A 72,089-nucleotide genomic window follows, 5' to 3' on the forward strand; every position below is an offset into this window, starting at 1 on the left:
TGGCACAGGACCAGCTTAATTGGAGGGATATGGGAGACAAATAAAAGGGTACTGCGCACAAAAAGACAAGGACCAGAAGTGAACACCACTGCTCATGTGGTGTTCACTTCTGGTCCTTGTTTTTTTGTGCGCAGTACCCGTTTATTTATCATGATTGGCCGCCCAACGACGCTCTCCTAACGATATAGGAGAGGCGTTGACCCGCAGTTGATACAGTAGGGCTGGCGATGGTGATCAAATGAGGAAAAACGGTCATCATAAAAGGTGTGAAATAACTTGGCTCTGATGCGCTCCTCACGCTGGTGCCCGCATTCCTGGGAGCTTCTTGAAGACTTGGCGCACTGCATGAATAGAGAACGCACATCCAACTTAAAATAGTTTTTGTAGATCACAGCTTGAAATATATGTCAAATGAACGCGCATGTGCTGTTTACAAACGTGCAGCTTTATTTATATAGGTGCACAGTTGAGTGAAAGGTTTTAATCAGCTAAACTTTGAAAAAACGATAATACTTTTGTTCGGTAAATGCTGAATCACGCAGTACCGTATTTAAGTAATTCATTTAGGTAACCCGCAGACAATTTACTAATAAGCAATAGAAAAATGGAGGAGCTCACTTAAGCTGCGCCGTTAAGGGTATGACGCGATAGTGTTTCCACTCGCGAAGGTCGTTTTTCACTTTTAAATTTTTTCTTTCATCTTTAACTTATAAATTTCTTATAAAAATACTTAGCATAATAAAGCATTGGCTGTCCATTCTGAGCAGTTTGACACCTTTGAAGGCATTTTTCAATCATTTCAATTAAATTATTAATGAATGACACTGTGTAAAGTTTCGTAAATAGCATAATTAGGCATTTACTTTTAATTCTGAGAATTTTGAGCCCTTTGAACCCCAGTTTTAAAGTTCTTTTATTTATTCAATTCATTCATTCATCAATAAATTAGTGATATCATTTACTCGTCATAGCCTATCACAGAGCCTCCTCGATCGAGTTACATTGACGCCATTGCGTTTCGCCTCCACCGAAACGTGGCTGCTGCGGCTGAATTCGACTCCAGTAAACCCGATTCAGGCGCAGAGCGTAGTCTTAACCAATCAATCAGTCATCAATCATTATAACCACAAACTACCATGATGCAACTTTTTACGCACCTGCCGACTATATGCCACACTGGGAGCCGGCTGCTACACCAATAGTTTTTGACCGAACGAGCTTTATAAGCTATCACTTAAAAAGGGAACAGCTGACATCGAAATTAACAGACAAGACCAAGAACGTTATATAGGCGGGGTTCAGGCTATGCATGTTGGTTGGCCGGTATAGATTTTGAGATAAGGTGTAGACGGCCACCTCGCCCGCACCACTAATGTATCGCAGGTGCACAGGAGGAATATAAAGTTAGGATCAGGGCTGGAAAAGTAATAAGAATAAAATGGTCTCAGTAAGATATCGTGCTGTTTCGATGTGGCGAAGGGATTGGCCTGGTAACTGGTTGTGCTGTCTGCACCAAACCAGTCTAGCGGAATTTCGAGAGGCGCCTGCCCATTCAGCAGGTTCACGATAGCTGGAAACGCCACACGCATGCGTCGCGACTTTTGGGGCCCACGTGACCAGGTTACTTGCTGCTTTTCTGTGGTTCTGAAGTCAAAACATAGCCGGATGCTCAGAATCCGCACCCGCTCAGTATAAAGGATGAAATAATACACTTTTTTTTCGCACACATTAGTCCTATAGCATGTATTTACGTCAGCTGGACCAATACACTGCTTTTTAAAGGGTGGGCCAAGAAAAAAATTTGGCGCGGTTGCCGTTTTAAAGATCCCGGGGTAGTTGACACTAATCTTGAGCATTAGAATACGGCGTCCCCCATAGCCTGAGCTACCTCAGGACTAAGATCTCTATATTCCACCACCTCCATCCATGCTTTTCTTCTACGTCTGTCTTTAGCTATCCGCCCACACTCCCTCTTGCGTACCAACCTACCGATCACACACCCACCCAGTTCCGGAGCTATCCATTATTCCAGTGGTTCTCGGTACACCCCTTGTGAACCTGTGTAAATGGTGGGAGACCCTTTCAGACCGGGGGAAGGAGGGGGCCGATGCTCCGCGACGATCTTGTGCCACAGTTTCGGAAGTTTAGGTGGCGGAATTTGGATTAACTCAAGGCTAAAGTGGCTTCTAAAAAACGCTTACCTGACAGCCAGCGCTCCACGGTCTGCAAAGGCGGTATGCATGCGGCTAGACGGAATTCGGCTTCTCCCAACATCGCACTGCTAGCTCGTCGGACACCCGAGACGGGTTTCTTCGCATTGCAGCCGCATCCATCAGTGCAGACAGAGCTCGACTTTGACCGATGGTGGGATCAGCACACACCGTGGACGCTCCTCCCTCTCTCTTACTCTCTGTTCCCCCCTTCCTCCTTCTTGCGCTTCCCGATTACGCACTGCTGTCGTGTTTATTTCGCTTTGAGGGACTAAAGTCGGCTTTGAACTTTCGTGATTTTAACCCTACAAAACGGTGTTCAGTCAGGCGAGAGCTACAGCGAGACTTTCTTCTTTTATTATTGCGTGAGCGTGGCTGTCGCAGAACTTGAAAATCGCTTCGGGTATCCCTGGGGTCCGTTGATACGCATTTGAGAAACGCTGCACTATTTCACCTATCCATTTATCCTTCCATCACGCTCATTCTAATACATGTAACATACGATGGATAAAGCTCACAAAATTTTCATCGCTATTGTGATGGCTTAGCCTTTTGCATTTCAAGACGTTGCGAATACCCAGACACAGCCTGTTGAGCTGTTCTCAAATATGCAAGCTTTATTTAGCAGAGCTGGAGGGGGTGTTTTGCGAGAGAAGTTGAAAATTCAGTCGTCGAGATGGAACAACGATTTCATCCGCTTCCAGAGTCACAAGTCATTTCCGCCCCGCTTTGGGTCGTCAGTGCAAGATCACTGTTTAAGAATGGTCTTTCCAAACTGTCTACAGGACGCAGGCAAGCTGCAGGCACAAATTTTAATTGGCGCCAGCAAGGTTTAGGTACAACTAGTAAAACAATAATAACGCCTAGAATCTCGGCCTGTGAATGCAGTACTGGTATGCACTCTGCAAAGATTCGCTATCATTGTGAGGCTGCCTGCTGGAAGACGAGCACTCGAGGCGCCATTTCAGGCGTCGTCTTATAGCCAGCGACAAACATCACGAGTTGCACGTACATTGCTGTACATTACCGCGGCCTGATGGTACATCGATGGAAGGAGTATAATGTTATCTAAACAGGTCCTGGAATATATGGGCTGTTCGTAGTCATATGACATCGTTTGGCCTGTCACATGCAGTAGGCGTGGTTGTATCATGAGAGGAGGGGGGAGGGGGGGGAGACCGGTGTGTTTAATAATCGACTTACGGGTGGGCCCAAATGATTAATTGCTTTTGTTTTTCGGTTTTGTAGACTTTTCAGAATATCTGCCAACGATCAGGGTTTAGTAGAAGTGGCGCCACGCCTGCTATATTGAAAATGGCCTCTGAACACGCAACTGATCATGAAACCCTGAGGCCGCTTGAAGATGTCGAGTACGACCCAGATGCGTACTCAGGAAGCGCCAGTGGTTGCTTTCAAGCAGTTTCAAATGCACTCAGTTTCTACAACGCCACTTTTGAGACCACCCAAGATGGGCCAGAGGAAGACCAGGACCAACAGCTCAAGCAGCAGCAGTTCCTTGATATTGGCTGTGGATGTGGCCGTATGACAAAAGAGCTTCTTTTACCAAGTTGCCCAGAGAACATGCGCAGGATTGTTGCTGTCGACGTATGTGCGAGCATGGTGGCGCATGCGCGTAAGCATAGGGCGCACCCTAAGATATTGTATGAGCAGCTGGACATTACAGGTGATGTCACCAAGTTTAAGCAAAACCATGGGCTCTTTGACCGGGTTTATTCATTCAACGTGTTCAACCGAGTCACTGACCAGGCTACCGCTTGGGAGAACGTGGCGAGTCTACTGCGACCTGGAGGGGAGTGCCTCCTCTACTATTCAGCGTGGTACGTTACACCCGTGATTTGGAGGACGCTGGCCCAAAGAATTCAGTGGAGCAAGTTTGAAAAGGTAAGCTCACATCGAGGCCTTTGAAGTTCTGTAAAAATATGCTGCAGATATTGTAGTAAACGGACGCTGAGTCGAGCTGCACGGAATCAACAAGCGTTTTATTGGAAGACTGGATGGATGGATGGATGGATGGATGGATGGATGGATGGATGGATGGATGGATGGATGGATGGATGGATGGATGGATGGATGGATGGATGGATGGATGGATGGATGGATGGATGGATGGATGGATGGATGGATGGGTGGGTGGGTGGATGGATGGATGGATGGGTGGATGGATGGATTTTAGGAGCGTCTGCTTTGAAACGGAGCGATAGCAGTTGCTATCATACTCATTGTCCCTCCTATATCTTAATTACTATTCTAGATTGGTTAAGTATACCATCATTCTATTTACTGAATTTTTCTTTCTACATTACCAACATTATATCACTTTTCTGCTTTAGAGGCCGTAATCTTCCAATTGGTTTTTGCTAACTTCCACCGCGGATTCATTCACCCGGCCACTGGTATCTCTAAACCCCAGAGCTTCAGGAACAGTGACTACGCATGCATCGACTTTCGGATGGATACCACTACATTCGAGTATAACATGGTCAATTGTTTCTGTGGATTTACCACATACTGCACATGTGTCATTTTTCTTGTTAATTTTCTTTTTGTAGCTGCGTGTTCTAAGACACCCTGATCTAGCTTCAAAAAGTAGGGCACTGCTTACTGAGTTATCAAAGCAAGCTTCCTTCCTGATCTGCCTTTTCCACTTTCGGTATAGTTCCACGCTCTGTTTGTGTTCCATCGAATTTATCCAACTTTTACCTTCTGTGTTTTTCACCTGTTGCTTAACACTCTTTATTCCTTCGTCCTTGTGACCTGCACACTTACTGGTTAGTTTTTAGCTCTTTTCCTTCATTATGAGCCAAAGCTTTTTAGGTATAGGTATTTAAATACTTTAGCTGCCCATCTGTTACTGTCCAAATTCCTCAGGCGTTCCTCAGATAATATTTTACTCTGAGCTTCCCGTACATCGAAATATGCCCAGCCCATATGTCCATGTACCGCCTCATTTGTGGTTTTGCCGTGGGCACCCAGAGCTAATCTTCCGACGGCTCTCTGATTTATTTCTAATGTCGACTGTACTTCTGATTTTAGGCACAAAACCGCGTTTCCAAAAGTAAGCCCTGTCACCATAATCCCTTTCCAAATACCCCTCAGAACCTCATATCTGTTGTATCCTCATAATCCCCTATTCTTCATTATCCCGGCATTCCTTCGCCCTTTGGCCTTAAGTGGTTGCTCATGCTTTTCAATGTATGCCAATCCTTCGTTTACCCCTACCCCGAGATAAGTATATTCTGCCACTCTGGGTATTTCATCGCTTTGTATTTTAAGACCCTGATCAGTTGAGCCGTTGAAAATCATCAGACCCGACTTAACTGCGCTAACACTGAAGCCTAGCGTCCCCTTCGTCTCCGCAATACTTAACAGAGTTTTCAATTCTTCCTGACTTTTTGCTAGCAGCACCATATCGTTTGCATACATTAAACCGGGAAGGCGCTGCTCTAGCGCCCTTCCGCCTAATCTATATGACAGGTTAAAACCTAGGTTACTTGATTGTATCCTCTGTTCCATATTTATCACATAAAGAATGAACAGCAGCAGTGATAGAGGACAACCTTGTCTTAATCCTTTGCATACCTTGACAGCTTCTGTACTTCTTATCTCTTCCCATGTAATTTCTACTTTCTTATCCCGGTATATTTTCTGTAGGAACTCTGTTATCACATGACCGACACCCTCTTCTTTTATTATGTTGCACAGGAGTTCCCTGTTTACGTTGTCGTAAGCCCCGTTTATGTCCAGGAAGGCTAAACACAAAGGTCTATTTTCCACTCTAGATATTTCAATGCATTGGGCAAGCACGAACAGGCTATCATCTAAGCGGCTGCCATTTCTAAACCCGTTCTGAAGTTCTCCGAGTATCTTGTTACTTTCTATTTATGCTTGCATCTTTAATTTCACCGCCTGCATGGCCAACCTGTATATAATAGATGTTATGGTAATCGGCCTGTAGGATTTTATGTGCATCCTTTCTCATTCCCCTTCATAAATCAAACCCATTTTACTCTGCCGTCAGCTGTCCGAAATTTGCTTAATTGTTATTACTGTTTCCAAAGCTTTTAACAACTTTTCCTTACTTCTTGAACCAAGTTCATTAATCAGTTTGATCGGAATTCCATCCATTCCTGTAGATGTGTTTTTAGGAATTTTGTTTTGCCTCTTTCCAGTTTAGATTGGTCAGTCCTAAGCTGCTTTGTGTTCTGCTATCTTGCGTTGCTTCCTACTTTGCGAAGATTACCCTATCGTCGCTCTTAAATGACTCGGCTGCAACTGATGTAATGTAGTTGACTGCGTCGTCTCTCTTTAATCAATTTCCCTCGTTATCTTGAATCTGGGCCTGCTTTCTTTGATTCTTTTACCTAGCTAGCTTATATGGTTCCAGAAGTGGAATCATGCTTGTCAGCCATCCAGCGATCGGTGGACTGCCTTATTTTACTTTGGACGAGGGCCTCCACCTCAAGTTTCTTTTGTCGATATGATTCCCATTTTTGGTCGATGTCCACCTGAGATACCTGTGCTTTCTTTGCCACTTGGTGTTCGCTTGAAGCTGCCCGTCGTTTTCAATGGCTTCCTTGATTTCTTTATTCCACCAGCTCAGTGGCTTCCTCTTTCCATTCCAGCGGTTTGCTACTTTAACCTCCTTAATTTTCCTCCTTATGAGTAGTTGTACCTGCTCATAATCCTAGTCTTCCATGGGGATTTTCTCTATTGCTTCCTCTATGTCTGCTGCTATCTGCGCTATTTGATCATCGTTTAAGTTTGCGTTTACTTTTTGTCTAAGTGCCCCTTTTCTCTTCATCAAGAGACCCATCTGCAGACTAATACGACTATGATCACTTCATAGACTACACCCCCCCCCCCCCCCCCCCCTCTTCGTGTATTTCCATTTTTGTGGCCTTAGCTGGAAATTCTCTCTGACATTAGACAGTAGTGAATGATCACCTGCCTGTTGCGGAATTCCCACGTGATTTGGCTTTCACATTTTGTTTCTCTATTTACAATAACTAGGTCGTGTCGCTTACAGAAATCTAGCATTAGCTTCCCGTTACAATCCCTGTATCCATCCAGATCGTCGATGTGGCCGTTTATGTCCCCCTGTAGAATAGTATTGGCCCCGTTTCCAAACTGGCTTATATAGTCACTGAGACATTCAAAGAGATCCTTGTTTTCTTGCCTGCATTGGTGTGCTGTTCCTAAATAAACTACCCCTAGCCATGTCCTTATGCCGGCAATTGTTCTTCATACCCAGATATGCTTTGTGCAAGATTATTTTATTCTTTGCCAATTTTTTAATTGGTATATCAACATACCTACCCCTTCCCCTTTTTATTTTTTTTTTCGTTCTCGTTCTGTTGCACCCTTCCCAGACGTAGCCTTCTATAAACGGCGGATATTCTAGATCCCTGAGATGAGTCTCGCATAGTGCGTGCACACCTATTTTGTCATCCTTCACCTGCTGTTTTATCTCAGCCATTACGCTCTTTTTCTACTTCATTGCATGTTTATGTAACTGATCCTAGTGTTAAATCTCTTTTTTGTACTTTTCTTTCTCGACCTCCTCCTTACATGTTTTGGGGCTCAGTCCCGTTATTACGCTCTCTTCTGCTTCACTTCCAATTACCCCTGCGCACGGAGCCCTCGCGGACCCCCTAAAAAAGCTACAGCCCTGCCTGCCAGGCGCTAGCCGATCTTTGCTCCCACCCTTCTGTTAAAATGGATGCCATCTCGCTGAAAGGCCCCGCCAAAACCGGCTCTATGCGCCTCACTGTTTACCTCAACTACTTCAGAACGCTTCTCCAGGTTTAACTTTCTTATTTCCTGATTAACTGTCACCACGTCCTTTTCCAGCTTTCTGTTTAATCTTAGCACCTCCGGTACTGTGCATACAATTATCTGCGCTTGCTTTGTTATGGCCCTGATATCGTCAACTCCCTTTGCTAAACTTGCCACCGCTCCTGCAGCGTCACCATTTAGGACATCGTTTAGCCCCGCGGCTTCTATCACCATATTGCCCTTTGCGGAATTTTTCAACAGCCTATTTTTACTCTCTTTCATCACTGCGCTCATTGTCATCCCTGGGAGTTTCCACTAAAACTCGCTTACCATCCTTCACACGTTCCATGATATCTCGCTTGCACCTGCTCATGTTGGAATCCCCGGCGATAAGCACCTAGTAATTATCTCTCTCCCCCCCCAACTGTTGGTTACTGATTTTGGTTATCTGTGTCCTGTCCTCTGGGATTTTCATTTTTCCTTACTTCTTCCTTTTTTTCCGACTTCTTAGTAGCTGCTTCTAAATACCTGTGTCGGTTCGGATCCGCTTGACCTTATTTGCTTAAGCCTTCCTAGCCAGTGCTAGGAAGCCCAGCCACGTGGCCCGCAATGGAATGTCCGTCCTCGTTGTTTCCAAGGGCAAAGTCGGCCATTTTTTTTCCATTTGAGTAAGCTGTCACAGCAGTTCCTGAATTTCTGCCCCTAATAAGCCTACTTCATTTTTAAGGCTTCCACACTATACACTAAACCGCTCTTTTCTAGTTCAAATCTATATAGGCGCGCACTCAGCACGCAACACCGGTACAAAAGGTCACTGCCTTCCGCTTCCTACACTGAGTCAAAACGCGTTTCCTTGAGATTAACCTGCTCCTCACACTGAGTACACTTTAGCTTCTTTTGATTGCACATCTTAAGCATGTGTACTGCCGCGGAACCTTCAAAACTGTATTTGTTTTTTAACAGCCGCCGGCATAAAGGCTTATCACTCTGATTCTGGATCGCGTAACAGTTCCGTATTCTTTGTTTGTAAATGCTCGATGTCGCGAGTCACACCTTTATCAGTTTCGTTGTAGCGCAAGATGCACCGAGATCTGTCTCAAAGATTCCGGCCAGTCGTGTGTCTTTCTACAATGTTCCAGCCTGGGCTGGTAGCTGTTTGCGACGTTATCTAGATTGTTCTGAGCAGCCTTTCAATTAATTGAGCGTTGACGAGTGCGGCGGGCATTCTTTGTTCGACGATAGACGAGCACGTTTGTTGCTTTCGCTGGCGCCGAGTTGCTTAGCTTTTTTGGGGCGCAAGTCAGCCCAATAAAGAGTTTCTTCAGTGCAATCACGGACTCTTTATTTGTGCCATCGACGCTGGTCACCACCACGTAACATCTGGTAGTGGTGCTGCCCTTGATCCTTCAAGCGATGACCTCAGCCTTGTTCCTGTCGCCCTGGAAGACCAGCCTACAGGTCACCGAGCCAGCCGCCGACTCCAAGGCCTACAACCCGAACACGGTCTGCTGCCTGACGCCGTTCGACTCCAGAAGGCATCAACTTTGGAAATGGCCCAGTCAACAGCACTAGTCGTCTCCGTGCAGCCCAAGGAGCCCCCCATCTTCCAAGGATTGCCCAGTGAAGATGCGGAAGACTGGATGGACCTTTTCGACTGTATGGCAGAATTCAACGGCTCGAACGACGGCGCCAAACTCGGGCAAGTCTACTTTGTTCTGCAAGGACATGCCCGAGTTTGGTTCGAAAATCATGAGGCAGCTATGAAGGATTGGGAGATTTTCAAGGAGGCGTTTTTGACTGCCTTTTCAAGCGTTGTCCGAAAGGAAAGAGCCCAGGCCCTCCTTCAGTCAAGACTTCTACTCCCTAACGAGCCAGGCCTGGCGTATGTTGAGGAGATGAAGCGCCTCTTTTGCGCGCCGAGCCTAACATGACCGAAGGTGAGAGAGTCAAATTGTTAATGCGAGGCGTTAAAGAAGCGCTTTTTGCAGGTCTTGTTCGAAATCCGCCAAAAACCGTGGCGGTATTTGAAACGAAAGCGTCTACCATTGAGAATACTTTGGACACTCGGAAGCGGAACTACGAGCGACAAAATCAACCGGACTACTCAAGCCACTATCCCAGCGCATCTGCAAGCGGAGAGTATCTTCGGGACCTAATCCGCGAGATCCTGCGAGAGGAGCTCCGCCGATTGCTGCTATCATCACAACAACCCCAGGTGGTGACGCTCGCGGACGTCATACGCGTTAAGTCCAGCAGGCACTGGGCGTTCCTCAAGCGACTACTCCGACAGCTCCAGTGCATGAATCAGCAGCGATGAACTATGCTGCTGCATTACGTCATCCTGCACCCCGACGCGACCTCCCAAGCCCTCGTCGCTACTATCCTGCCCCCAAAAGCCGCCCCTTGACCCCCGCCCACGAAGTCTACCAATGATTTCCAAGCCCCAGGAAATGCGACGCCTAGAGGACATCTAACAACCGACCGCTCTGATTCCATTGCGGTGAGGCAGGACACATCCTCCGCCACTGCCCGTACAGGCGGATCGGCCTCCGTGGTTTCGCTGTCGACACCCTCGACCCAGTCCTGGCGAGCGACCACAGGAAATCAACGACTTCCTGCGCAGAGGAGAGCACTTGTCGCCAAAGCGTCTGGCGCGCTTCCCATCGCCACACAATGCCTGATTTACGTCGCCGGGCCGCGGTTACTTGCAAGGACGGTCTCCTAGCCCCCATAGGGGAAACTAAAGGCAGCAACCTTTGGAGATGAGGTTGCTCAACGGCGAAAAGACGAAGATCCTCCGCCGCCGACGACCACTAATGACGGCGCAGCCATTTCATTGTCGCTCCACAGGACGACATCGACGACAACACGACCAGAGTGCAAGCCGACACCGCCGCCCAGCGATATAAAAACGGTATGCCCCGGCCATGACCTGATGAAACGACGTAGCCGAGATCGGACACCAAGGCCCACGTGCAATGCGAGGACGCGAACAAGTCACCTTGAAGTTGATGTCGACGGTCGCAGAGTCACTGCATTAGTAGACACCGGAGCTGACTATTCAGTCATCAGTGGACCGTTAGCCTCTCAGCTCAGAAAAGTTACCACCGCTTGGGATGGCCTGCTGATTCGCACCGCAGACGGCAACCCGAGAACTCCATCGGGACGATGCACTGCAAGAATATCCTTAAATGGGCGTACTTACCCCAACAGCTTTGTGGTCTTGCAGAAGTGCTCCCGAGATGTGAATTTAGGCATGAACTTCCTAAATGAACGTAGGAATATCATCAAGCTGTATGCAGACCAAGCCATACCTGCTACGACGACTTCGACGCAACACGTCGCTCTGAGCGTCATCGACGGAGAATTGACCGTGCCGCCCCGATCAAGCGTCGCAGTCTGCGTAGGTAGCGCAAACATCGAAACCGCTGAAGGCATCGTCGAAGGAAATATCCAATTGCTCCTAGAACGAGGTGTCGGCATCGCAAGAGGCATCACGAAATTCTGGAGAGGTCAAGCTCAGGTGCTGGTAACAAACTTCCCCGAAAAATACTGGCATCTCAACAAGGGCACGACGATCGCTTTTCTCGACGAATTAGCGGACCTCGAAGACGTATTCGCCCTCCACTACCAACCACTGGAAGACGCACCGTACCAATTCCGTCAGCCCACATTTGACATCAACCCGCCATTGACCCACAGCAGGAAATACCAGATTCGCAGTCTTCTTCGAAGCTACAGGGAGTGCTTCTCGTCATCATCGAAGGTACGACAAGCACCACTGGCCAAGCCCCGCATTATAACGGATGAACACGCCCGATCTCTGCGCCAAAGCCCTTATTGTGTATCGCCGCGAGAACGCCAGGCCATTCGCGATCAAGTTGAGGAAATGCTGCATGATGATGTAATCCAGCCATCGAACAACCCCTGGGCGGCACCAGTCGTTTTGGTGAAGAAGAAAGACGGCACACTTCGCTTCTGCGTTGATTACCACCGCTTGAATAGCGTAACTTAGAAGGATGTCTACCCGCTTCCCCACATCGACGACGCTCTCGACTGTGTCTGCAATGCAAGGCATTTCTCATCGATGGACCTGAAGAGCAGATATTGGCAAATTGAGGTCGACGGAAGAGACCGCGAGAAGACCGCATTTTACACACCGGACGGCCTTTTTGAGTTCAAGGTGATGCCATTTGGCCTGTGCTCCGCACCAGCCACGTTTCAACGAATAATGGACACAGTCCTGGCAGGCTTGAAGTGTTGGAATATTTGGACGACGTTGTTGTATTGTCGTCAAACTTCGAAGACCACCTAAAACGACTGCAGACAGTGCTGGAAGCCATAAAGTCATTGGGACTAGCGCTAAAAGCAGGGAAGTGCCACTTCGCCTATGAAGAACTGCGGTTCGTAGGTCACATCGTTAATAAAGATGGTGTTCGCCTCAACCCAGATAAAACAGCTGCAATCACAAAATTCCCATTGCCTGTCGACAAGAAAGCTGTGCGCCGATTCCTTGGGTTGTGCGCTTATTATCGACGATTTGTCAGAAACTTTTCGCGCATCGCCGAACCGTTGATGCAGCTTACTAAGGCTGGCGTACCTTTTAAGTGGGAAGCCCCGCAAGGAGAAGCCTTTGGCGAACTCAAGCGCCGCCTGCAGTGCCCTCCTGTACATGGCCACTTTGATGAAAACGCCGAGACCGAAATTCACACCGACGCGAGCAGTGTGGGCCTAGAAGTCGTTCTCGTCCAGAAGAGTGCCGGGCAGGAGAAAGTAATCGCCTACGCTAGCAGGTACAGGCGCGGTCAAAAATACGCGGCCCACGGCTCCGATCGGCGGAGCGGCTGCGAGCCGCACCGCGGCGCTCGCGCAAGTTCTGCGAGGATATGCACTGTGACGACAGATTTCTCCCTCGCTCTCGAGCGGACACGTCACGCAGTTGATAAAGTTCAAGTGCGACGTTCAGCTGTTTCGCAGCTAATGGTCACGGCGAGAGAGGGCTCCCGTTTGCATGACGCGTTGTCGCGCTGGTGTCGCCTCGTATGCCATTTCCCGCGCGTGCGGAACGGCTGCAGCGCGCGCACACTGAACCATTCACGAAGCGCACGGCGTCCATCTTTCTAGCATCGTAGCTGGGATGACGCTTCTTGCATGTAAACCGCCGCGGTGGGCCAGTCAGTATGGTGCTCGACTGCTGACCCCCCCCCCCCCCCCAAAAAAAAAAAAAAAAAAAGCTGCTTCAAACCCAGGAGCGGCATTCGCTGCATCTAGGTTGAGGCGAAATTCCAGAGGTCCGTGCAGTGTGCTTTATCAACACATGTTTAAAAACCTCAGGCGGTTGAAATTTTAGAAACCCTCCACTATGGTGTCTCTCATAACCTGAAATGCTTTCGGATAAAACCTACAAACCAATTTTCATGCTTGCTCGGTGCCCACTTCCGTGTAATCCGCAGCAGTAAAACCACGAAATGACGAAATTTAATACTGATGTATTGACGAGTAGGCTCATTGGTGTCACTTGTTAGGGGTGTCAGTCATCATCGTCATCAAGATAAAGTTCGAAGAATATAACAAAAAAGGATTGAGACGTATGGTGTAGCAGGAGCGAGTATTACGGTTTTACGGTAGCGTATCGGCCGCATAAGGTGATAATAGCATACCTGTTGTTAAAGGTAAATATGGCATTTTAATTCCTTGTTACAAATTGCCGCTGAGTTTAGAGACGCTTGCATCTTTTTCATTTTATAAAGAGCTATTCAATGTATTTTGTGTTTCTCTTTTATCGCGATAATTTTTTTTGTATATGGTAACAAACTGTGCGCTTCTCCTGCTCGTTTGTATTTAAATACATTGCTGAGGATAACATTACACATTTATAAACTGCCGATGACAATAGCATTTCAGTCCGAAATAAAATCGTAGTTCTTTGTTTACATTGACTCTACGTAATAAATGGTGAGAAATCTGTAGGGCATTAAAATTTTCTTGAGGCATGTGTTTTCAGAGCACTGATGGTTTATTGCTGACAGAGCAAGAGCATTTGAAAAATTTAAAGTAGCTATTTTCGCACAATTTTGAGCCGTCGAACTTTCGGCTTAACATATGCGAGATTGTTTCTCAACAAGAGCAATCAAATCTCAAGCCTGCATAATGCTTGGTGGACCCCCCCCCCCCCCCCCCCCCCCCTTCCCTTTTTCTTCTCGCCAGCGACCACTTCCATTGCTTCAGTTATCGCACTTCTTTCTATTCCAACAACAATGTAAGAATATTCAGGTGGAGCCAAAGCATAGGCGAGACATTGGACGCAAGTGACCAGTACCAGCTACGCTCCTCTGAACCGGGCCGCTGATTGCAGCGTAAGCGTCGATGTAGCAGTGAATCTTTCCCGGAAGAAAAAAAAACACATACCTGAACAGCGCCGTCGCGATAGCAAGCTGCTGATATCGCACAAGCCGTTCGCGTGGCCTGAACTGTTGATCTGTCATCGCCAGAAGCATCACCGTAGCGCTTTAATCTTAAGCCTTGCCCATTGTATCAGTGCAGGGGCGAAGTCCAAAATAATTTGTTGGTTTGCCAATAAAATTGACATAATTTATATCCCAACAACGTAGAGAAGAAAATGTAGAAGTTGCACTGTAAGCTGATTCGAGGAAGTGAGAAGCACATCACTCAACATTTCATGGTTAGTCAGTCGAAGGTGCTCGAAAATTAGTTTTTCCACTATAGACAGTTTAAATACGACAGGGAAAGCAAACCCCACGTTCGATTAGGCGAATGGGAGTACAATGTAAACCTCATAGTGTATTGCTAACCACTTATTATAACGAAGGAAATTCGACAGGTCCCCATATCACTTATTTCTGACACAAATCACTAACTTGCAAGCGACTGAATGGGCGAATGGGATAAGCACCCGAACAAAAGTACGCACTACTTACGTTTACGAATGCCACAACAAATGCTGGCGAGCTTTAAGTTCGTTTTGCAACAAGCAATCCTAATAGCATCAATATTTGCACAAACCCCGACTGCACGAAAGACTGCATGATCCACAACAAGAAAACGAGCAAATAACTGCGCTCGCGATGCCTCCTTTAAATGTCTTGTCAGGGCTGTAGACACATATGGACACACAGGTAATGACAAAGCGAGTTGGCACGCGGCCAAGTTCACCGGGTGGGCTGCCGCGGATATTTGAGAACGTGATGCATGCACGCTGGCACCAAAGCCATGAGCCCGCGGGCGCGGCGGATTACATGGAAGCGGGCAGCGCAGCGCGTAGGCATGAAAATTGGTTTGTAGGTTTTATCCGAAAGTATTTCAGGCTATGAGAGACGCCATAGTGGAGGGGCTCTAAAATTTCAACCGCCTGAGGTCTTTAAACCTGCGGTGATAAAGCACATTGCACGGTCCTTTGGCATTTCGCCTCAACCTAGATGCAGCGAATGCCGCTCCTGGGATTGAAGCAACGTTTCTTGGGTCAGCAGTCGAGCACCATACAGACTGGCCCACCGTGGCGGTTTACATGCAAGAAGCGTCATCCCAACTACGATGCTAGAAAGACGGGCGCCATCCGCTTCGTGAACAGCTCAGCGTGCGCGCGCTGCAGTCGCTCCGCACACGTAGGAAACGACATACGATGCGGCACCAGCGCCGCAACGCTTCATGCAAACGGGAGCCCTCTTTCGCCGTGACCATAAGCTGCGAAAAAACTGAACGTCGCACTAAAACTTTATCAACCGCGTGACGTCTCCGCTCGAGAGCGAGGGAGAAATCTGTCGTCACAGTGCATACCCTCGCAGCACTGGCGCGAGCGCCGCGGTGCGGCTCGCAGCCGCTCCGCCGATCGGAGCCGTGGGCCGCGTATTTTTGACCGCGCCTGTACCTCACAAAAGCTGAAGTGAATTACTCGACGACCGAGAAGGAGGGCCTTGCGATCATCTGGACTACTTCTAAGTTTCATCCATACGTATACGGCCGACCATTTAAGGTGGTAAGCGACCATCACGCGCTCTGCTGGCTGGCTAGTTTGAAAGATCCCTTCGGCCGTGTTGCCAGATGGAGCCTACGACTCCAAGAATTTGACATGACTGTAGGCTATAAGTCGGGCCGGAAGCATTCCAACGCAGACTGCTTATCCCGCGCTCCCGTCGACGCTCCTCCGAAGGACGATGACGACGACGCCTTTTTGGGACCGGTAAGCGCCAGCAGTTTCGCAGAACCACAGCGATCAGACCCTGAGCTTAAAGCGCTAGCCGATTACTTTGAAGGAAAGACCGCTTCCCCTCCTGGTGTGTTCAGGCGAAATTTATCATCGTTCGCGTTAGGCAATGGCCTCCTCGTAGAGAAGAACTTCTCACCCAGCAGGACCGCGCAGCTTCTTGAAGTGCCTAAAAACCTCCGGCAGGAAATTCTGCAAACGTTGCACAATGAGCCCACAGAAGGCCATCTCGAATTTGCGCGCACGTTACGTCGAATCCAGAAGTACTACTGGCCGCGACTGCCTGCCGAGTTGCCCACTACGTGAAGACGTGTCGTGAGTGCCAACGACGCAAGACGGCTCCGATCAGACCAGCAGGACTACTAAACCCGATTACGCCGCCAGACCTGCCCTTTCAACAAATTGGGTGGATCTTCTCGGCCCCTTTCCAGCTTCGTTTATGGGTAACAAGTGGATCATCGTGGCCACTGACCACCTTACTCGTTACGCCGAAGCAAATGCACTACCAGACGGTACCGCGGCAGAAGTCGCCAAATTTTTTATCCAACAAATTCACTTGCGACACGGCGCACCAGAAGTGCGTATCACGGACAGGGAAACGGCGTTTACGGCAGAGCTGACGCAAGCCATCCTGGAATACAGTCATACAAGCTATCGACGAACAACTGCGTACCATCCCCAGACCAATGGCCTTACAAAGTGCCTGAACAAAACGGCCGCGGACATGATCGCCATGTACCTCGACGCTGAACACAAGACCTGGGACGCCATCCTGCCGTACGTGATCTTCGTGTATAACACGGCAGTCCAGGAGACGACCATAGCGACCCCGTTAAAGGTTGTGTACGGCGAGGAGCCCACGACGACGCTCGACGCAATGCTGCCACACGTATCCAATGAGGACACCCTTGACGTTGCCACCTACTTGCAGCGAGCAGAAGAAGCCCGACGACTCGCACGGCTGCGTATTAAAGACGAACAGCGCACCGACGATACAACTTACGACGACGCCACGCAGAGTACAATTCAGGAGACCAAGTGTGGGTTTGGACACCAATTCGCTGTCGCGGACTAAGTTAAAAGTTGTTGCTTCGATACTTTGGACCATACAGAATCATTCGCTGCGTCGGATCACTGGACTATGAAGTCATTCCAGACGGAACGTCAGCATCACAACGGCGACGCGCACGCCCAGAAATTGTACATGTTGTACGACTGGAGCCATATTACGCGCATAAAGAATCTGTGGTGTTTAAACTTTGCAGTGTTTATGCTTAGGTTGCTTTGTTTTGGAACATCGAGACGATGTTTTTTTAAGGGGGTTGTAATGCCGCGAAACCTTCAAAAGTGTATTTGTTGTTTTTAACAGTCGCCGGCATACGGCCTTATCACTCTGATTCTGGATCGCGTATCAGTTCCGTATTTGTTTGTAAATGATCGATGTCGCGAGTCCAACTTTATCAGTTTCGTTGTAGCTCAAGATGCAGATTCCGGCCACTCGTGTGTCTTTCTACAATGTTCCAGTCTGTGCTGGTAGCTGTTTGCCATGTTATCTATATTGTTCTGAGTCGCCTTTAAATTGAGCGTTGACGAGAGCGACGGGCATTCTTTGTTCGACGATCGACGTGCACGTTTGTTGCTATCGCTGCTGCCGAGTTGCTTAGTTATTTTGCGGGCGCAAGTCAGCCCAATAAAGAGGTAATTTCATTACCAACACGCCTGTGTCTTCTTTTGTTGTGTACGGCCTTGTCACCACTACACGGTAATACACTGAACTAGTTCTACTATGAATTCAAAGAATACACAAACTGCAACGGAAAGACACAAAAACGACTAGTAAACAAGCGTCAAAACAATTATGCGAATGCCAATAGCCTAAAAAAAGAATATCTGTATGCGCCCGTCCCCTCTCTAACGTACATCTGTATCCTGAGGGTATTTTAGATAAATAAATACTTAAAGAATGAACGCCGAGAAAACCTAGGTGCCAGCACGAAAAATCAGGCCGCTAGGACAAAGAGCTAAATCTTTGCTAAACATAACTAGCTGAAAACGAAATAAAGTAAATAAAAAATTAGCGACGATTACATTACTTCCTAATGCGAAATTTGAGCGCAGCAAATAAGCTGTTTCACCTTTTCGATAGATTGAGGCAAAGAAATCGAGCAACACATGTATGCGCTATCACAGATGTTTTTTTTTTTATTTTTCACACGTATTCGTTTAACAAAGACTCCCTTCTCGGCGGCGGCGATGAGCTTCTGCTTCAGCCTCGCTTACACCTGGTTGCTATCGATGGTGGCGATGAGCCTCCGCTTCGGCGGTGCGAACGGCAGGGTCTTCTCGACGGCGGGAATGAGCTTCTGCTTCAGCCTCGCTTACTGCTCTGGATTCTGGCGGCGACGGCGCTGGGCCTCTGCTCTGGCGGCGGCGGCGGCAGCAGCAGCAGCAGCAGCAGCAGCAGCGGCGGCGGCAGCAGCAGCAGCAGCAGCGACGGCAGCGGCGGCGGCAGCGGCGGCGGCGGCGGCGGCGGCAGCAGCGGCAGCAGCAGCCGCCGGAGATCCGCCGCCACCGATCTGGCTCTCTGATTGCCACCGCACAGGGGTTGCATTGGAGGAGGAGCGAAGAAAGGAATTAAGTTCGAGCCGGTGCTTTGATAACCGGAGACTCGCAGGAAGAGGGGGGAGGGGGGCGGCGTGTACACCCAGCGGCAAACGATGGGGGCAGAAGCGCGCGCAGCAAGCGGACAACGCGATAAAGGGAGGAGGGAAGAGATAGCAGCGACTGACTGATGCTGCTGATGCCGATAGTGAGTCAACCCCAGCTGCGGAGTTGGTTTCAGGGACAACGCCGCCGATGCCGACGCAAACAATATGGTACCCTCGCTTCCGCAGCGCCAAGAACCAGGTCTAGCCGTGGGGAGGTGGTCACGTATTCCTCGACGTGCCGGGGCCTACGTGAAATGACCGGCGCGTCGGCAACTGAAGAGCACCCTATCCGCCACACAGGAACAGGGGGGGGTGACCCTCCCCTTCTCTTTCTGCATGGCGGCGACGTTGTTCGCCCCGCCGGGGTGGTGCAGTGGTAAGACGCCCGACTACTGTGCCGGAGTACCCGGGCTCGAACCCGACCTCGGCGGCTGCGTTTCGATGGAGGCGAAACGAAGAGGCGTCGTGTGCTGTGCGATGTCAGCGCACGTTAAAGATCCCCAGGTGGTCGAAATTACTCCGTAGCCCTCCACTACGGCTCCTATATCTCCCTTTCCACTTTCACTCCCATCTTCCTCCCTTCCCTTACGGTGCGGTTGCGGTGTCCACAGAAATCAAGTGAGACAGTTACCGCGCCTTTCCCTTCCTATAAATAAATAAATCATGCAGTCACGTTATCTTGCCTCTCTAGCGGCGTCAGCGGCATCCAGCGGTATCAGTCGGTCACTGCTAGCGCTGGGGGGATGGAAGGGTAGGCGGAGCTGGTTACGAGGCCGACGACGACGCCGACGCCGACGCGAAACCCAGGAACGGACGCCAAAGAGCTGCGCTCTAAAAAGAACTGATCTATTTGACGCTTTCGGAAGCTCCCGCTGTCACCAGTTCGTCCGTTTCCGGTCGAACTACAGCGAACTACAGCGAATGCGATCTGGTGATAACACAGGCACAAAACCTGGCGCATGCTTTCTTGAAACACGCCGATGACACAGCGCTTGATTACACAGTCTATCGCATCCCTTCCCTCTTAGTCATCGATGCCGTACCTTCGTACTGGACGACGTTGGCGAGTGAAACGCCGGCGCGGCTGCGATGTCTCTGACTGAGCAGGTCCCTTGACGGGGCTTGACGTATCTGGCAGAGCGAACGAGGGGTAGATCTCCTGGTCTGTGACCCGGGATTCAGAATGGCACGCCCTGCGAACGTGGTTCCTATGATGTGGGTGCACTGCTCAGTCTGCAGTTCGCAGTCCGTACCTGATGTGTCCTATCCGTCGCACAACGCGAGCCGAACACCACTCAGGCCCTGGCCGGAAGGTCCGCACGTACACAGTCACCCGACTAGAAACCTCGTGGTGGCGGCTGCAGTGCGCATCTTGAGTCTCTCTCATCCGGGTGAAGGCTTGATAAGGCGGTCTTGAATCTTCGGCCCAGCATGACTTCGGCTGGCGATTTACCGGTCTCGGAGTGAGGCGTAGAGTGCTGTTTGAACAGAAACCGAGAAACCTTGCATAACACACTGCCTTGTTTCTTTTTGCGTAAGGCACACTTCAGCTCACGCACCATACGCTCCGCCCTTCCGTTGTTTGCCCGGTGGTAGGGGGTGTATACATGTAGCATATGTCATTCAGATTCAGGAAAGACTGCATTTCTGTATTTGCAAAAGGTGTGCCAATATCCGACACGGCGAAGTCTAGTAGTCCATATGCTGGAAACATTTTTCGGAACTTCTCGATTACAGTACACGACTGCAGAGATGGCACCACATCGATTTCCACCCAGTTTGACAGGGCGTCTACCAACATCAAGAAAAACACGCCCTGGATCTGGCCGGTGAAGCTTACGTGGAGTCTACCCCACGGCCGTTTAGGTTTCGTCCAGAAATGCGCTGGCGGCTTTAATTCACTCTGCCTGTTTTCCTGGCAAGGCGTGCAGTGTCTGACACACTCGACAATCTCTTCTTCTATCTTCGGCCACCAGACGTACGGCCTTGCGATTGCCTTCATGGCCGTAATTCCTGGATGGTTAGCGTGCATAAGACTTATAATCTTCGCCTGCAATGCCTCAGGAATTACTACCCGGCTTCCCCGCAGTGCGCAATCCTTGTAAAGGGAAAACTCATTTTTTCTTATCCAATACGTCGAATACTTCAAGGCTACTCGATCTCGCGGCCAGCCCTAAAGGATCCATTGCCTCACCTGTGACAGCTTGGGATCACGTCGGGTGAATGTTGCAACTTCCATCGTGTTCACAGGAGGGTACACGACAGCTTCCAGGAGGAGTATGTCGCCTGGCCCCTCTGTCTCTTGTTGGGTTAGGGGCCCTGGTAACCTGCTTAGGCAGCCTATACTTTTCCATCATCCTTGGTTTTCCTGTACTCAAGCACATTATCATAGGCTGACAGCATTAGCGTCCACCGTAAAATGCTGGGAGAAATAACCTACGGAATTTGCTTTTGCCACTGAAAAATTTCTAGCAGGGGCTTGTGGTCCGTGAGAATAAGAACCTTCCGCCCATAAAGGTATTGGTGGAAATGTCGAACTCCAAATACCACGGCAAAAGCCTCACGGTCAATTTCAGCATAATTTCGCTCCGTCTTAGTTAGGGTTCTTGATGAATATGCCACAGGCTGCTCATTTCCTTTGCTGTCGCGATGAGCGAAAACTTCTCCCACACCCACAGGTGTTGCACCGCATGACAACACTAACGGGGAATCGGTCTTAAAATGCACCAGCAACGGGTTAGATGTTAACAACTTGTTCAGACTCTCAAACGCTTCCATTTGCTCTGCACCCAGGTTTCATGCTACATTGCTATCCAACAAACGATACAGCTTTTCCGCCACCTCTGTCCTTCCCTTCAAAAACGATTATAGCAATTGATCGTACCCAAAAAGTCCTGCAGTTCCTTTTTGTTTTTGGGAGCCGGATCCTGGAGGATGGCCTCGACTTTGACCTTCGAAGGGTAGATGCTCTTGGAGTCAATCCGATGCCCCAGAAATTCAAGGCTCTCTTTGAAAAACTCTCACTTCCTGGCTTGAACTCTGAGCCCCGTTTTGGGCAGGCGGCTGAGGACTTCGATCAACGTTCTTTCATGTTCCTCAATAGACTCGCTGGCGATTAGGATGTCGTCTAGATATGCAGCGACTTGCGTTATTCCAGCCAGCACCTTGTCGATGGTTCTTTGAAAAACCACTGGGGCCATGGACACGCCGACCGACAAACTTTGTACAGTCCCTGCACGGCGTTAATTGTTAGTAACTTCGCCGTTGCGGCATCGACCCACAGTTGCTGATGGGCTTGGGCCAGGTCCAGCTTGGAGAAAAAAGGCCCCCTTCCTAACCTTGTAAAAATTTGTTTGTGGGAAGTGGGTACACATTACTTTTGACGACCTGGTTCACAGTGCTTCTATCATCCCCGCATATTCTGAGGTAGCCGTTTTTTTTCCGCACCACGACGATTGGCGTTGCCCAATCAGAATATTGTGTGGGTTGCAGAATTCCCAGTTCTACCAAGCGATTTAGCTCTGTCACTTGATCCCTAATTGCAAACGGAACGCTACGACATTTTAGGAACCTCGCTTGTGCGCCCTTCTTCAGTTCGATATGTATGCGTGGTAGGGCAGCGCCGGGCAGCATCTCACTAAACACATCTGGAAACCTTTCCAAAATTGTTTCTGGTCTGACGTGGACGCTGTGAAAACCAGGTAGGCTGATTTCCAACGGCTGGAACCAATCCCGGCCCAGCAAAGTGTTTCCCTCATTCTTCACTACAAGCAGCGGCAACTGAAATTTTCTCCCACCTTTCTCCCTTCCCTTACGGCGCGGTTGAGGTGTCCACAGAAAACTACCTTCCTATAAATCAATCAATCTCTCCCTTTGAACTTTACGGGCACGGACGCTTTTCCCAGCATTTCGAGACCTTCCTAACTTGGTGAAACACGCAAATGAATGACATTGGGAGATGCAGTACGAAGAGTAGCACGGGCACGGACGCTTTTCCCAGCACGCTGAGACCTACCTTTGTCCAGGTCACGAGTTGCGTGCTGCAATCTACCAGCTTTGTCCGTTTGGCCACTTGCAGCTTTTGAAAATTGTTCACACTTGTAATCGATCTGGCAGCTCCAGAATCTACTTCCATAGGCACGATTTTCTTCCCATTCTCAACAGCGATGACGTATTTTGGCGTCCCATTTTTTACTTGGGCGATGCTGAACTCTTTTTGGCGTTGCATTTTTGGCTACTTGGCTAATGCTGAACAACTCGTGGTATTCGCTGTTCATCGACTCTTCCATTATATCCTCCAGCTGCAATCGGACTTCCGCTTGCTTTTTTTGGCATACGTTTGCTAAGTGTCCCTTCCCCCGCAGCTGAAGCACATAGAATCTTTGTATCTGCAACGACATCCTGCATGAGCTCCATCATACCCACGGAGTAAGACCATACCGAAAATAGTGCCGCTGTCTTTCTGGTTGCCTGTCTCTGGCTACCTTTTCTACTTCCGCCGCCAACTTCTGCTGGAATTCAGGCTCCTGTGCATTGCTCCTCATTACTTTTTGCTGCTTGGCAGCCGTTTCCGACGTTAGTGCTAGCTCGTACGCCCTTTCGAACGTCAGATCCTTTTCTGCTAATAACCGTTGTTGAATCACATGGTCAGCAATTCCAAAAACCAAATGGTCGCGCAAAATTTGCTGCAATGGAAATTTTGTGCCGCCAGATCCACAGTTCTCGGATAACTTGGACAAAACAATGACAGTCAGCCACGCCCTCTCCGCCTTATGGTGTCGCTTCAAAAAGACGTACCTTGCGTACAGTTCAGAGGGCTTCGGATTGATATGCTGCTTCACTGCGTCGACGATGGCTTCGTAATCCACGTTGGGTGGTCGCGAAGGCTTGACGAGGGTTGCTATAAGAGAGTACGTCTCTGGCCCACAGCAACTCAACACAGCTCGCTTGTCCTCATCCGTTGTGAGCTTGTTAGCTGCGCACGATAACTCAATGCGCTCGACACATTCTAACCCCGACGACTTTTCCTTCAGGTCGAACTCCCGAATACGACTTCCGAAGGCCATACTGTCAGCCAACCAGCGTTTGCACGGGTAAGACCGTGCCTCGTCGCCACTGTAGTGAACGGACACTGAGTCGAGCTGCGCTGAATCAACAAGCGTTGTATTGAAATAATATGCCGCTGAGAGTTTCAGAGTTCTGGCTTTAGGAGAAGGAAAAGAAAATGCACGGGCCTGCCACTGGCTGTGTAGCTGAGCCACCTAACTGATTGATTTATATGGCACTGGAACTGTCGCGGATCCCGAAGGAAACGGCCGGTGCTGCAGCAGTTCCTCACAACGATAGAACATGCGCCTCTCGCATTAGCACTTCAGGAAACCGGGGGCCCGGCTAAACTTTCGGGATACCAAGCATTCCACAGCGATAAGGGGGAGCGGGCGGCAGTGACAACTTTAGTTAAAAGAAATATGGCAGCAGTACAACACGACCTCGCATTGCCAGAGATAGAAAATGTTTTTGTGGAGATTATCCTGGGAACCAGTCCTAGGGCCAGTATCTTCCTCCTCAATATTTACAGCTCACCGAGGCAGCGCAAGGCCAGATTCAGGAATTTGCTCCGAAAAGCAGAGCAAGTCAGCGGGGAACATCAGTTAGTGATTACGGGAGATTTCAATGCAAGACACCCTGCGTGGGGATACTGTACGCCTTGCCCTAAAGGGAGGCAGTTGTGGGAGGATATACAAGACCTATGGTGCACTATACATACAGATCCTACCTGTCCGACACGAACTGGGAACAGTGTTAGCGTCGATACATCCCCCGACCTCACACTATCTAGGCGCACCCTCAGTCCCCAGTGGAACAACACGGACATGAACTTTGGTAGCGATCACTACATAATCGCGCTTAAACTTGGGGGTGGTCCCGGCCCCAAACGTCGTGCAAAGCCTGCGATAGTGGAATGGGACAAATTTCGGGACCTGCTAGTATCGAACACCAGACAAACCCGACACTCTCACCCCCTTTCTCTTACCCCGTACTTTGCTAAGACTAGGTTATTTCAACACTCTTTCTTTCCGCAGACCATCAGTGATTGGAATAACTTGCCAGCTACCTGCCTACAGTCTCTTGACCTGATTTATGACCATGTTTAGCTTTGGTTATGCTGTGCCATTATCTTTTTCATTTACCGCTGTTTGTGCTTTGTTCTGTTCGCATCTTGGTATTATTGCTCACTCGTAATAACTTGTTTGTAATCCACTCCTGCTTGGGCCTCACGGCCTGCAGTATGTACTAAATAAATAAATAAAAATAAATAACAGGACAGGCGACAATGAAGGCAAAATAACCGACCTCGACACGTGGGTTGCGCAACTAAAGTCCGACGTCAAGGCAGCAACTAAATATCTCGATGATGCTAACGCTCCGGATTTAGTGGATAGTCGTCTTCTCCGCATGTGGGAGGCAAAGGAATGAATGAAACGGAGACTTAAGGGGCAGCGGTGGAATCGTAACCTAAGGCGCAAGATAGCTGGGCATAATAAGGCCATTGAAGATTACGCTTTCAAGCTATGCGAGCAAAACTGGGGGGATCGATGCGAACGCATGGAGAATAATATGAGCATGCCTAAGACCTGGGGACTTCTTCGTCACCTTCTGGACCCTGAGAGCTCGAAAGCTCAAGTGAGCACTAACCTCATGAAGATTAGACACTCCTTTCCAGGAGATGAGAAGTTCTTTCGACAGTTGCAAGACTTGTATGTTGGCGATACAAGCAGGATGCCCCTTCCAGATTACTTAGGGGACGCCAGTGATGAGCTTGATGCCCCTATTAGCACGGCAGAAGTAAGAGCAGAGATTCTTCGGCTTAGAACCAACACGGCACCGGGCTCAGATGGTATCACTAATAAAATACTGCGAAACCTAGATGACCAATCGGTAGCCGCACTAACTCAGCTTATGCAGGAGTGCTGGGAGAAAGGGGAAACACCTCAGCATTGGAAAACGGCTGACATCATTCTCATACCCAAGCCTGGTAAGCCTCTTCGGATAGACAATTTACGGCCAATATCCCTAACATCATGCTTGGGAAAGCTACTAGAGCATGTTATCCTAACCAGGCTCACCAAATATATTGATAGACACGACCTTTTCCCGCGGGAAATGATAGGCTTCCGCTCTCATCTCTCGACTCAGGACCTCATGGTCCAGTTGGAACATGACATTATCCGGTCCAAGAGTAAAGATGCGAAGGCCATCCTTGGCCTCGATCTAAAGAAGGCATTTGATAATATCTCGCACCAGGGAGTCATGGACGGCCTATCAGCATTGAATGTAGGGACAAAAACGTATAACTATATCAGACTTTTTGAGTGGGCGTAGTGCCCGCTTTAAAATCCGCGATAGCACATCACTTTTCCCTCTGGGCAGTAGGGGTACTCCTCAGGGCTCGGTACGCTCGCCTCTTCTCTTCAACGTAGCAATGGCAAAATTACCAGAACAACTAAGACGTTACCCTCATTTAAATTTTAGTATTTATGCTGACGACATTACACTATGGATCAGCCGGGGTAGCGATGCCGTAATTGAACACACGCTACAAGAGGCAGTGGACACGATCGTGCGGTTTGTAGCAGAACGTGGACTTACATGCTCGCCGGAAAAATCAGAATTCTTCATTTACAATCCACGGTGCCTGCGGAACGAGCGTAAAGTGGATATACAGATTTTGGTACAAGGACATCAAGTTCCCCAGGTATCGCAGATCCGCATATTAAGTCTCCTTCTTCAAGACGATGGCTACAACGGAGAAACTATTAAGAGGCTTGAACGGCATGTATCTCAAACAGTTAGCCTCATCCGTCGAGTTTCGAGTAAAGGCAGAGGACTAAAGGAAAAGAATCTTCTGCGCGTAATCCAGGCATTTATCATTAGTCGAATCAGCTATTCTACGCCATACTTACCCCTCAAAGCAGCAGAACGACAGAAATTAGAGAGCCTCATCCGCACAAATATTAAAAGAGCCCTTGGACTCCCGCGCTGTACTTCCACCGCTAGCCTCCTGCAACTGGGCATCCATAACACATGGGATGAGATCGCGGAAGCGGTGCGCACTTCACAGGTAGAACGGCTCCGCCTAACCGCCGCAGGCAGATGTATTCTAGAAAAACTGGGCATCGACACTTGGGGAGGCGATCAGACAAGATCTGAAATAGACATGGCTGTACGCGACAGGCTATGGATACCTCCGCTGCCAAAAAAACATTCATGCCGAACACCATACGGAGCGTCGGGAAAAAAGAGCTCAAATGCTCAGTAAGAAATTTAGCCGCTTGCCGCCGGAGGAAGTAGCCTTTGTAGATGCTGCCGGAGGGGCAAGCCCCTTTATGGTTGCAGTGGTATCGAATGGGTCGGGTAGACCGATCATCGCGGTCACCCTGAAAGCTAGATCTCCTGAGGCAGCTGAGGAAGTGGCTGTAGCTCTAGCCTGCGCCCAGACAAAGGCGCGTTTCGTGATCTGCGACAGCAAAACTGCCATACGAAATTACAGTCGTGGGTTGATTGCTCCCCAGGCAATTCGAATATTACAGCAGTAACCAATCTCGCGAACTATACAGCTTATTTGGACTCCAGCGCACACTGGCGTTCTCGGCAACGAATCCGCCCATGTCATGGCTCGAGGGCTCTACCACCGAGCCAGCGGCAGAGAGGGGGGGCTTGGAGCGGGGAGCATAGAGTGTGTCAAATCTTACACACAAATTCTGCAGCATTATAGACAAAGTAGACGGGTGGCTGCTGCGCCAGCCCCTACAGGCAGGCCGTCGCCTGGCGTCGCCTTCAGACTAGGATATTCCCACACCCGCTACTGGTGAGCCATATGCTCACAGGAGAAAGATCTGAATTCTGTGCAAACTGTGACTCGAGAGGGACCCTCGAACACATCCTCTGGGACTGCCCCTTTTCTCCCGGGAGGGGTCTAAATCTGACGCCGCAACTCTGGGAGACCATGCTGCGCTGCTCGGACCCTGGGCTCCAGCTAGCCGCCATCCAGCTGGCCGGTGACTCCGCCGGCCAACAACGTCTGCCGGCCTGCGTCTGAGGCGGGGCACCCGCCATCCATCCCAAGCGACGGAGGGCCGGAGCCTCTTCATCCGCTGGAATAAATAAAAAGTTTTGCTCTCTCTCTCTCTATAGGAAGGTAAAAGCGCGGTAACTGTCTCACTTGTTTTCTGTGGACACCGCAACCGCGCCGTAAGGGAAGGAATGAAGGTGGGAGTGAAAGTGGAAAGAGAGAAAGAGGAGCCGTAGCTCCACTGCCTCTTGCGGACAGAAGAGAAGAAAGAAAAAGAGGAGGGAGAGAAAGGCGCGCGCCGCAACAACAGCCGTGGTCCACCACCTAAGCGGTGGAAGGTGCTATGACGGCCTACAACAGATAAACATTCGGTGGGTGGCTAGCCCCCGCAGCAAACGGCGTTGACCTAGCGTCCCAGCCCAATAGGGCCAGGAACTGCCACTCTTCACTACCTCTGAAGCTAAAATTTTCAGAGTACCGCATTCATTTTCCCCGTGCCGCCGGCTCGCCTACTAGCTGATGCACATCACGTGACTTCGCGTCTCCATATCCCTTCCAAGCACGTGCGCGGAATACGTGTCTTGCGCTCAGTTCCTCTTTTTCCGATTGTCATCACCATCATCAAAACGTTTTATTTCCGCCTGAATGAGACTTCTTTTTCGACCCCCCGGCACGCAGGCCTGGGGGAGCCCTACTCAGTAGCCTCGCAAACTAAGGTCTGGTGAAGACACATTGTTGATTCACGGCCTCAGCCGCCAGGCGGATGGCTTGCTTTAGAGCTCGGTTCTCGCTCCGCAGGAAGGTCTCCCAGGCTTCTCTATCTATATTTTGATCGGCGCCCGGGCTGCCAGCACATTCGCAAATTATGTGGTCTAGAGTGCCCCTCTCCCCGCATGTTATGCAATACTGATCCATAGAGAAAGAGATTGGTAAAGAGCGGTCACTCGGCGAAAACTGGCCCCAGGAAATGACGCGCGATGTTTTGCGCTGCCGCCGATTGATGGATGGCGGCACCAACGTGCGCATGCGCGGACGCGCGCGCGACGGCATTCGCTGCAGCGGTAGCCCTATGGTAGCCCGCCGGAGCAGACGACAAGAAGTTGTCGAAGGGAGCGGTTGGGTGCTCGTGCCTCGCCGCGCTTGTACGGCACAGACCTCTCGTGGGCTGCTGCGCGGAACGACAGCGGTTTGAAACGACGGCAAGGTGAGCAACGTTTTTTGCTTAACTACGCTGCATTTCAAGCAGTTTACGCTGACCATGCCGGCCGGTGCCAATAAGTGTCGCAGCTCGTGAACAGGCGCGCCGGCTGTTCAGGCCCAGTTCGTTACGCCGTAAAGCCAGGCTCACACTAGCGGGAAACTTCCCGCAGCGGCGCAACGTTCATGGCGCCGCAGCGTCGCAGCTCCTCGGAAGGACGCTCACACTACGCCCGTTTTCTCGCTGCGTTTGTCGTGGAATGTAGAGGAGACGAAGGCGAGCGGAGCGAGAAAGAGTAGTCACGTGACAAGAGCGAAGGGAAAGCACGCGCTTTTCTCGTGCTCAAGTGAGCGGGCTACTCAAGCGACACCAGCGATGCTCCCGTCGCCCGCGCAGCCGCCGCCGGGAGTCATTGAACTTGGACTGACGTCGCGGTCTGCGCTCCGCTCCGATTGGCTACTCCGTTCTGCGGGACGGGAAAAATAGCTCCCGACCCCATCGCTCCGCGGAACGTCAAACAAGTCAGCCTGCGGGAAAAAAACCGGTTTCTGCGGGAAGCGGCGCGCGGAGAACATCCAGCGTTGCGCGTTTTCCCGCTAGTGTGAGCGTGCCTTAACTCTGGCGGTTCCCAACCACGCCGAGGTGTAATATGTTGTGTTCCCGGGACACAGCTTCATTTCGAATGGTTTAGCTCGTTACGCTTGACAAAGGGGCATGCGAAGGCACCAAAGCACGCCGTTGCGCCAAAATGGCGTGTTCACCGGCCGGTGCGACCATGCTGACGTAGTTTGCCGAACGGCTAGTTTTGCTAAGTGTCGCGTTTAGCAGAGCGACGGTAAAGTGAGAAACGTTTCATTCTTGACTTTCTTGTCAAACTACGCAGTATTTCAGGCAGTTTAGCTCAGTATGGCGGTCTGCGCTTCACAAAGTCGCACGTGAAGGGCAGCCAACAGGCATGACAAGGCACTCGCCAAAATTGCTCGCCGGCCGCGATGACATGTGACATGGCGTGGGGTTTTGCGAACGGCTATATTTGCGTGGTGTCGCGTTTAACAGGGCAACCGCAAGGTGAGACATGTTTCATTCTTGTAAAACTGCGAGGCATTTCGGACAGTTTAGCTCAGCGCGGTGGTCTGCGCTTCACAAAGTCGCGTATGAAAGGCAAGCCAACATGGTGTGCGGTGAGGCCAGGCCACGGTTTTGCGAACGGCTAGTTTTGCATGGTTTCGCATTACATTTAACGGGACAACGTTAAAGTGAAAAGATGTTTTATTATGCGGCAAGCTTCATTGCTTCAGCTGTTCAGTGCTCTTGTGGAATATTGTTAGTTTAGTGGCTATTATTTCACGCTCAGTATAAATATATTTTCAGATAGGTTCGGTTAGCCTGCATTTCCTGACCTCTACGTTGCAAGAGTAGCTTTTGTATCAATTTTACGAATGACAGCTTTTCTGTTCTGGACCATTACCCACCCACATGCACAGATGTGTGCGCGGTGCAGTGGCCTTAAATTTCATTGCAACCTTCTGCATCATGTTCATTCCTTTTCCAACAGCACTGCATGGACCCACGGACTGCAGCCGAAGCACGGCAGATGCGACGAGTGAATGGTGTGGCCTTCCCTCAAGCGTCAGTACTTCTCTCTGCCCTGGACAATACAAGTTACCCTTGCTAAGCTTGCCGCAACTGGGACTGTGTAGTTTATGTATAATGCCTGTTTTGTTACATATCATTTGCAATAATTCTGAAATCAGTTATGCTATTTTTTGTCTCTACCGAAGTGCTGCTTCTCACCTTGTGTATTTTTATTTTTCGGTATTGTGCACATCACCTAATGTGTCAAGTATTGTCAATGCATCCGTCTACATCTGTTGCATCTCTTGTGTCTTATATGCAGCAAAATAAATTCATTTCACAAAGGACTTGGTGTCTTTTCTGCAATACTGTTTTGCAAAGGCTGTGGCGCAGCTGCGTTGATGGCCAGTTTAGAGAACTGGGAATCTATTTTTCCTGTTAAGCATGGTGAAAATAAATAAACACTAGCAGATCATGTAAACCAAAATAATGCCCCAAAAGGGCCGGGAAGGGCGCAGCGCATGGCTAGCATTCAAGTCGCGCCCCTTTCAGCAAGACCGGAAGTAGTTGCCGCCGGCCGCTTGGTGCACTACAGTCAAATGGGCCTTGGGTAGCCCCGGGTCCTCTCTAGAGGACGGGCTCGGAAACTCCTGATCCGTATGTTCCGCCCCAGACCGGAATCTCGAGGGCTTCCCGGAGCTGGACTTGGTCCCGGATATGGGCCTTCCCTTGGGCCCGTTCTTGGGGTGCTCTGCTCAGCCTTTCCCATCTTCTCGTCTATTTACATCTTTCGTCGCCACGTAAGGCTTCCTATAATCTTCCTGTCGCCCAGCAAGTGGGCTCCCCCGCACAGCTGGCATACGGGGGTGCACGTGTGTCCCTGCTCCGGGTTCTCCTTGCCACAGCCACGGCACTTCGTCGGGTCCGGGCACACGTCGGCTCTGTGTCCCAGTCGGCCGCACGCCACGCACACTTCCAGCTTCTTCTTGCATAACCAGCATTTCTTGAATGATCACAGACACTTCAACCGCACTGGCACCTCGCTTCCCTCGAAGAGAATCCGCAGCGATCCGGAGTCCCCGAGTCTCCGTGCACCAAATATCGGCGGGTTCGCGTCGCAGTCCAATGTTTCCTTGATTAGCTCCATGCTCATGGCCATAGGAATTACGTGTATGACTCTCTTGCCTGCGCCGTCCGGCATCGGATCATGGCTGTCCACTTCCACTGTCTTCCCTTTGATTGTCAGTTTCTTGGCGTCTTGATACTTCACAGCCCTGTCCGATTGTTTCTCGCAGTGTGCACGTCAGAAATTCTGCTTTACCTCTGGTGCGGCCCCACGCCTGAGTCTGGAAGTACGTTTTCTCCGTGCCTGAACAAAAAGAGGGAAATGCATCCGTGGTCAGCGTATCTCCACAGAACCGACAGGGAGAAATTCGTGCCATCAAAGAACACTTTCTTGTACGAAATATGCATGTTCATTGGTTTGAAATTTTGTTCGTTTAGCCGCGCAGGAAGCGCAAGAAATATTCAACGTGAACATGGTTCGCCTAATAGCAATGGGCATTTACCTTCCAACGCCGTATGCCGCACGTGCGCAGCAATATGCAAATTCCATTTTACTTGCGGAATTTTGGAAAACCTGCCCTCAAGTTCAGTTAAACATCCAGCTAGCCGGTATAAGATACATCTACATTCTGCTCGTACATGCATGCATACATGCATACGGGCCCACCCGCAGCTCTTCCTTTTTTATTTTTACTGTTAATGCAAATGTACATAAAACTCTATGCGCAAATTTATTAGTTATTTATGTCTAGTTGTACGTTAAAGAAACCCAGGTGTGGAAATTTTCGGAGCTCTCCACTACGGTGTCTCATTGCATGAGCCGCTTCGGGACGTTAAACCCCATAAACTAAACAAAACAACCGTAGTTGTGTATTCGCAGCTGGACACTCTTAGCAAACCCGCCGAGGTGGCGGAGTGGTTACGGCGCTCGGCCATTCCGTCCAAGGACGCGGGATCGAATCCCGGCCTCGGTGGTCGCTTTTCGGTAGAGGCGAAATCAAGGCGCCCGTGTGCTGTGCGGTGTCAGTGCACGTTAAAGAACCGCAGATGGTCGAAATTTCCGAAGTTCTCCCCTACGGCGTCTCTCATAGTCTGAATCACTTTGGGACGTTAAACCCCATAAATCATCAAACAAATCAACCACTTATGGCAAATATGTGTCAACCAGAGATGCCATCAATGTGTGGTGTCATTTTAATTTTTGCCGCTGGAAAAACATAATGAAGTACCATTACACAATGAAAAGAACAATATTTACAACCGCGCGGTGATAGCGATGATATAGTAGGCCACGTTCTTTTTGTTTCAGGGTGAGATTGGGCGCGACCAGCGCGTTAGTTGTTCTTCACTTAGTGATGGCGTCGCTAAAGAATTAAGTTCACGCAAAACAATATGCTACAACAAAGCCTGCTTGGTGGTGGTGGTGGTGAACTCTTTTATTGCGCCCAAAAACAGGGGACCAGTCAAAGGGCCGGTTGCGCTGACTTAGAGGAGGTCGGCGGGGATCCTTTGGGATGCCGCGGCCTCCACCGCGCGTTGGATAAGCCAGCGTTGGTCTGCTGGCTCGGAAGTACACAGGAGAGACTCCCACGTCTCTGGGGTGTTAGTATTGTCTGTGTTGTAATTGTAATGTGTACAAGTCCACACCATGTGTATGAGTGTGGCCGGAGTTGAGCAGTGTTTACACATGGGGGCTATCTGATTCGGAAAGATCCTGCTGTATAAGAGGGGGTGTGGAAAGCTGCCAGTTTGTAATTTGCGCCATTGGATGACCTCGCGTCTTGTTAGATCGCGGTGTGCGGGAGGATATGTGCACCTTTGGAGTCGGTAGTGCTGGAGTATGTCCGTGTAAGTGGTGAGTAGAGAAGCGCGTGATATATTAGTGTCAGCGGAAGCAGTGTGGCTGATCATACTCTCGGCTCGGCAGCTGAGATCTCGAGCGAGAGTGTGTGCCTGGGCGTTTCCGCTGAGCGACTCGTGGGCTGGAGCCCAAAGAAGTAAGCGAGATGTGGAAGAGGGTGCTGTAGAACGTAGAATGTGTAACGCCTGGCAAGAGATACGGCCAGCATCGTAATTGCGTATAGCCTGTTGAGAGTCACTGATGACGACTTTGGTATTAGGGTCGGCTAGCGCTAGCGCAATGGCAACCTCCTCAGCTGCGGTGACTGTTTCTGCATGGCGAATGCTGCAGGCTGTGTACCAGCTGCGGTGAGGGGCGAGAGCTACCGCCACCATCGCTGGCCTCGATGGATGGTAAGAGGCGTCCGTATACGTGACGTCCGGACGTCCACTGAAGCGTTTCTCGAATTGACGAGCCCGATCGGCCCGTCCCTCGGCGTGGTGTTCCGGGTGCATCCGTTTGGGAATGGGAGGAATGCGGAGATTTAGGCGGTATTCCGGTGTAAGTTCAGCGTAACTTGGGGCCGATCTCGGCGGGGAGATCCCAACTTGCTGCAGTACTGCTCGGCCAGCGTGTGTGAGTGAGAGCCGCTCATACTGGGCGGTGAGGGTTGCCTCGATCAGTTCGCTCACGGTATTGGAGATTCCGAGAGCCATGAGCTTATGGGTAGCTGTGGACATGGGAAGACCTAGAGCCGTCTTGTATGCTTTTCGAAGTGATGCCTCTAGCCGTTCGCTTTCGGCACGAGTGAGACGTAAGTAGGGTCCAGAGTAGGTGATGCGGGAGCAGATGAAAGCTTGAACGAGGCGCAGGAGGTTGGACTCTCGCATGCCATGATGTTTGTTGGAGATTCGCTTAAGGAGGCGTCCGATCTGTACAACCGACTGGTCGATGCGTTGGATCGTGATGTTGTTGCTGCCGTTTGCCTGTAGATGCAAGCCCAAGATCCTGATGTTGTCTGTTCGAGGAATCGGGTTTCCTTGCACCTGGAGGTTGATGTCAGGAAGTATATTTGAAGGGCGTCGTCCCGGGGATGGCATGATGATATACTCGGACTTTGTCGCCGAGCAAGTGAGGCCAACTGTACTTAGATAATTTCCAATCCGTTCGATCGCGGTCTGTAAAGTCTCTTCAATCTGGCCGTCACTGCCGCGCGTGATCCAAAGTGTGAGGTCGTCAGCATAAATGCTGTGATGCAGGTGGGGGATGTCGGCCAGTAGCTTCGGCAGGCCTATCAGTGCGACGTTAAAAAGCATCGGCGAAAGTACGGCGCCTTGCGGCGTGCCACGGTTTCCCGGAGAGATGATGGAAGGATCTCCAGTGCCGGCTTTAAGTTGCACTGTGCGGTTGGTGAGAAAGTTTTGGATGTACGCATACATGCGATGTCCAACACCGAGAGCTTGAAGCTGTTGAAGAATCTCTTCATGGAGGACGTTGTCGAATGCCTTGGCAACATCGAGGCCGACGATGACTTTCGTGTCTAGTGTACGTCTCATGACTACCTGATGATGGAGAAGAAGCATAATGTCCGGGGCCGCTAAATGAGGGCGGAAGCCGAACATTGTGTCTGGTAGGAGATGGTTGTCTTTAAGGTATCGTGAGAGTCTGGTCTGGATAACGTGTTCCATCAGCTTCCCAACGCAGGACGTGAGAGAGATGGGACGGAGGTTGGCCAAGGTTGGTGGTTTGCCTGGCTTGGGGATGAAGCCTGCTTGGCGTTCTTGGCACAATGACGACGATACTAAATTGTATGTCAGTTCACGCAGTCTCGGCGAACCTGCTGCTTGACGTTGTGTTGCTTATACAAAGCGATTCACCGTGTCGGACCGTAATAAACTCTGCACCTCGCCCTGCGTGTCTTTACCGCGTTTGGCACAATGGCGTCAGAGGACGGCATTCTCAACGACTTAACAATATACGTACACTCTCTTGCAATCTTCGCAGACATGCTATTTCACACTTCGTCACTTTATAATGTTGTAACACCACTACCCTGCGCTTAGAACACGAGTTGATCCAAATGGCCGGCGATTTACAAGAGCAGGCTCCTTGAAGTGTTCGCCGGTTCACCCACACACTTCTTTTCCCATCGATTGCGGACTAAAGTGATAAATTTAGTGACCACATAATCACTGGTGGTACTTTTCTGAATAAACATACCAAAATATTTCAGTTCTGCTATCTTCAGAACGTATTAGAAGTCTACGAATGCGGTCTCTCGCCATTCAGACGTCGGCTGGGTCCAGCGGTCTGGAAGGAAGATGGCGCCGGTGGTACTCTGAACTACGGCGAGCGCCATCTGGTGATAACAAACACAGGCATAAAACCTGGCGCATGCTCTCTTCAAGCACACCGATGACACGGCGCGTGATTATACAGTCTATCACAGATATCGATAAAGTTATAAGGGAAAATAACGGTAATGCTCACTGAGCACTGTTCTTTGACCTTTCTCGGCTGCTGATCTTGATAGCATGACAGATATCGAAATCATGGTGCTCTGTGATTGGTCATTTATGTGAAGTGGACTCTGTGAGAATGTCACAGTGGTAAATAATTTTTTTATTGCTCCAGATCAAGGAAAAGGCGCAGTACCTGTCACACTTGTTTCTGTGGTTGGTTCGTTCACAGGAAGGGAAAGGCGCAGTAACTGTCACACTTGCTCTGTGGACACCTGAACCGCGCCGTAAAGGAAGGGAGGAAGGTGGGAGTGAAAGTGGAAAGAGAGAAAGGGGAGCCGTAGTGGAGGGCTACGGAGTAATTTCGACCACCTGGGGATCTTTAACGTGCGCTGACATCGCACAGCACATGGACGCCACTTCGTTTCGCCTCCATCACTTGTTTCTGTGGACATGTGGACATCTGCACCGCGCCGTAAGGAAAAGGAGGAAGGTGGGAGGGAAAGTGGATAGAGAGAAAGAGGAGCCGTAGTAGAGGTATAGTGCCTAGAATATACTAGGCACTATAGTGGAAGGCTGCGGAGTAATTTCGACCACCTGGGGTCTTTAACGTGCGCTGACACCGCACAGCACACGGACGCCTCTTCGTTTCGCCTCCATCGAAACGCAGTCGCCGAGGTCGGGTTCGAACCCGGGCACTCCGGCACAATAGTCGGGCGTCTTACAACTGCACCACCCTGGCGGGGAAAGTCATCATCATCATCATCAGCCTGATTATACCCACTGTGGGGCGAAGGCCTCTCCCATATTTCTCCACTTAACCCGATTCTGTGCTAGCTGCATCCACTTGACCCCTGCGAACTTTTTAATCTCATCCGCCCACCTAACTTTCTGCCGCCCCCTGCTACGCTTTCCTTCCCTTGGAATCCAGTTTGTTACCCTCAGCGACCATCGGTTATCCTCTCTTCGCACTACATGTCCTGCCCATGTCCATTTCTTCTTCTTAATTTCTACTAGAATGTCGGTAACTTGAGTTATTTGTCTGACCCACTCTGCACGCTTCCTATCTCTTAATGTTACCCCCACCATTTTTCGTTCCATAGCCCTCTGGGTTGCCCTCAACTTAAGTAGAACTCTCTTGGTTAGCCTCCACGTTTCAGCCCCATAGGTGAGCACAGGCAAGATGCAACTGTTGTATACTTTCCTCTTGAGCGATAGCGGTAAGCTGCTAGTCATAATCTGCGAGTGCTTGCCAAATGCGCTCCATCCCAATTGTATTCTTGTTATTTCCTTTTCGTGGTGCGGATCTGTGGTTACTACCTGTCCTAAGTAGACATATTCGCCTACTACTTCCAGTACTTCGCTACCTAATGTAAACTGCTGCTCCTTCCCGAGGCTGTTGAGCATTACCTTAGTCTTCTGCATATTGATTTCAAGCCTACCTTTCTACTTTTCCTGTCTAGGTCATCAATCATTATTTGCAGTTCATCCCCCGAGTTGCTTAGCAAGGCAATGTCATTTGACATTGCGGGGCAAGTAAATCATTTGAATTCGGTTTCTGACGGTGACGGGATTCTTGTCTGACGATTAAATCTAAGCCAAGCCAGGCGTGAAGAGGCGAACGGCACAGGTTCAAAGGAATATCAGCAGATGAGGCGAGAGGAGCAGTTTTGAGAAAAAAATTAAAAGTTGGACTCCGTGTATAGTTATAAGGTACCAGGGTTAAAGCGCTTGATGTCATTTTGAACTACAACATCGCCTGCAGAGCTAGCCTTTTACCCGCGCTATTTTCAAGACGGTTTTATTTAGCGTGCGCACTTTTTAGCGTCTTGTGGCGCATTTCTACGCGTCAGCAACGGTGCCAGAAAAGCCCGTGTGTCATAAACCTCCGCCTTTATGGTCAACAGAGGTGTGGGATACCCTTTGCGGTTACCAACCGTACCGCTATGAGGTTTGAGGACACAGTTAAAAGTTCGGCCGGTCAATCCATGAAGTACGTTCGTCGGTGTGTGGTTGAGGATTAAGTTCAAGAAAGTCACTTTTTTTTACAAACAATGGGGTACTTATAGTCAGTAGTCTAAATAATCGAACACACACACAAAAAGAACGCCACGCCATGATAATGATAAGAAGACGGCTCGGTAAATGACAAGATGGAAAAAACGATAATGAACAAAGACTGCGATAAAATAAGACTATAAAGACAAAGCAAGTATTACACATATAGTAAGTAGGGGCAAGAGCGACACAGAAAACAAAGCAATAAATACTAAGCCAGATCAAAGATCAAAACAATAATGAATTAACCGAGTTTCTGTGGCAAAAAGGAATTCTCACAGCTTTCTTATTCGATGAGGCGTTGTATAGTCACAGATTTGATCGCTAGCGGCGGCCGTACATGATGAGGAGAAACGATGAGTCGATCGTGGGGTCGGCGGAAAACAAGACACTTTCCCATAGGGGGCAGCCGCGACAGTGGCCCGGAAGACTGTCGCGGGCGTGCAGCGAGTCGCGGCTCGTCGCGCTGGCCGGCCGTTGCACACGGAGTGTCAAGTCGAAGTATGCTCGGAGGAGCGGGGAGATCCCGTAAATTCCGCTATATATGTGAGGCATGAGATCCCGCAACTTCCGCTTTATATGTGATTCGGCTTGTGACAACGTGGCTATTTTTCCATGACTTCCGCCGCGCAATTCCCAATGCTGATCGAGCTATTTTTTGCAGATAAGCTACAAGAGCAGTCTGAAATGCTCGGATACTCACTGTACACAGAACTACACCCAGAAAAGTCTAAATGGCTTGCAGCTTAGCGAACTCACAGAAAGGTGGTTAGGTCCTTCCTGGCTAGCTTCTTCGTGGAAAGCAGAAATGATTTCCTGCTTTATTGTCAAGCACAGAGTGCCTAGCTTTTTGACAGGAGCAAACGTTTGCTTGACTCAAGACGAAGAATATTTTTGGACCACATATTCAGCTTGATGTTATCATGGCGCCTAAGAACGATAATAATTACTCCTTGCATATATACTGCATTTTTGTAGTGTTTCGATTTATTTGAAGTAGTTACTTCAAGAACTTTTAGAAAGAATATTTTTTACTGCAATGCACATTTCTTGGGTCACCATTGTGTACAGCTCAGTCCATGAAGCAGCTTATTTTAACTGCAGAACTAACATAAAAGCCTTATATTGTGGCTTTATGCTAGAGTGTGAACCGGCAAATGGTTTGCAAACACTGATTTGAAACAATTTTCTTATTGCTACAAAAACTGAATCAGGGTATATTGCACCTGGCTTTGGGTATTTACAGAGACCGAAAGTCTTGACCCTTGCAATAAAAAAGAGGAGAGCCTTAACCTTCGCTTTCTTCAAATATCCCCCCCCCCCCATTTTAAACAAAGAAAAAAATGAAAACAGAGTTTCTACACGCATAGCCAGGAATGACATTTTGAAATCCCTGCTTCTTAATCGAGACGCAGATATGTCTCGCTATGGGTGGTTACAAAGCACGACTGCAAGGCAGGTTCCTCCCTACGAAAAGGAATAGAGGAGGAAAAGAACCACATGAAAGAGGTAACACAGTTCAATGCTTGCAGTTTATTAGGTTACTCAAGTACAGTTTGAGTCGTGTGCACATAAAATATATATTATTTAGCGAAATGGCCATTGTTAAAATTTATATCTTTCATTTTTACGCAACTACTGACAGATAATTATCTGTCCTTAACCGCCTGAGAGCTGCTGAACATGATTTTAAGGGTGGTAGAAAGGTTTACAGAGTTTCTTCTAGCCGTTGATCCAATACGGCGAATAGAAAGAAGCGTCGATTGGGAAACGTTATTTAATAAAGCGTAAACTGGGGAAAAACAAGGGTCACAGGCATGTGATTGTGATTGACATTTGCGAGAACCGCTCAAAGAGGGCAGTATGGCACTGTCTGGAGCAGGCGAGTTGCGAGAACTGGCACGGTATTTTTTCTTGATTGTATGAGTAATCCCCCCCCCCCCCCCCTCAAGAAAAAAAAAACTACTTGATGCAGAACAGTGTTGCCTCTTTTACATTCCACCCGCAAGCGGTGCAGCTAACCACGTGCTGAGTTTGATTCGTTTACGCGGATGGAACTTAGTACGTGCGTGGTGGAATACTGATACTCCGTTCGAGTAACACTAAAACTGTCCTACTTGAGACAAGTGGAAGGGTGAGAAGCTGGGCTATTGGCTTGGTTCTATAGGAACCAAGCGAGAAAGGAAACAGGATCATGGAAGCGGCTGAGCGAACTTCGCGACAAGTAGCAGCGACGCCGCGAAACTTACCAACGTTTCGGAACTGGCCGCTTGAGCCGCCAAGACGCTCGAAACAGGCTTTGACGTCGTCGCGACAAAACTCGCGAGCGCGTTTTCTTGCATGTGAAAACAGGCTTAACACATTAAAAAAAAGCGAGAGTGAACATGTAATAGTGGACGCCACGAGCGCTGATGATGTCCTGCCTTCGTGTTTGTCATTTATTTTGTGATTTATAAATGACTACATTCCTTCTGTCGCCGCAGTCCTAAATTTATTGGCTGCTAATTTCAGCTGTGGGAGAGCATGATTCCGGTTACTCAAGACATGGCCAGCACAGAAGAACGGCTCACATACACGAGGTTGCTTGCAGAGGCAGCTGGCCTGAGGGTGAGGAGCTGCGAAATAGTCAACTGCTCTTGCTCACCACAAGAATACATAGGTAAGGCTAAGTATGATTTGAAGTGCCCTAAAGTGTGCCCTCCCTCCCCCCCCCCCCCCTGTCTCTTTTTAGTGTTTCAAACGGCGCTTGCTCATTTTTATTTATATTGGCGCTCGCACGTGCAGCGCGGTTGCGAACGAGAGGCATGTGATCGGCGCAGAGTGAGGGTAGCTAAGGGCGTCGGAAGCAAGGCTCGAGGATTTTTCCCTGCAGGAGCACTGCTTGGCCCGGTTGGCAGTCGGCGAGCGGCACGTTCCCTCCTAATCACACGGACGGCGGAGTGGAGCCTTGAATGGACGAAGAATGAAGCGGTGCTTGCGGAGATTGGCTGGGCGTTTTTTTCGTGATTTGCTGCGATGAGGAGTCAGTGTTCCTTGTACCACTCGGAACCGTTTGGCAGCCTCGCATCCGCTATTCGCGCATCTTTCCGCTTTAAAGCCCTGATCTCTGTTCTGTTTCAATCTTGACATTGCGCTGTCGCGAGCGGCGACCGCATGATTCAATTCGCAGCATCGTCTGATGTTATGCCTTTGCAAAGTGCCTATTACGGCGAAAGCCTTTAATGGCTCATACTTTCAGCGTTCGTTTGTCCGGTCACACTATAGCTGTTTATGAAATGACGTAATGATGACGTCATTAGAACAATAAAGATCCAGTGTACACCGGGAATCGAATTTCCATCACATGGATCCTAAAGCCGAGTGCTTTAACCAATTGCGCCATGACCATGATCATGAAACGTGCTATATAGTTCTTTTCCAGCATGAGGAGGATAGTCAGAGATAAATAGATAGTTACATAAGTGTAAATAAATAAATTCGGCCTCCAACTGGAATTGAACCATCAACCCTTTTATCCCCAACCGAGCGCTTTAACCATCTGCACCACGTCCGGGATCTTGAAACGCACATCCTAATTCTCCTTGTCTACCGTGAGGATGTCAGTAGCGATGACAATGATACTGAAAATAGTGATAATGACAATGATGATATTAGCAATGCATTATAGCAGGGAGATGTTTTTTTGGTAGCGGTTTGACAACGAGGCGGCTGTGTACACCTGTCGGGAGGGGCTGTGGGATGGAGATCGCCTATTGGGTTGACGTTTAACCTGTCAACGATGAGGCGGCTGGGGTATGTCCTGGAGAGGCGATGAATTCGGGCTGTCTTGTGTGCTTATATAAGTTCGGAAAGACTGTTGTAAATGCCCAGTTGGAGGAGGTGTTGTGTGCTAGCGTATTGTGGTAACCCTAGGGCAGCCTTGTACACCGAGCAGGTGATGCTGTTAACTGCCTTGCCATTTTTTCGGCAAAGGTGTTGATAGGGATAGGAGTAAACTATCATGCTAGCGAGGAATGCCCGTGTTAGCCTGCAGAGGTTATCCTCCATCATGCCTCAACGACGTGTGGAGATGCGGCGGATAAGGCCGATTATTTGGTGAGCTGTGGTGCCTGCTTCCGAGTTGTGTATTATTCTTTACTAGCATGCCCAGGACACGAATGGTCAGGACGGAAGTAAAGGGTGTGGGTAGACGTAGAGCGTGATGAGCTCATGCGTTGCGAGAGCGGGTCGGCGCACTCTCCTGTCGCGGGTGACAAGCAGCTCCGATTTTTTTTGGGGAGCATGTGAGGCCGTTCGCCTGTACACAGGTGTGGACGGTGTCAATGGCTGTCTGGAGGGAGCTTTGGATGTTTCCGTCTGAAACAGAGTTGGTCCAGAGGGGGATATCGTCGGCATATAGGGAGTGCTTAACGTGAGGTATGGCGTTTAAAAATGGGGGAAGGCCCCTCATGTTGACGTTAAAGAGGAAAGGGAAGAGGACTGCACCTTGTGGGGTTCCTCTGGTGCCCAGGGCAGTCTTCTGACTCCTGAGTTCTCCAATGTGGAGTTCTGCGGTTGTGCAGGAAGTATGCTATGTAATAGTAGGTACGGGTGCCTACACTCATCTGAGCGAGAATCAGGAAGAGCGGCCGTTTCGCAGTAGCGGGTGAGGTAGTCTGCACAGACCACGATTTAACGATTTTCGCCGGGAGACTATAGTAAGGGACTCATAAGGTCGATTTCGACTTTCTGGAATGCACCGCGAGGTGGAGTCACAGGATGGAGCCGCCAAACAAACTATAACGCTGCACACTCCAATCGTACACAATAACTCTCCACTCCACAAAATGTTGCAGTTCTGTCCCAAACAAACAAAACGTTGTTTTTGAAAAGGTTCTTAAATGCTACACTCATCACCGAAACAGTAGTGCCAGTGTCTACTGACGCCATTGTAGACAAACCGTCAACAAGCACATTAAAAACGCACAAAAAAGGAGACAAGACGACGGAATCGTGCTTTTTTGTCTTGTTAGGCTGTAGGTACACACTATCATGAACAAACTAGCTCAGATTCAGATCATCCTGAAGCATATTAACTTTATTCAACATGTGGCAGATAGCGGAATGCCAGGCAGCAGCGCACACTTTCCAGCGACCTCACCTCCATCGGCTGCGCTGGCTAGTTTTCCTTCAAAAGCGGCGAGTATCGGTGCCGTGGTGGCAGGGAACGGCGCACACGAAACGAAGGAGGTGGTGTCACACTATAGAGAGAGGTGGGAGAATGGCTGCGGAGTCTCGTTTTACATACGGCTCCTCCGGGTAGGGTCTTGAGGCCGACACGTGTCGGTGTAGGCCTGTTTGGCGGGTCGGCTCGATGCCCTCGCAGGATTTTACCGGAATGCTGCGCGCCGATAGCAGTAACGGGAAATGTGACCCACGACACCACAGCGGTAGCATACGGGAATAGGGCGATCAAAAAACGGCGCGTCATTGGGCTAACGCATGGTAGGACGCGGCTAATATCTGAATGTTGATTCCGGGACAATGTAGCTGTCTGGCGGTCGGCGCGATGTACGGTCGGACTAAAACGGAGGGTCTCTGCCGTGTGATAAGAAAACCGCCGGTAAATCTCGTCGGGTCTTGGTCGCCGGCTGCCTAAGTCTTCGCGGCAGGCGAAGTCAGTGTCATTCACTGGTGTATACCTGGATATTGGTGGGCACGCACGTGCATGTGCAGGGCCGGGTAAGCTGCTCACGTCGTGGAATCTCATCCGGAACGATTTCACGAATGACGCACAGGAGACATTCAGATGGAGAGTCTTCCACACTGGCCACAGTAGTGACATTTGTCAGTTGCCCACACTGCGGTGTAACGCGGCGACTGTTCAGGGTCTCGGATGCCTGGCAGTGTCGAATAACATCGGCGACCAAACTAAAATTATCCTTGGGGATGTGGAAGTAGTAGACGTCTTCCGCAATGCTTCTGAGCAGATGAGCTGTCTTATCTTCCTTGGTCATGAGGCTGTTTATGGGCTTGCATAATTTCAGTAGTGCCTCGATGTAGGAGGTGCAAGTCTCACCTGCTATCTGGGTCCTCTGGGCAGGTGTCTGGTCAGCCTGTCTCTTCTTCATAGTTAGATCGCTGAAACATTCTTTGATGACTGGTAGGGCTTCTACAAAAACCTACCAAGTGATCAGGGAGTCATAGTGGTTCTCGTACCACATCAAGGCTGTCTGCGTCAAGAATACGACATTCGCGAGCTTCGCCACCTAATCCCAGTGGTTGAAGCGGCTTAGCCGTTCTAAATGAATGAGCGACTCGTCAACATCTTCCCCTGCTTGACCGGCAAAACAACGAGGCTCTCAAAAGGTAGCATCGCGTCCGAGGCGGTGGGCGGAAGATCACCAGACGGGGACAGAGGGTCTTGTGTTGATGTTCGGGACTGCTCAGTAGACTGCTTCATTGTCATTGGAGCAAGAGGGAGACCAGAGAGGCGAAGGCTCCTTCGAGGCTCCAGCTGTTGAGGATGTGTCGTGAGGGTAGGCGTACTCAACGCCTGTCACCAATTTATTACTACGGGGTTGACATGGGAGCGATGAACACGTCGAAAAGGCGGGGAACGCATCTGGTCAACGGCTGGGCGTCCGGAATGAGAATCGTTCCAAACTTCTTTCTCCTTCTCTTCTGATATCAGCATCTTCTGAGGACTGCTACAATATTGATCTAATGTATGATGACTGTCGCAGTCGTGAATTCAATAATATTACGGAGTCCTGTGGTTATATTGACACGTGGGTTAGAGGTAAAAGAAGAAACAGAGCGTAATCAATAGAAGTAGATGACGCTGAAGTGTAGGCCCGTTTTCTGGTGGCCACGTTCCCTTGTTCAGCTCTCGGTGCCCTTGTTCAGCCGCCGCAGTTCCCTTTCAGTGTAACAACTGTTACACATCTGGTGGAGGTGTGCGGTGCGTTTTCCGACCTGAGTACGCCTATGAGATAAAAACGGAACTCACACCAGTCCATCAGCGCCCAAGCCGCCGCTTCCGCGGTCAGTCACCTGAATTCGGGCCTCTTGCCACTCCGACGGGGATGACGCAGGCTCAACCGACGGTCCCCCTTAAATGGCCATAGATAGCAGGTCCCCGGAGCCCATCCTCTACTACTCGCCACCAGCACTGCCATCGTTTCACGGCTACTTGTATGAAGATGCGGAAGAATGGCTAGGCACCTTCGAGCGGGTCGCCCACTACAACAGCTGGAGCGACGACCGTAAGCTTCATAACAAGTATTTTGCGCTCGATGACTCCGCTAAGTCATGGTACGAGAACCACGAGAACAACCTGTCCACCTGGGAGACATTTCGACAAATTCTCTTAGCTACTATACCCAATGCAGACCGCCGGGAGAAAGATGAAGCTGCGCTTCACTCCCGTAACCAGCGGACTAACGAAATCGTCCTCATGCATGTGGAGGACATGACGTGCCTTTTCAAGCGTGCTGACCCCTCCATGGCGGAGGAGACGAAACTTAGCCATATCATGCGTGAGATCAAGCAGAGCTTTTCGCCGATCTTGTGTGCAGTCCACCGCGTACTGTTGCCGAATTCCTCACTGAAGCGCCGCTCCTGCAACGAGCCAGGCAATACAATAGGAATGTAAGCACGCTTGGGCCCGCTGTTTCTTCGATGCCGCTAAGGAGTGATGCGGCCTTTTTACATGACCTACTCAGGTCAATCGTCAAGGAGAAATTATAAGCCTTCCCGCTGCCTGCCAGCGCGCATTCTGTTACATCGCTGTCAGAAGCTGTCCGGGATGAGGTGCACCTGGCTGCGCAGCGGCAACAACTCTCTGAGGTTCCTAGATAGACTGATAACAGACCTACCTATGCATCTGTCCTCTGCCGGGTGCCCGCACCAGGCTATGACGTCAATACCGCGACTCAAGCAGGGCAGCAGACTGATCTTTCCCGTATGCATGCTCGACCAGTGCAGGCTCGATCAGCGGCTACAGAAATGTGTTGTGTGGCGTGTACCGGACCGGCGGCCCCTCTCTGCTACCACTGTGGTGAGGCGGGTCATCTTTACAGGGCCTGCCCGTACCGCCGAGTGGGTTTGCGTGCTTTCGTGCTCAACGACCCTTGCCCACGGAACGGTGAACGACCACTCGAAATTGAAGCTCATCTGTCGGCCCGTCAGAGGCCTGGAACATATGGTCGCTATGAGTCTAAGGTGGTCATCTCCGCTGTGTTACCGTCCCTCAAGCCCTCGCCGAGACGCCAGCTATGCTAAGCGGCATTATCCCAGTCCACGCTGGGAAAACTAATTCCAGCGGTCTCCGGGGCAAGGCGGCTGCTGTCGGGAAAATTGAAGATCCTCCGCCGCCGGTATACCGATGCGCTGATATCTCACAGGGGCAAGGTAGCGACAGCATCCGACGCGCTAATTCTGATTTCTGTGGGACAATTGACGGAACTGAGGCGATCGTTTTACTCGATACTAGTGCAGACTATTCAGTGACGAGTCACGCCGTCGCCCAGGAATTTAGCAAAGTGTTGACGTCATGGTTGGGGCCTAGCATTCGCACGGCTGGAAGTCACCGTATTGGAGGTCCCCTCATTAGACCGGCCGGAAGATGCACAGCCCGAGCCGGCATCCGCGGTTTCGTCTACGTCGGTGAATTTGTCGTCTTGCGCAAGCGTTCGAGAAATTTCATCCTGGGCCTCACTTTCTGCAAGCAAGCGGTGCTGTGATCGACTTACACGAGGCGAGGTCACATTTTCGACGAAGCAAGCCGTGGCGCACAGTAACATAGGACACCTAGGAGTCAACACTCTGCGTATTTTAGAAGACGACGTAATGCTGCCACCACGGTCAAGTGTGCTGGTGTTAGTGTGGAACGACTCGTTTCAGGAGTAAGAAGGTATTGCGGACAACCACCTTCGCTGTTGCTCGAGAAGGGAGTAACGATCGCGCGCGGTCTTGTCAAACTGAATTGCGGCTGTGCGACAGGTTTTCTGACGAATTTCACCAGTGAAATTCAGCACCTCGCCAAGAGAACGGCCATCGCCCTCCTCCATGACGTGGATGGGTTGCTTAATCTTTGCCCCTTGGAGATGAATCTTCGCGATGATGCCGCACCACGTAACGCCCTTCAGAAGGTTAAAATCAACCCAGGGTTGTCACCTCATCAGAAAAACATTCTGTCATCGCTGCTACTTGATTTTAAAGATTGCTTCGCGACGAGCTCCAAGGTCGGACGTACGCCGCTAGTCAAGCATCGTAACGTCATCGATTCGGCCACGCCACCAGTTTGTCAGCGTCCATACCGTGTTTCGTCTAAGGAGCGGGAGGCTATTAGAACGCAAGTCGATGAAATGCTTACAGACGATGTTATACAGCCGTCAACGAGTCCGTAGGAGTCGCCGGCGGTCCTGGTGAAAACAAAAGACAGCACGTTGTGATTTTGCCTTGATTACAGGAAACTGAATAATGGTACTAAAAAGGACGTATATCCACTCCCCAGGATAGATGATGCGCTTGACCGGCTCCGAGACACCAGGTTCTTCTCTTCCTTAGATCTGAAAAGCGGGTATTGACAGACCGAGGTGGACGAGCGAGATCGCGAGAAAACGGCTTTCGTGACACTCGACGGTCTCTAGGAATTTAATGTGCTCCCGTTTGGAGTTCGCTCCGCTCCGGCTACGTTTCAACTCATGATGAACACTGTTTAGCTGGTCTAAAGTGGCAGTCGTGCGCTGTGTAGCTGGACGAAGTGTTCATCTTTTCGTCTAACTTCGAATAACACTTGCAGCGATTGCGCATTGTCTTACAAGCTCTCCAGTCTGCGCAACTAACTACCAAGCCAGAGAAATACCATTTCGCCTTCGAGGAACTCCGTTTCTTAGGACATGTCAGCGCACAAGGTGTTTCCCAGGCCCCGACAAGACTTCCGCCATCTCCAATTTCCCACGCCTAATCAATAAGAAGGCCCTCCGATGTTTTTTGGGCCTCTGCCTGTTTTACCGCAGCTTTGTTAAAGATTTTTCTCGTCTAACTGAGCCATTGACAGCCTTAATTTGAGATGACATATACTTCGTATGGGGATATGTCATCCCAAGACAAAGCCCAAGACAAAGCCTTCGAGGAACTCCACCGCCACCTTCAAAGTCCACCAATACTAGCTAATTTTGACGAGAATGCAGAGACTGATGTCTACACTGACGCCAGCAATGTGGGCCTCGGTGCGATCTTCATACAGTGGCAGGACAGCGCAGAACGAGTGATTGCCTATGCCAGCTGCATACTTCTCGATCAGAATGGAACTATTCGACTGTAGAAAAAGTGTCTTGCCCTCATCTGGGCTCTGAGTACGTTCCGACCATAGATCTACGGACGACCGTTTCGTGTTGTCGGTGATCATCACTCGCTATGCTGTCTAGCCAACATTAAAAACCCTTCTGGCCAGTTGGCCAGATGGAGCCTCCAGTTGCAGGATTACGAAGTGACGGTCGTCTATAAATTGGGTCGGCAGCACCAATACGCAGACTGTTTATTACGAGCTCCCGTGGAACCGGCTAAGCAAGATATCACCGAAGATTGCCCTATTATTCGTGCCATTAGCATCTCCCGTATCGCGCTGCTTGAACGGACCGACTCCGAGTTGGCGCCACTCATTACGTATATGGAGGGTTTTAATGCTAGTGTATCTCGTATGTTTCGCCGCGGACTACAGTCCTTCATTCTTTGGCGTGGAGTCCTATACAAGCGCAACTTTGACAGCAACAAGGAGACGTTTCGCTTTTGTGCCAGCCCAATCACGCTCCGAAATCTTGAGCGCTTCTCATGATGGACCATTCGCCGGCCACTTGGGGGACAGTCGCACACTGGGAAAGGTTTGGTTGAAGTATTATTGGCCCAGTTTACTGCCATCAGTGCGTAAATATGTAACAACATGCCGCGATTGCCAATGGCGCAAATCTCCTCCTCTGAAACCAGCCGGCTTTCTGCAGCTCATAATACCCCAAAAGACCCCTTTTCATCAAATTAGCATAGACCTCCTCGGCGCTTTTCCGAAGTCGTTCAGAGGAAAACGGTGGATTGGGGTCGAGAAAGAATATTTGACACGGTACGCTGGGACCACGTTACATGCAAACGGTACTGCTGCTGAAGTCGCCGAATTCTTTGTCCGCAACATCGTCCTGCGTCATGGCGTTCCTGCAGCTATCAATACTGACCCTAGATTGAATATATTTACTGAATATAATTTAACATAACTTGAATTTGGGCGAGATGGTGCATAGCTGGTGGTAATAGGCACAGTCGCACAAAAGCACAGAAGAAAAAGATTGGGCAGGCGGTAACTCTCATCTGTGTACTTGCAGCCACGCCAGCAAATATATACGAAGTTGAAGGCATGCGCAGAAACAGAAGTGACATCAAATTCACCAGCTGTTCACAAAACACGTTCAAGATACTTGACCTCTGGCCTCTATAGCTTTACCGATGTATCGCTGACACACTCTCGACCTCTCTTCTTTATATAAAAGGCTTCTAGCAGTTCACGTGCCGTCTTACCACGGTCCCTACCCAGTATCTTAATCTCATTCAGCTGTGGCTCGCACCCTCTGCAGTTAGTGCAATGCTATGCTAAATTTCTGCCACCACCCCCTATTGCCCTCAAATGATCCCCTGCGCGGTCATTCACAGAACGCCATGTTTGACCAATGTCGGTGTTCCCGCATGTCAACGGAATCTTGTAGACGACACCGGGACAGCAGTTGAGAAACATTTTGGCGTGCCTCTTTTTGCATCCGCTCTTTCTTTCCGCAGAGGAACTGAGTGGGCAAAGTTGGGCGAGCTTCTTTGGGGCAGAAAACACAGCTAGAATGCCGTACCGGCTTGCCACTTTTTTTCACATGATGGCCAACCTTGTACACATGCGGAACAACAGCTGGGTTGACCGTATTCCAGAGAGCACTTTCGCAACCATGGCGTGCTTCATTTTTCGAAGAAGGGCTTCTGTGACGGATACAAAGACCGAAAAGAGGTACCCGGCCGTAAGAAACCGGTGCACCTACGTATTAAAACTAGACCCAAATATATAAAGAAGGGAAGTCGAGAGTGTGTCAGCGATAACATCGGTAGAACAATTGAGGGCAGAGGTCAAGCATCTTGAATGTTTTATTGAACCGCCGGTGGATTTGAGGTCGCTTGTGTTTTTCCGCATGTCTTCACTTTAGTATATATTTCTTGCGTGGCTGCAAATAAAGAGATGAGCGTTAACGCCTGTCCCCTCTTTTTTTTTTCCTTGAGTGTTTGTCTGTAGTACGCTTGTTCCTCTTACCAACAGCTTTGCACCATTCTCCCTAGTTCAAGTAGTGTTAAATTCTCTTTTTAAACACGAGGGCTCTTTTATATGCGGTTCATTCGTTTCTTCTTCTCAAGTTAATGTCTGTGTATTTGTCATCGTGGGTCTGATATGCAGTGCAAGATATGTTGGCTTCTGCATTAGGAAGGGCCTGGAGCCTGCTGACGTGAGTCCTTTGTTGAGATTTTTGAAATATTTTGAAGCGTTTTTGCAAGCTCTTGAGGCCAGAGCTCTGGCGACAAGTTAGTAGGTGTCAAGACCAGTTGCGTGTTCTGTGCTATGCCTTGGATCCGGGATGATTGGCTGACACTAAGCTGGAGATGCATCTCTGCATCTAAGCCGCAGATACCATAAGATTCATATCGGCGCATCTTGCGCGACAAAGAAAATGATAAAGCCGCTTCTCGACAGCGCTGACTGTGAACAAGATCGCTCTTTGCGTTACAAGCACACTGATAAGGCTGCATGCTGGTGGCTGTTGAAAACAACAAATAAAGTTTTCCGTGATTCGCGGGAATATGAAGACTGCATCAACTAGGTTCTAGTGTAATTTGAGAAAGATGATGAATGTGGGGTAAACCTGCACATTCGCAGTGGTTATTCCATGAAACAATAGAAAATAATCAGTCGATACTAGGATAATTGAAGTTGGGACGTAATACGATCATAACCTCAGGAGTGAAATACGAGAGCACAAGTAGTTGGTTTGGCAGCAGTCTGCGCGCACAAAAGCACTTCGGTAGCTTCGACGTCTAGCGAGGGAGGAATAGCGACGCAGAATTCGCACAATACATGCGGTATTAGCCCCTTTCTGGGGAGCGGAAGGATCCGACGTTTAAGATAAGGTCACAAAAATAATTGTGTTGGAAGAATAAACGACACTCAAAATAAAGGCGGCAAAGAGCTAAAGGCATAAACAATGCATTTATTGTGAGTGGTAAGGTTTCAATCTCCTGCCATGCGCAAATGTCATAGTGACCGGGTTACGATACGAACAACGGACAGCCCTACAGGAAGGCATTCTTAATCTACGGCACTAACTCGGATGAGCACCCTATAGGGACAATCATAACGGCGCAAAAGTATTTCGGAGCAATCGATCAGAGCGATGGGGGTCCGCGTCCAGAACTGGTCACCATGGTGATACTCGACCTTGAAGCGACGGAAGTTGTATCGCTGGGCATCGCGGCTCGTGATCAAGGACCGCCACAGCATCGAAGCCAGACGCTGCAGAACACTCCTCCCGCACACGAAACGAGATCAGGTAACCGTGTTCGGGTGTGGACGCTGATTCACCGCCTGGAACTGCGTGCAATGCTTTGCAGTTGCCATTTCAACCCTTGTCAAATCCTTTGTCTGAGCGGAGAAGTTCGCTCTCTGTTCGTTCCCGACAGCGTCATGACATCCCAGCAGCGCCTTTGATGTTTAGAGGTTTGCTGCGTCTAAATTCTGACTATTCTTTCTAATGAATGTTTTGTTTTATATCTCAATTTATTTATGCGCAGTCTTCCCTTAATTGCAAAGTTGTGGACAGATGCTTCTTTAGGTGGGCAGTAATATAGGCTTGAGATATATATTTGAATATGCCTCAAGCGACATGCACGCGGCTGTGGGACCTTGATCGTGAAGAGATATATGGCCAGATTTATCAGGGGTGTCGAAGCTGCAATAAGCTTCCAACACTTTTTCCTCGCCAGAAGTTGACTATTGCAGACCGTATTAAAACACTTGGTCGGCTCTAAACTGAAGGCGGCTGAGGTCGGCGGTGATACTGTCTTCTGACGGTCAACCACCCGCTTGTTTCTACCTCTGCCATCGCTTTTATGTCTCCTGGATTCAAGTTAGTCGAATGAAATGTTTTGAAAGCCTTTTATCTTCTTCTTGACCACAGGACTGGCGTCATCACTCCATGAAATATAGTATTTTCTGCAGCAAACATAGTCCTCTCAGTCAATGCAACTAAAGACTGGACATTCCTGAGGTATAAATAATATACGTTGCTAATAAAATTTCGAGCTAAATGCTCAAACTGTCCGTATATCTTGGAGTGCTGGGTAGGTTAAGAGATGTTTTGATTGTTTTTCGTAAAGCCTCAAAACAATGATGTTCTTTATTTTCTTATAGTCTCAAATGAACGGTAATTATTGTTGGTTGGTTGGTTTGTGGGGTTTAACGTCCCAAAGCAGCTCAGGCTATGAGAGACGCCGTAGTGGAGGACTTCGGAAATTTCGACCACCTGGGGTTCTTTAACGTGCACTGACATCGCACAGCACACGGGCGCCTTGCTTTTCGCCTCCATCGAAAAGCTGCCGCCGAGGCCGGGATTCGATCCCGCGTCTTTGGGAACAGTAGTCGAGCGCCGTAACCACTGCGCCACCCCGGCGGGGTGTAAAGTCATTGAAATTGACATGTCGGGATGCCCACCAACTGAGCTGAGTTTTGAGTGCCTTTTAAGCGCGATATATTGGTTGTATATTTACAGAAATGATGACCGCTTTGATGCCGGGAAGGAAGTCGCTGATTGCTGAAGAGAGGGAGCTGCTGTCGCAAGATGCCGAAGAGGAAATGTACAGATGGCTGCGAGGACAGGAAAACGCGGTTTTAGCCAGGAAGTTTGTTGTGCATGCCGCAAAGCCGAAAACCAGTTTTTTGTTATTGTAATTAATTATATAGTGTCTATTGGGGTACTCAAATTTGCAGACAAATTTTCTCACACGAGAAACTATGCACCGGCACAAGACTATATTCACGGGTAGTTCGTAATTATTACGGAGAAAACACACAGGAACAATGATGCCACAGTGAGCGGCACGGAGATTTGGAATTTTTTGCGTTTCTCAAGGGATGTAAATAGTTATACGTAAGCATAGAATATATGCATCAAACAGCCTTGCTCAAGCAAGAGCCATTCTGCAGTGTTATTTCCTTACGTGCGCTTAAATGCATAGTATGCTTGATAGCAGCTTTATAAAAGAAGGTAGCGCGTTTCGTAACGGCATGTTCTTGCTCTCTGCACTCTGGAATTGGCAATAGGGCTTGCGTTAAAAATTCGCAATAACTTGGATAAATATATTGTCTCAATGTTTCAGTACATTAAATTGGGCTTCTGGATGTCTGGCGAGCATTAAAACAAACGTTAGGCTGGCATGAAATTGGGCACCTTGTTCGACTGCTACTTCAATTAGTTTTTTTGAACACCGGCACTTTAATTACCACAAAAAAAAACCATTAGGACGCCCCGACGAGGCCCACTGCCCTGTGTACATGGCAGAATGCAGCAGATGTGTATTTAGACAGAAATACTACCGTACGTAGAGCAATGTAGCTCAGACGACGCAGCTTTTATTTAGCAGTACCAAGTTCCTTGATTGCACAAGGCACATGGGAACTTATTGCCATAGTTTGCTTGCAACCACTTGATTTCGTAATGACAAAACGAGAAAAACTGATTCATGGCTATATATTGGGAGATAGTATGTCCCCTCTTCAGTTTCCTGACCTTCAGTGACCACCTCCATTAGCCGGTATACTAGCAGGGAGATTTTCTATTGAGGCATACCATTGTAACAGTTGTACACTCGAAACAAGCTTTGAATAAAGATTTCGTTCATAAAGCGTGTGCATTTAAACGTTCGTCTGTGCCGAAGAAAGCACAACGGCATGTAGTAGGTCAATGCTTTACTTATTTCGAAAAAACGCTCCGCAAATCACGGCATGTAATTTGGTGTGTCTCAACGGAGCCGGAAAAGGGTGCAAAATTAATTGTGGTGACAGAGTGGTCTCGAAACGCATCTAGGTTCGCTGGATGCAGAATTTAAAACAACGAGACGCTCGAAAAAGAACATTTCCATGGACGCACGCTGCAAAGATACAGCTACTGCTCCGCTGTGCATTAGTCGTGTCCAAATCACATGTAGACAATGAATGCCACTCGACTGAGCATTTGACAAAGCCTGATAGCTATGTGGGAAAAATCACTACTCTGATTGACCGCGAAAAAAAAATTGGAACGGCACAACTTACGTCCATTTTTTGCCGCCTGCTTAATATTAAGCTTGAACATAAGTAAAGCTCAATGCGCTTCAGTTACAACGCATGCCAATAATCGCTTTTTATTGACTGTACACTCGCTCGAAAATGTGCAGGGAAACATTCAAGCAGGTGTTTCTTTCGTTAGAGGCTCCGCGCATAAGTAACTCTGACCAAGATAACCTACGTGTAGCGGCACGACACCCGGCTATAGTTATAGTCGTGTCAGCCTTGGAAGAAACACATTCTAGCGCATAACCGACGACATCAGCACTGCTGACTTGAGTCCGTGTTTTCCATAAGCTGTGGAGGCTAAGAAGCATGACAGTGTCATAAGGAAATTCTTGTTTTTACAGAACGCAGGATACAGTGTGGTAACAACAAGGGTGTACGTTTTCGCAGAAAACGATTTAGGTTTGCTAGATCGCTCAAAATTGGCATCCATTCCGGTTATTCACTTTGCTTGCATTCGAAGAACACTCTGCAGTAAACCACAGAGAGAAATTACAAAATATAAAACTGCCGCTTTGAATACTTACGAGTTCAATTGTATTGTCAGCTGAGCTGCGAAGAAGATATTCTCCTGATTTACCAAAAGCATGGCAAACGCAAGTATGGCACAGTGACCGGAAAGGTAACGCCGTGCGGTAAGTCTGGTGCTGAATGCAGGAAGAAGGAAAAAATGCACGGGCCTGTAACTGGCTCTGTAGCTGATTCATCACCGCTGCTTCATGTGGACAGAGCCCCACCGGAGTGGTGCAGTGGTAAGACGTCCGACTACTGTGCCGGAGTAATTGGGTTCGAACCGGACCTCGGCGACTGCGTTTCGATGGAGGCGAAACGAAGAGGCGTCCGTGTGCTGTGCGATGTCAGCGCACGTTAAAGATACCCAGGTGGTCGAAATTATTCCGTAGCCCTACACTACGGCTCCTCTTTCTCTCTTTCCACTTTCACTCCCACCCTCCTCCCTTCCCTTACGGCTCGGTGAGCTGGTGTTGCTCGGTGGAGGTGTCAACCGACCTCGGCGGCTGCGTTTCGATGGAGGCGAAACGAAGAGGCGTCCGTGTGCTGTGCGATGTCAGCGCACGTTAAAGATCCCGAGGTGGTCGAAATTACTCCGTAGCCCTCCACTACGGCTCCTCTTTCTCTCTTTCCACGTTCACTCCCATCTTCCTCCCTTCCCTTACGGCGCGGTTGCGGTGTCCACAGAAAAACAAGTGAGACAGTTACCGCGCCTTTCCCTTCCTATAAATAAATCAGTTTTTAAATCAGTCCACAGAAAACAAGCGACCGTTACCGCGCCTTTCCCTTCATATAAATCAATCATGTGGCCAGAAAGGAGAAAAATGAGAAGAGGGAGAGAGACGCGAGTCGCAACAGCCGTGGTGGCGGGTGCAATGACGGCCTACAACAGGTACAACCGCTGGTGGGAGGCGAGCCTCCGCCGCAGCGGCGGAGGCCTACCATCTCCAGGCCCGCAGGGCCAGGAGTAGCCACCATCGAAGCTGTCCCTTTAAAATTGCTCCGAAGGTATGTGGAATCGAACTCCGGCCCTTCTGATTTTGAGACAAGGGCGCAACCGATACACCGCAGAAGAATAGCAATAAGAATTGGGTCGCAGGAATGGAAATGCACAGTATTTATTGCACGTGTTTTGTTGACACCTGAACAGCGCCGCATGAATGGATGGATGGAAAAACTTTATTTTCGTCAGAGAGCATGTGTGGACGATTCCGTGTTAGATGGCCATCAACCCATGGCTGACGGCGACCTGGGTGGCCCACTCCACGGCCCTGGTCTGGACGACCGGGTCTGAGCTGGCCAATACGGCCTCCCACTGCTCGAGGGAAGGATCACGCATAATATCTGCCAGTGGCGGTGCTATGCTACAGCTCCATAATATGTGGTCATAGGTTGCCAATTCCTGACACCATTTGCACTCCGGCTGAATGCCCTTGTAGATTTTGCTCAACACGTATACGGGTTAAAGAAACATCTAGTCTGCAATCGTCGCCAGACGCATTCCTGCGCCTTCACCAATTGCTTGTCCGGGGGTGGGTAATCTAGTCTGCAATCGTCGCCAGACGCATTCCTGCGCCTTCACCAATTGCTTGTCCGGGGGTGGGTAAATCTTCAGCTCAAGTTTGAAATGATTAGTAATGTCATGAAAGGATACCAGCCCATCTCTCGTGGACCTTCCCGGAACGTCCGGCTCACCTACTCGGCTGACGAAACCTCGAGCATTCATGTGAGCCGTCTCGTTTCCAGGATTCCCAGAGTGTGCTGGTACCCAGACAATTTCCGCCTCCGTAGTCCCTCGCCCCTTGGCCCGATTCAGCAATCGCGCCGCTGTGACAGATATTCTGCCCCTCGCCAAATTTCGGATGGCTGTTTTGGAATCGCTGAAGATCAAGTCAGCATTACTACTAGTAATAGCTAGTGCTATCGCCGCTTCCTCTGCAGTTTTTGGGGAGCGGGTTTTGACTGATCCGGAGGCGATCAAGCGTCCCCGCCCGTCCACCACCGCAATTGCAAATGCGTCCTTGTCCTTATACTCGGCGACATCTACATAGACTGCCCCGTTGTACTTCCCGTACTTAGCATGTAAAGCTTTGGCTCTTGCCTTCCTGTGGATCTCGTGATGCATTGGATGCATGCTTTTGGGCAAAGGTTTTATCTACAAACCCTTGTGCATTTCCCGCCTAATCTGAATTTTAGTGTCACCAGCTGGAGCGTCAACTCCAATGCCGCTCCTTTCCAATATGTGCCTTCCTGCTTTTGGTTTTGAAAGCCTACCAAGCTACATCACCAAGTGCGCCTCCCGTAGTTCTAGGGTGTTGTGCGCCCCTAATCTTAGCAGCCTTTCGGTAGACTCATTGTGAGGCAACCCAAGGGCCGCTTTATACGCCTGCCTAATCATAGCCTCCACCTTGCCTTTTTCCGTCGTGTCTAACTTCAAATAAGGCGTCGCATACACCACTCTATTGAGCACAAACGCCTGCACCAGCTTACACAAGTCCTTTTCCTTAACACCTCTCTTATGATTGGCGAGTCTCCTGATTAGCCTCACGGTAGCATTGACCGTATTTTTAAGCCTTTTCAAGGACTCTCTATTCTTCTGTTAGTCTGCAGATACATACCCAGGATCCTGGCAAACCAGGATCCTGATCGTTTGGACCTCAGCGACCGGTACGCCCCCCACTTTGACCTCTAAAGGCTGTGGCGGCACATAGTGTCTCGCATGTATCCCTCTTGGTTTGTCCCTCAGCACAAAAAGCTCGGACTTGGGCTGAGAGCACGAGAGTCCTGCTTCCCCTGCTAGCTCCTCAACAATATCCACCGCGTGCTGTAGAGTTTCTTCCAAATGTGCGTCACTGCCTCTTGTTACCCAAAGAGTAATGTCATCCGCAAAAAAATGTATGTTTAAGTCCCGATATCCCTTGCAGCCTGGGTGGTATCTTGATCAAGGCGAGATTAAATAGGAACGGCGGTAATACCGACCCTTGCGGTGTCCCCCTGCCCCCCAATGGGAAGGGATCCGATTTCATTTCTCCGACTATAATCTCCGCAGTCCTACCCTCCAGAAATGATCTGATGTACCGGAAGGTTCTACCCCCCGGTCTTATGTCCGATAGGTTCCTCAATATTGCCTCATGGGTAACATTGTCAAAGGCCTTAGTTAGGTCGAGCCCCAAGATAGCCTTGGTGCCCGTGCCGTACCCAGGATCAACCACGTCTTTTTTGAGATGTATCATGACGTCTTGCGTTGATAAATTAGCCCTGAAACCAATCATTGTTTCAGGTATCAACTCCTTGTCCTCTGCATAACCCTGAAGCCTGTTCAGGACCACATGCTCCATCAATATGGCTAAACACGGCGTTAGCGAGATGGGACGCAGATTCTCAATGCAGAGCTTCTTCCCTGCTTTAGGAATAAATGTAATCCTAGCATGCTTTCACTCTGGCGGAATCTCCCCGGCCACCCAAAATTTATTCATCAAATTGATGAGTGCCTCTACTGACTTGAAATCCAGGTTCCTCAGCATCTTATTAGTAACCCCGTCCGGACCCGCTGCTGACGTGGTACGAATCTGACCCATTGCAAACCTCACCTCCGACCCGGTAAAGTCTGCATCTAGTTCAAGGTTTTCCTCTCCCGAGTAATCCGGCAAGCAACGGCCCGCCTCTGCGTTTATGTAACGTCTTCGGAGTTCATGTATAGACTCCCCAGTCGTGCCTTAATACCGATGCACTAACCTAGCCATATGCCCCTTCTGCGCAGATTTGGTTGCCGTCCGGTCTAAAAGGTGCCTCAACAACTGCCATGTTTTTTTGCATCCGAATTGCCCATTCATCCGGTCACAAATCTGCCCCCACTGTTTGCACTGCAACTCCAATGTGTACGTTTCGATTTCTCGTTCTAACTTGGCCATCTTTCTATGGAGGACACCATTATGCCTTTGTTTCCTCCACCTCCGAAGGAGACTCGCATGGGCTTCCCACAAGTGTAACAATCTGGAGTCAGCCGTAGAGCCCTCCTCCTCCGCTAGAATCTCTTTTGTGGTAGTCTTCATGGCCTGCTTGAGTGCCTCAACCCAGGCTCCTAAGTCATCGATTTCCCCGTTCACTGTGTCATTCCTGACTTTCCGAAATCGGTCCCAGTCCGTCACTCGAGTTCCTTTCACCTTGTCTTTGTGCTTAGCAGCACTAAATGTCGTGGAAAGGATATAGTGACCACTTCCCAGTGGCTGTCCCGTGTTTACCCAGTTTGCATCCCTGATACCATTCACAAATGTGAGGTCTGGAGAGGTGTCTATGCTCACGCTGTTGCCTATCCTCGTATGATCTAGCGGGTTGTTCAAGATCGTCCATCGCAGGTCCCGGGCAACCTGCCACAGTTTATTTCCCTTCGGGCTGGCACGGTACGAAGTTTGGGGTGAAAGTGGAAAGAGAGAAAGGGGAGCCGTAGTGAAGGGCTACCGAATAATTTCGGCCACATGGGGATATAAATATGCACCGACATCGCTCAGTGCATGGACGCCCCTCCGTTTACGTTGCTACGTTCCAGCAAATGTGCGTCTAGTATGCTTTGCTGTACAACTTTATGCTAAGAACTACTGTGTGATTAGAAAAGAACTTAGTGAGCAACATAGTATATTTCAATTACTTTTGCGCAATGCTTACATGGAATTTTAGCACTAGCGTGCGGCGCCCACAGGACACCGGCAATCGTACTGAGCTGCCGCTACACATGGCGCGCAAACAGTATAAACTTTGCGGTGTTCTCGTATAAATTAAGGTGGAGTAGATGCATTTCTCGAACTACATATGCGATGGATATGTTGCCGTCTGCCAGTGTAGGACTTTTGTACGAGTCGTCATCTTCTACGAGTTCCGAAGGGGGTGAATTTATGCCTATTCCTGCTTGGCAGCCTTCAGCGAGAGCGGATGGTGCATCTGCGTCTCTAAGTCGAGAAGGGGGAGACGAAAGCTAGGCGTGCGGAGGCGATATGAGTTACTCGGCGCGAAGGTGCCGAAATGCGGACACGAGAGGCGAAGGCATTGGGATAGAAACGCGACGGAGACGCAGGATATCGCAAAACTGCGTGTTATGCTTAGCCAGAGCTGGCTCAGGGTGCACAGGAACGCATCAAGTTTCAGGAAGCAGCGTCCGAGCTTAGCGCCGACGTCACAGCCAGGAAAGCAATAAACGAAAAATGAATAAAAATAAATTTATGAACAGAAAAAACATAATCGGTGTTGTGTGTGTGCAACGATATTGCGTCATAACCATAAAGGTGGACCTTAGATGTCCACCAAGTTTGGTGCCGGGGCTCGGCGGCATGGTTCGTGGTGTTTTGGATGGTTGTTTCAAAGAAGGGTTTGACGGCGGCGGCAATCGCGGTGATTTGGACGGCTTTCAAGGAAGGTGTTCGAGGAGAGAGTGGGACTAGATAGGCATGCGATGGGGAGTAGTGGGGTCGTTAGGATGAATGTGAACGTCGATCGTGTCAAGCATGTCGCGTTTTATGGTAGTCTGTCTAAATGAGAGGTATTGGCTCTGCCTGTATGCCTCCAGAAGCACCCCCAAGAGTATTCTGGATACCCAGACGGAGTAGGCTCTCTGTGGATGTAGTGTAATGAGGGGTAGACGGAGGACCGTGTTGAACACTAAGCGAAGCATCGCGCCCAAGATGAAAGTCTCTTCAGTTGTAAGTTTGAGGTACGGAAACAGTGAAGATCCAAGTAGTGTCTTATTTCAGTCCATTCCCAAGACGTTTTTGTAGCGACAGCTACATTGGCCTCGATCACGGTGCCTCGATGCAGCGATTTAGCCGTGGAACGCATTTTGGCCGTGGCTGCACTTCTCTCACCGCCGCTGTCTATCAACCACATCCTCGCCATCTAGCGTGTACAGGACCAGAACATTTCGCCATGTCATGGCCTCCGAGATTACCTTCGCGCGCACGAAACATGCGCGCGGGGCTGATCTCGGAGGCCATCGTCATGTGTAAGACAGGCCACTAGTGCGCATGCGCGGAAACCGGAGAGGAGCAATAGGTGCGCTGCGCATGACATCACAGCGCGTACTACGTGGACGCGGCTAGCGGGAAGTCGGGGGCGGCGGTGGCTGCGGACGTCAATGGCCGCGGCGTACCCACTGCCGGCGCTTCCGTTAGAAGCCGAAATGTAGACACGGTTGAAGAAGTTGTGATAGCACTCGCTTGCGTTGGAACGGAAGCCAGCATAGTTATTAATGACAGCGAACGGCTGTCTACACCTTTCGAAGAGGGAGGGTTTCGAAGGAGGCAGCCAAAATATTAGAGAAAAGAAAACTTGAAAGAAGGATTCGAATTATTTGCACCGCCGGGCACGAATCCGCCAACGGCAACGAGGCGGCGCACGAGCTAGCCCGAGCTCTCTACTTCGCGCAGCCGTAGAGCCGCCTGATTGCGATGGGATGGACGAGAGGCTGCAAACTTATAAGGAAATTTTAGAACACTACAGACTTAGCAGAAGGTCCCTGCCACCACCGGACCGAACGCTAACTAACAAGGAGGCCGTCGCTTGGTGGCGTTTGCAAGCTGTGAATTTTCCAAGTCCCGTCTGGCTTTTCCACATGCAAATGGAGGAAAAGGCGGACGATAAATGCGAAACCTGAGGAGAAAGGGGCACTCTGGATTATATATCTGGCAATGCCTTGATTCCCCTGACGGCAAGGAAAACATAAATTGTAGAGAAGCCCGGGAGCTGCTACTGCGGAGCGAGTCCTCCGCCAACCAGCAGCAAGGTATCTGCCTGGCGGCTAAAGCCGCAAAGAAACATTGTCTCTTCGCCTGTCTTTAGTCGCGGAGGCCCCGGCCTCCGTCCCATACCTGCGTGCCGGGGACGGAGAGTAGGAGGCCTCCTACATCGGTGGAAAAATAAAGTTATTCAATAACAACAACATAGCAGCAAAAAACAAATGAGCGTAAAAAGGCGAAGAGAGCAGCGGAGACGGTCGAGAGGAAAAGGTGGGAGCACACATAGCATTTGGCGCGCGTAGTTGCGTTGTGTAAACATTTGTTAGTTCGTCGGCGCCGCCGTGTTTGTAGCCAATGAAAGCGAGTCGGAAATAGTTAAACAAACCCGGATTACGGGATGGAATGAAATCAGGCGAAGGCGACAAGCCGAAGAGACCTAGTCAGGCAACCACACAATCGCATTTTAGGAAAACGTAACGCAAAGAAGACAAGGACAAAAAAAGAAGGAAACACACACGAGCGCTTACTCACAACTGATTTCTTATTAGAAAAGCTAACAGAATATATAGGGTACAAAAAATTATCAAATACATGTAATAAAGGGGTGAAATTGACAAAAAATTGACAAAAATGTGGAAAAAGGCAAGTCTGCAACGATACACAAAAAAACACGTGAAAAAACTACTTGACCACTGATTCAAGGTATGTAATCTCTACTTTTGTTAAGTTAATGGAAGCTTCGCTAACACACTTATCCCCTCATTTCATGATATGATATGCCTCTATAATTTCTCGTGTACGTTGATTGCGCGATGTGCCAAGAACGATAGTTTTATCGAAAATGGGGCGGCATTTACACTTCGTGCAATGTTTCGGCAAATTGTCTTGTGATGTAGGGGTTAAAGAATTTCTATGTTCGAAGAGCCGGATATTCAAACAACGGCCAGTCTGCCCTATGTAGTATTTTTCACAAGAAATAGGAATTTTGTAAATTTCCTGCGTTCTGCACTGTACAAACCTAGATTTATGGTTAACATAGCAGCACTGCTCACTTTTTAACGCGTCTGCCTTTCTTCGTACCATGGCACACACACCTGACAATTTCGTGGGGGCTGACATTACTGTGCCTACATCATAGCGATTGGCGACATTCCGCAAGCCATGTGAAAAACGGTGCACGTACGGCAGAACCACTGGTTTCCTTTTATTGCTGCAAAACTTAGACTTTATTATGACATTCCCCACAACGCCCTTATGCAAAGTGTGAGAGCGTGCATTTCTGACTTTAATGATGAAGCACGGTTCATAAATCATTGTGGCATCCCTGTAGAATCTTTCCTTAGAATTAGTTTCTTTTTACTTTAAGTCAGCTTTTGTTGGGTGGAACGGTTCTTTATACTTACAAAAATCTGGCGTTTGCATCGGTTCGCGTGTATCAGACATTTTTCTCAGCCAAATAGACAAAGCTATTCAAAAGAATCTAGATGGCCTTTCATTGAGTATTTTTCGTTACGTTGATGATTATTTAGTCCTTCTCCCTTCCAATCGGTTCAACCATTCTGTTGTTAATATTTTAAAGGTTTTCAAAGAAAGTGCTCATGGTTTGAATTTTACTTTTGAGTTGCCCAATGATGATGTTCTACAATTTCTTGACTTATCTCTTCATTTTGGGAATAAGCATGTGTGTTGGGGTTATCACCCTAGATCATCTAAGCCTTTGCTACATTTTCGCTCCGGACATTCCAAAGTGGTGAAAAACGCAATTGTCTCGTTTTGTTTGCGCTCCGCTTTAATTAAATCTTGCGAGCATAAAATTTGTAAAAGGTTTCTCGATCATGTTAATAGATTGAGTAATTCGGGTTATCCGCTTCCTTTAATCAGTAGCAGATGTGATAAACTCCTGCTTTGGGTAAAGGGAAAGGACACGAAAAAGTCTAAGTGTTGCAGCAATAAAAGGAAACCAGTGGTTCTGCCGTACGTGCACCGTTTTTCACATGGCTTTTCACATTCCCCCACGAAATTGTCAGGTATGTGTGCCTTGGTAAGAAGAAAGGCAGACGCGTTAAAAAGTGAGCATCGCTGCTATGTTAACAATAAATCTAGGTTTGTACAGTGCAGAACGCAGGAAATTTACAAAATTCCTATTTCTTGTGAAAAATACTACATAGGGCAGACTGGCCGTTGTTTGAATATCCGGCTCTTCGAACATAGAAATTCTTTAACCCCTACATCACAAGACAATTTGCCGAAACATTGCACGAAGTGTAAATGCCGCCCCATTTTCGATAAAACTATCGTTCTTGGCACATCGCGCAATCAACGTACACGAGAAATTATAGAGGCATATCATATCATGAAATGAGGGGATAAGTGTGTTAGCGAAGCTTCCATTAACTTAACAAAAGTAGAGATTACATACCTTGAATCAGTGGTCAAGTAGTTTTTTCACGTGTTTTTTTGTGTATCGTTGCAGACTTGCCTTTTTCCACATTTTTGTCAATTTTTGTCAATTTCACCCCTTTATTACATGTATTTGATAATTTTTTGTACCCTATATATTCTGTTAGCTTTTCTAATAAAAAATCAGTTGTGAGTAAGCGCTCGTGTGTGTTTCCTTCTTTTTTGTCCTTGTCTTCTTTGCGCTACGTTTTCCTAAAATGCGAATGCACCAACTCGCCCAATTCAGCATTCTTGTGCAACCACACAAACCTGGACGTGCAATCTAGATTAACCAAGGCCAGCTAAGCTATGCCTTAGCTTTCGCTACGTATATCCTGACATAGCCGACCTGAGCCATTTTTTTTTCAATTTAAACTACAGAAAAGAGGTACGAGAGGTACGGGGATAGACACCCCGCACCTCCACCAAGTGTTAAGCGGGGATCCAGGCACTGGTAGTGGGCACTGGTAGCGAGCAAGACCGGAGCGGTGGTGGCTCAGCTTGTAGACAGCTAGTCCGCAAAAAGGCGCTTCCTCTCTCTCGGCGATCTGTCCGCTTAATTGGAACTTCTTCTTTACGCTACAAATTTAAACTACAATTTAAGGTAATACACATAAACTGCCTCAATGTGTTCTATCACCTCGGTCATGTATACCTTTTTGTCCCTAATTGTAAATTACCAACAGTGGCGCAGTAGTTACGGCGCTCAACTATTGTGCCCAAGGCCGCGGGATTGAACCTAGGCCGCGTCGGATGTTTGTCGGTGGAGGTGGACAATTAGGCACCAGTGGGCTGTGCGATGTCAGTAGATATTGAAGAACCCCAGGTGGTCGAAATTTTTGAAGTCCTCAAATGGGGCATCCCTCATAGCTTGAGATGCCTTGGGACGTTAATACCCACAAACCAAACCTGAGATAAACGTAATTGGTCTATAGGAGAGGAAAGGAGCAGTAATTATCCACACACCACACCTCGGCTGGCACCTAGGGTAGCTAGAAGGGAAACGCTATCGCACTGCATTGGCAAGGAAGACGGTGGGGTAATGGGTATTTCGGTTTATGGGGTTTCACCTCCTAAAAGGAGTCAGGGGGGATGAAGCCATAGTGGAAGGCTCCCAAAATTTCGACCACCAAGGATTCTTCAGCACGCACTGACAGCACAGAAGGGCCCTGTGCTTTTTGCCTCCATCGAAAACAGGCCGCCGGAGCCGAGATTCAATACCGCATCGTTGGGAATAGTAGTCGAGCGCCCTAACCACTGCACCAGCCAGGCAGGATGAAGATGGGAAGAAAATATTTCGGGCTGTAGGAAGAAAGGAAGGAAGTGGCGCAGTATGCCCATGAGGTTCAAAACTGCGAATAGGACTACTTGACAACAGTTTTACGGAAAGAAATTTGTCTGGATCGTTTTTTATAAGACTTCTGATGTGCTGGCTGGGATTCTGAAGAAAATGAACAGCAAAAAGTTGCTGGGAACGGTTACAGTTTTGAAGCGGAAGCTTCACTATACCAGCTTTTCGAGCCTTCGGAATCGTGGAGGTTTTCCCCTTCGTCACCTTGGCCGATACTGCGCCTTTCTTTCTTATGAACAAATTTGTGAAGCAATTAGAACCAATTAGAAATATAAATGGAGGTAGCACTGGGTTGTGCGATGTCCGCGCACGTTAAATGCCCAGACGAGGCCAGTGTCATTATAAATGAATAATAATAATAATCGCTTCACACGAAATGCCCAGTATCTGTCAGACGTACTGTGGACACTTGACCCGTGCCATGAGGAAAAACGCTGATTTATTATAGGAAGGGAAATGCACGCTGAGTGTCTCACTTGGTTTCTGTGGACTGGTTTATTTACAGGAAGGGAAAGGCGCGGTAACTGTCTCACTTGTTTTCTGTGGACACCGCAACCGCGCCGTAAGGGGAAGGGGGAAGGTGGAAGAGAAAGTGGAAAGAAAGAAAGAGGAGCTGTAGTGGAGGGCTACGGAATAATTTCGACCACCTGGAGATCTTTAACGTGCGCTCACATCGCACAGCGCACGGACGCCTCTTCGTTTCGCCTCAATCGAAACGCAGCCGCCGAGGTCGGGTTCGAGCCCTGGTACTCCAGCACAGTAGTCGGGCGTCTTACCACTGCACCACCCCGGCGGGGCCGAGATCGGGTTTTGATTTGATTGATTTATAGGAAGGGAAAGGCGCGGTAACTGTCTTACTTGTTTTCTGCGGACACTTCAACCGCGCAGTAAGGGAAAGGAGGAGGGTGGGAGAGAAAGTGGAAAGAGAGAAAAAAGGAGCCGTAGTGGAGGACTATGGAACCATTTCGACCACCTGGGGATCTTTAACGTGCGCTCACATCGCACAGCATACGGACGCCTCTTCGTGTGCTGTGCGATATCAGCGCACGTTAAAAAGAGATCGGGTTAAAAAACTGATTTTTATTTATAGGAAGGGAAAGGCGCGGTAACTGTCTCACTTGTTTTTCTGTGGACACCGCAACCGCGCCGTAAGGGAAGGGAGGAAGGTTGGAGAGAAAGTAGAAAGAGAGAAGTTGAACTGATTAAACTGATTGATTTATAGGAAGGGAAAGGTGTGGTAACTGTCTCAATTGTTTTCTGTGAACACCTCAACCGCGCCGTAAGGGAAGGGAGGAAGGTGGGAGTGAAAGTGGAGAGAAAGAGGAGCCGTAGTGAAGGGTTACGGAGTAATTTCGACAACCTGGTGATCTTTAACGTGCGCTGACATCGCACTGCACACGGACGCCTCTTCGTTTCGCCTCCATCGAAACGCAGCCGCCGAGGTCGGGTTGGAACCCGGGTACTCCGGCACAGTAGTAAAGAGAAGTTACCTCAAGCACTCCGTAACGGAAGAGAGGAAGGTGGGAGTGAAAGTGGAAAGAGGAGCCGTAGTAAAGGGCTACGGGACCACTTGGGGATCTTTAACGTGCGCTGACATCACACAGCACACGGACGCCTTTTCGTTTCGCCTCAATCGAAACGCAGCCGCCGAGGTCGGGTTCGAACCTGGGTACTCCGGCACACTAGTCGGGCATCTTACCACTGCACCACCCCGGCGTGGTTGGGTTTGTACCCGGGTACTCCGGCACAGTGACGTGACAGCTCGGAACGCGTGAGAACGTACCTCGCATGGGATCCGTATTTTTCAGCGCCTGGATTTCATATTTCGCCTCGGATACTCACCCTTTTTTGTGAGCAAGCCCGTGAAGGTGTTAGGATTCACCTAAAACCTTATTTGCCTTCATCCGACTGACCGCCGGTTGACTAAGACCTCATCTTTGACCCTCCACGAAGCAACCGAGCTAAGCCTAACGCTCGGCGTGGCACCGCTTTGTCCGCAGTACAGAGCTGCGTCTCACATCACCCCTGCGGCCGCTGAGCCATCGCCGCAGCTGCTGTAGCCTCGAAGACGTCGACATGGAGAACCAAGTCGACGGTACGCTCATCACTCAAGACGAATTTGATGACGATCCCCGCTGGACCCGTATGGTTAAGGCCCAGCGTTCGGCCTACCCTAGAGGAGACGCTACTCCTCAGAGCGACCCCCTCAAGTCCGCCATAGCGCTGCCCGCCATGACTGAAAACTCCCAGATTACGTCACCATGTCCCTCTACCTTGACTTCCACAAGAAGACTACAAGATCGTGTTCCGCCCCGGCGGCGGCCTCGACCTCCGCACCACTACCAATGGGGCCTTCCTGACCTCACTTTGTGCCGTCACCAAAGGTCCCTCTATCTTGACTTCCACAAGAAGACTACAGGATCGTGTTCCGCCCCGGCGGCGGCCTCGACCTCCGCACCACTACCAATGGGGCCCTCCTGACCTCACTTTGTGCCATCGCCAAATATGACTATGCCACCGCCCGTGCCAAGGATCGCGTACGTATCAACCCATACAACTCATTCACCCTCAGACCAACGCACCCGGTTATATGTCCGAACCTCTGAGCTGCGTCTCGCAACCAATTCGTACCCCCTGCGCGCTTATGTTGCCGCTCCTGACAATGCTCTCCGCGGCATAATCTACAACGCCGTTTACAAACAGAGCCAAGAGGAGATCATAGCAGACCTACAAGCTATGAACCCCAGCAACACCTACGCCATTGCCGATGCAAGACGCGATCCATCCTGATCCCCTTCGTCGGCACAAAAGAACTACCCCGCACCGTGATATTCAACTGCGGCCTTTTTATCTGCCACCCTTTCCGCCGCAAGGCCCAAGCCTGCACCAATTGTTGAAGCTACGGCCATTGCTCCGACGTATGCATCCAGCCCAGATCCGGTCGTTGCACTCGCTGCGGAGCCGTGCACGAGATTCGGGAGCCCACCGACCGCACACCTAAATGCATCTTGTGCCAAGGCACACATGTCACGGGATCCCGCCCGTGTAGACTTCGCTACGCGCTGACCGGTCCCTCTCCAACCAACTCCAGCCTTAAGTCAACGTCATCCACTCCACCGCAATCAAAACCCTCCACCGAAGACTCCCACCCATCTAGACCCCGCCAGCGGTCCAACTCCCGGACCCGCCAAGAACGCAACCCCCGCCGCCGCTCCGTCTTTTTTCCGCCACTTCCGAGTCAAGACACCTCATCGACTTCTTCCCAGGTGAGCTGGCCTTTGCAGCCTCCCACCCCCGACCCCGAAAAAGAAGAGCTCAAAGCTCAAGTCGCTGCACAAAACAGGGAGATTACCCTGCTAAAACAACAGCTGCAGGCGTTGTTGGGGCACCGCCAACTCCCCAGCTCTTCTCCACAGTGCCCCCCATCACCTGTCACTCAAAAGCCCCAGCCACCCCTACCCGCCCCCATGCCCATCTCCTCCAATGCTTCCTCCCGCGCCACCTCTCCTTACCCGTACCCCTCCACAAAAGAGGCGATCCACCAACCAGCCCACATTCACCCCGGAGGTTGAGGCCGTCATCCGCCACACAGCCTCGTTTCTTGATGCCCATGAGCAACGCCTCATGGCCGCAATTTCTACGCTGCGTACCGACACGCAGAAATGGATAGAACAAATTAATGAACGCGTAGCCAGAATTGAGGCCCGCCAGAGTGTCCACGAAGCCGAACTTGCCCAGACGACCCTAATGGTGTCATCCCTCCTCCCCTCCTCCTCATCTCCCAATCCCCCTGCACCAGCAGGGACACCCAGGCCTCGTGATGGCCAGACAGCCCTCACGCCTTAATTTGTGGCAGTGGAACTGCCGTGGCTTCCGCGGAAAGCGGAACGCGCTGCAGCTCCATCTCCAGAACATCCCTCCCTCCTAGCTCCCCGCTTTAATCGCCCTCCAAGAAACTTTCTCCCCAGTTAAGCTGAGCGACTTCACTGCTTTCCATCCTCCTTCCGCATCCCCCCCGAACATTGCCACTCTGGTTCACCGCAACTACACGGCGATAGAGCATCTTCGACGTTCCAGAGTGCACACACCTTTTCCTAGAACTCCTCCCCCGGCGGCGACAGGATGCCAGTCTCTTTGGTCTTAATGTCTACAGCCCTCCTCGCACACCTTCAGCTCCTCTCCTCCTCCTCTTACGCAAAGCCCTTTCTCGCGCACATCGCAACGCGCTCCTCATTCTTGGGGATTTCAATGCACATCACGTCAGCTGGGGTTATCCCGGGAACAGTAGGAAAGGTCTCGCGCTATGGACAGAACGAACAGTTATCCGTCCTTAATGATTTTTCTGACCCAACCGGCATCGGCTCCAGCGTCCAACGCAACACTAATCCGGACCTTGCCAACTGCAAAAACGTCGTGTACGCAGCGTGGACGAACACCTGGGTCTTTCTCGGCAGCGACCACTATATCCTGTCCATCTCTTTCTCTCTGCCTAGCCTATCCTCCCGCCAGCATCTGAGCCAGATAGTCGACTGGGATCGGTTCCGCCACTCACGGCAACATTCCCCCACCTCCATCTCAGACCTTTCTCAATGGACTGCCACCTTGCTCAAAGATGTTTCATCCGCCACCTCTACCGTCCCTACCCCTCCTCACTCCACCACAGCTGACAGCTGCATCCTTCACCTATGGGAGGCGCATCATTACCTGCACCGCCGCTGGCTTTCACAAAAACACAATCGCTCACTACGCCTCCGCCTTGCCCGCCTGGGTATGGAAATTGAGGAGCACTGCTCCTACCTCACCAGGCAGCAGTGGGGCCAGACATGCGACCGCATGGCCGGTAACTTCGGGCTGAGGGATACGTGGGCGCTCCTACGTGTCCTCCTTGACCCGTCGCATGCCAAGGCCACACAACGCAAGGATGTGACGCGCCTCCTACAGTCCTCACCGCTATCCGATTCCGATTTCCTTCTTGCACTCCGAGATCGCTATCTCTGCATTTCCCCTCCGTCTCCCCTCCCTTCTTACATCGGCACCATTAATTCTGCGCTTGACGCAGATATCACTTTGGGGAGGTTTGTGCGGCACTACATAAGCTCCGCACCACTTTGCACCAGGAGCAGACCAAATTTCTAACAAGGCCCTCCGTAACATGGACACATCATCCCTAGAGGCCATTACGGACCTCTTTAACAAACATTGGCACGAAGGCACTCTGCCTTCTGAGTGGACCCACGCTAAGGTGACCTTAATCCCCAAGCCCGGCAAGCCCATAGACATTCAAAATCTCCGTCCTATTTCCCTTACCTCTTATCTCGGTAAGTTCTTTGAGCACGTCGTTCTAGACCGCTTACAGAGCTTCCTCGAGGACAACCATCTTTTCCCCGACTCGATGTTCGGCTTTCGCCCATCCCTCTCTACACAGGATGTCATGCTCCAGCTCTCCGAAGAGGTCCTTCACCTTCTTCACGCCAAGCGCACTCGCGCGATCATGGCACTGGACTTGATGAAAGCATTTGATAATGTCTTACATACCGCCATCCTAGACGCCCTTTCTACCCTTAACGTGGGTTCCCGAATCCATAGTTACATCAAGGCTTTTCTTATCGTACGGCTGATATCTCATTCGGCACACTCTCCTCTCCCGCTTTCCCCCTTGGAAATCGAGGTACCCCCCAGGGTTGTTCTCTCTCCCCTTTTCTTCAACATCACCCTTTTCCCAATGACACGTGCCCTAGCTAGAATTCTTAACCTCTCCCATGCTTTCTACGCTGATGATATCGCCCTCTGGGTGACTACCGGCAATCTTGGTGAGATGGAAGCCACTCTCCAGGCGGGCGCTAAAACGGTCGCAGATTATGCTGGCACGGTCGGGCTAGCTTGTTCCCCGTCCAAGTCAGAGCTCTTGCTCCTCCTGGCTCGAGGCATAGCTCCAACCTCCTCTTCTAACCTTAACGTCACTATCGACGGGCATCCCATCCCTTTTGTCTCTTGCATCCGTATTCTCGGTCTCTTTCTCCAATCCAATGGCAAACACACTACTGTCCTTTCCCGCCTTACTACCACCGTCCAGCAGGAGGTACGGCCGATCCGACGGGTCGCTAACCGACACTCCTCCTTGACCCGTCGCATGCCAAGGCCGGCCAAGGTCGTGCTCGCGCATGCCAAGGCATGCGCGAGCACGACCTAAGCCGCCTTGTCTACTCCCTCCCCTACCTCTTTCTGTCTCGTACCGAGGAAGACAAGGTCAACTGTCTAATCCGACAAACAAGTCGGCTCTCGGGCTTCCCACTTCCACCCCCACTTCTCGTCTACTGGCGATGGGCATCCACAATACTCTTTCAGAACTTGTGGAGGCCCATCGCGTGGCACAACTCGATCGTTTATCTCGCACCACCTCTGGCAGAGCCCTTCTTACTTCCCTTCGCTTGACCCCTGTCTCCCCTATCTGTGTCACCCATCCCTTGTCCAGCTCCCTCT

At 49.7% G+C, this 72,089-nt stretch overlaps 1 protein-coding gene across 1 annotated transcript; it reads left to right on the plus strand.

Annotated features, from left to right (window-relative positions):
• The first annotated feature begins 3,524 nt into the window (after positions 1-3,524).
• Positions 3,525-56,068, plus strand: LOC146200505 (4-vinylphenol methyltransferase 2-like). The gene is made up of 4 exons (XM_084592381.1): positions 3,525-4,112; positions 40,715-40,862; positions 53,029-53,158; positions 55,990-56,068. Exons 1-4 carry the CDS (start codon positions 3,525-3,527, stop codon positions 56,066-56,068), a joined length of 945 nt encoding a protein of 314 aa, XP_084448507.1.
• Positions 56,069-72,089: the final 16,021 nt, after the last annotated feature.

This window comes from Amblyomma maculatum, chromosome 2 (assembly GCF_055883805.1).
Source record: "Amblyomma maculatum isolate TAMU_Amacu chromosome 2, ASM5588380v1, whole genome shotgun sequence".
Lineage (NCBI taxonomy): Eukaryota > Metazoa > Arthropoda > Arachnida > Ixodida > Ixodidae > Amblyomma > Amblyomma maculatum.

Excerpts from the sequence above, each read along its gene's own strand:
- LOC146200505 (XM_084592381.1), top strand. The coding sequence starts at position 3,525 with ATGGCCTCTGAACACGCAACTGATCATGAAACCCTGAGGCCGCTTGAA. Across the intron at positions 4,113-40,714 it reads AGTGGAGCAAGTTTGAAAAG|CTGTGGGAGAGCATGATTCC; the intron begins GTAAGCTCACAT and ends TGCTAATTTCAG. Across the intron at positions 53,159-55,989 it reads AACGCGGTTTTAGCCAGGAA|GTACAACCGCTGGTGGGAGG; the intron begins GTTTGTTGTGCA and ends GGCCTACAACAG.